Source organism: Ochotona curzoniae, unplaced genomic scaffold (genome assembly GCF_017591425.1).
Source record: "Ochotona curzoniae isolate NIBS_2020 unplaced genomic scaffold, NIBS_Ocur_1.0 scaffold_1037, whole genome shotgun sequence".
NCBI classification, from domain to species: Eukaryota; Metazoa; Chordata; class Mammalia; order Lagomorpha; family Ochotonidae; genus Ochotona; species Ochotona curzoniae.
In genome coordinates, this window is record NW_024467083.1 from 34,383,433 (window position 1) to 34,439,463 (window position 56,031).

The 56,031-nt window shown below is 54.5% G+C and overlaps 1 protein-coding gene across 4 annotated transcripts; it reads right to left on the bottom strand.

Annotated features, from left to right (window-relative positions):
* Positions 1-357: 357 nt before the first annotated feature.
* MEF2D (myocyte enhancer factor 2D) lies at positions 358-28,741 on the bottom strand. Of its 4 annotated transcripts, XM_040999374.1 has the most exons (12): positions 28,407-28,741; positions 13,090-13,281; positions 12,274-12,477; positions 11,053-11,190; positions 9,952-10,162; positions 9,691-9,747; positions 7,952-8,142; positions 7,483-7,503; positions 6,211-6,340; positions 2,715-2,946; positions 2,102-2,411; positions 358-1,830 (listed from the first exon to the last, which is right to left on the bottom strand). In XM_040999374.1, exons 2-12 carry the CDS (start codon positions 13,141-13,143, stop codon positions 1,819-1,821), a joined length of 1,560 nt encoding a protein of 519 aa, XP_040855308.1. In that variant the 5' UTR covers positions 13,144-13,281; positions 28,407-28,741; the 3' UTR covers positions 358-1,818. The 4 variants fall into 4 exon arrangements, with proteins under 4 accessions (XP_040855308.1, XP_040855311.1, XP_040855310.1 ...); XM_040999377.1 differs by lacking the exon at positions 7,483-7,503 and having other exon boundaries at positions 9,952-10,012; XM_040999376.1 differs by lacking the exon at positions 7,483-7,503 and having other exon boundaries at positions 2,102-2,321.
* Positions 28,742-56,031: the final 27,290 nt, after the last annotated feature.

A 56,031-nucleotide genomic window follows, 5' to 3' on the forward strand; every position in this document is an offset into this window, starting at 1 on the left:
CGCCCCCCTGAATCTGTTCAGGGCCGGCCGGCGTGGTCACACACATCCATCTGCGTCGCTTCCTTCCCTGTGCCAAGTGTCAGAATACTGTGCAAGGCCAGGTCATGGAGGACGGTCGTCTAACACACACACTAGGCCTTGTTGTTCTACTCACCAACTGGGAGGATGCCCGAGGAAGTGCTGTACCCTAAGGGAGAGCACTGGGCTTGCATGGAGGAATCCGGCCCCACATCTGCGTGCCTGTCCCTTTGCTCCAGGCCCGGCCCCTTGGGGCCTGCCCCCTCTAGTTTGATCTCTGATGCGGCCCCCTGCCCCCACTGAGGAGGCAGCAGGAGGGGAACAGATTTGGTGTGGGGGGTGTTGAGGAGCAAGAACAACAGCAGATCTTCTCTGGACAGTACGGGCCATTTGAGTCGTTATTATTACAATATACTGTGACAAAAATAGATTCTCATTTCATATCAGTACAACAACAACAGTTTCCTGGACTGGTACACCGCTAACATTTTCCAAAGGTCGCTATTTACAATTACAGTAGCCAAGAGGGAAGGTGGGACACGGCCTGGAGGTGGTGGGACAAGGAGGTAGCGAGACGACCGAGGGGGGGTGAGGGTGCCAAGAGCAGGGATCAGGAGCAGAAGGAACTTGTAGGAAGGGCCCAGGAGAGGGTGGCGGAGGAGCTAGGGTGGTGGCCCCCCCTTTCTTGGATGGGCCCCATTTGTAGGGACCTGGAGCTGCTGAAGTCCACCCTGGCACATCAAGTCCCCTCCCTGCACTTGTCCCATGGAAGGGCTCCAGCCTTCCAATGCCACAAGACCTGTTCCAACGCCATCCCCAGCCCCCTCACTCAAGTTCTTCTCCCCGATTCTCCCTGCACGTTGAGGCCAACTTCACTGGGCCGCTGGCATCCAGTGAGGGCCGGGGAGCTATTGCACTGTATTATCTTAAGAGAAAAGCTGGGGGAGGGAGGGTCCAGCTCATATCTGGCCTAGCCCTTCTACAACAACCCCTTTCCCCCACTCCCAGCCCTCTCCTCATGGCTCTCTCTCTCTCCAAATGTGCTTCCAGACAGGCCCCACTGCAACCCTGGCTACCCTGCCCTCTAGCCTTGGACTCCCAGGCAGGTAGCAGTCCTCACCCAGAAGCTCAGCCAGTACCTACACCCCATGGAGAGGCGGCACACACCAGGGTCAGCAAGCATGTCCTGTGTGTGTGCCCACAGGCCCGGGCACTCTGCCCCACTATGCCTGGAGTCAGAGGAATACCCAGGACCAGAGATCCTGTTCAGAACCTGTGCCTCGCGTTCCCCCTTGAAACACAAACCTACTCATCAGGTCAACTTTGGGATTTCTGTCTATTGTGTAGGATTTTTGTTGTTGCTGTTGTTTGGTAATTTTTTGGTTATTTCCCTCTATCTGGGGGATGGGGTGGGAGGATCCCACATGCAGGGCTCGGCACCTGTCCTTTCCCAGAAGCCTACTGGGCCCCCACCCCCTTCCTGCAGCATATGTGTACAACGTGCAAAGTGTCCCCCCCTTCCCGCAAAAAAAGAGAGCCCCCAGCCAGTGAAAATGGTGGGAGGTGGAGATAAAGAGGGGATGACAGCATCCCCTCTCCAAAGCGAGAATCCAAATTAAAAAAAAAATATAATAATAATAATAATATAATAATAATTATACACAAATGTAACCGTCAACAGGACACGGAGCACAAGAAAGGAAGTGGGGGTCGAGCGGGAGGAGCCCAGGGTGGGGAGGGGTGGGCGGTGAGATTGTCAACTCTTCATCGGGGAGGCTGAGAGGAGGGGAGTGGGAACCATCACTTTAATGTCTGTGGAGAGAGGAGATGGAGAAGGGGCGTGAGGGGCTGGCCCAGGCTACAGGGACCCCCCACGCCCTCCTCTCCCCACAGGGCTGGCTGAGAAGGGAGAGAGCCGCTGAGCAGGAGGACTCCTGCTGGCTGGGAGGAGGGGCTGGTGGGAGCAGAGCTGGCCATAAGCCTTGAAGGGGGAGACTCAACAGGCTGGGGGCACTGGTGGGGAGAAACAACAGTCCCTGGGTGCAGCTGACACTGGCGGGCGGGAGGGGCGGCGCTACAGTACCCAGGTATCGAGCCGCATCCTCTTCACAGCTGAGCCCTCGGCTTCGGGCTCTGGGGCTGGGCGCAGTAGGCCCAGGGTGGGCCCGAAGTCCCCCCGGCCATCATCCCGGTCCCCCGTCTCGTAGGCTCCCCCGGCCGGGCTGCTGAGGCCGTCGTCGGGCTCCGGGCGGGCAGCAGTGGGGAACACGGCTGGAGGGGGCGGCGCAGGGCTGCGCTCCCGGCTGGGGGAAACGGGTTCCGACTTGATGCTGATGTGGGGGTGGGTGGTGACCGTGAGGGCTGCACCCACATGGGGCAGGGGGCTGCCCGGGCTGAAGGTGGGCGATAGGGCGGGAGGCCACACAATGGAGGGTGAGAGAGCAGGCAGTGAGAATATGGAGGAGGGGAACATGGGGGACCAGAAGCCGGCAGGTGGGGGGTGTAGGGTGGGTCAAAGGAAAGGGAGGGAAAAGAAACAGGAATGTCAGTTCGCTCCTAGCTCAGGTCACCCTCTGCGGTCCAGGGCCCCGACCCTGGGTGGCTGCTGAGCACAGACCACCCTCAAGGACACCCAAGCTCTCCAGGGGACCACCGCGCTTCCATCCCTGACACCCACGTGCTGTACAAGCACTCACATGAGGTTGCTGAGCGACACGGGGACCAGATGGGACTGCTGCTGAGGTGGCTGTGGTGGCTGCTGAGGCGGCTGTGGCTGCGGTGGCTGTGGAGGCTGTGGCTGCGGCTGTGGTGGCTGCTGTGGTTGTGGTGGCTGGGGCTGCTGCCAGGCCGTGACGTTACCTAGCGATAGCCCCCCAGGCGAACTGAAGGCTGGTAAGGAGGAGAGCTCTGCACTGGTCAACTGGTAATCTGCGAGGAGAAAGAGAGGATGAACATCCCTGATATGAGGGTAGGGCAGTGTCTGGGCACGAGGAATTCAAGTACACTGCCTGACTTGGTGAAGACACAGAGGTAAAGGGTTGTTTCTTCCTCAATGGAATGAAGACAGAGGTGGCTTTTCAAGTGTTAAATTTTTAAAAGAAAAAGTCACACATAGCTATCACTTGTATGGTGACAATTTTTTTTTAAAGGGGGAGAAAGGAAGAGTAAAAGAGGTCAGCCATGAAGGCCTAACACATATCTGTCATCTCTCCACCTGCCAAGTCTCCAGCTGCCTTTCTGAAGTGATGAGGAGCCGTGGTAAATGCCAGGCCCACAGTGCCTCGGGAGCAAACTGCTCAGAGCCACACTGTCTGCGGCATAGCTCCCAGGCTGCCTATAGACCAACAACACATAAAACAGGTAGTAGCCCATGTCTGCCACCCAGTCCTACACAAGGGGCTCCACACTGGGAGCACACAGGCCAATGTCCTGACAGACCTGCCTGGTGCTCATGTTTCTAGAAAGTTCATCTCAAGGAAGAAAAGACCATGTCTGTGCCATCACAGAGAAACAGACTCATGGGACACCTCACAGCTCAAAGGGCATCCATTGCGTGATGCCTCACACTGCACAGGAGGGCAGGCTTGGTGGGAGGTGTCCCCCAGGCAACCCAGAAGACGCTGCTGAGATGCTGTGCCCTGGAGGGGGATCATTTGCTGCAGCCCTCTGTGTGGAAGAAAGCTGGTATTACAGAGCAGGAAGATTACAGTGACCGACCAGGTCAAACTTCCTGGCTCCCTCTACTTAGAGGCCGTATGACCTTGGGCAAGTGCTTACTCTCTGCCTGTAAAATGGAGGCAGTAATCCTCCCTTGGGTGCACACATGTCTGCAAGAGCATGCAGGACAGTGCTGGGCTGAGCCTGCCTGGTTCAGGTTACCACTCTGCAGGCCAGGTCTCAGGGGTGTGCCCCAGGCTGGGGAGACAGCCAGTTGCACAGCTCAGACCAGACCCCAAGCTTATCATGTTGGCCAGGAGCTCCAAGATGCTTCAGCTTATGCTTCAAAAATGGAACTGAATGGGCCCCAGAACCTACTGTTCTTAGTACTGATTTCACAAACAACCAAGTCAAGCTCAGAACCTTGTAGTGGCTTCCCAAGGTCTCTCAGGAAATGAATGGACAAAGTTTCACTCTCAGCCCTTCCTCCTATTCTCTGCCCCTAGGCCCCTCAGCAGCCCCCTGGGTGGGACTCGCAGAGCAACCACAGGCAGACCTCAGCCAATGTGTCCACAAGCAGCTAGGCCTAGCACTCAGCTGAGACATTCCCACAGCTGATCAACCCCAGCCGGAACTTGAACCAGGGCCAGAGAGTGTAAACAGTGACCAACCAAAGAGCAATGTGTGTGTGTTCGCTGATGTTTTGTTTATGCACCCAGAGTCACCTGCAAACACCTGCTATCTAAGCTGAGGTCCCTCAGCAACTCAGGAAACAGGAGGAACTGGTGCCTGGGAGGATGTGAGAAATCCCCGCCAACCTCCTCATGGGGCTTCACACCCCAGTGGGTGGTGAGGGGCAGGGGCAGAAATTGCTCTTGCAGAGCAGAGCCTCCAAGTTTGGCCTTGCTGAACGCCCAGTTCATTGACAACTAATTTCCCTCCTTCAGGAAACCACCACTGTGGGGCACTCTAGCAGATCACTGTTCCAGAAAAGTACAGCCTCGCCCCAGCCCCCTCCTCCAAAAGATCCTCCGAGACCTCCTGCCCTTCCCCCGACTCCTCTGACAGAACAGAACCAACTCCCAGATGCAGTTTCTGAGGCAGTCCTTCCTGGGCCACAAGGACATCACACCTGTGGTGGGGCCACGCTTGGGTACACACACCACAGGGCTTGCAGCAACCTGGGCCGTAAAATCTATACAAATGCCACGATCTGGTCCTACCACACAAGTGGTCCTCTGGCACTCAAGCTGCCACAGCCCACTGTGTTACAGGCACCTGCCCAGGGGCTGTGCCCCGTGGGGGCAAACAAGGCCCTGGGGACGCTCGGGGGTTTTGTTTCTGGTTTATTCAGTGTTCCTCACAGGTGAAACCTTAACACAATCATTCACATGCCATGTACTCATGAATGCCTGGGGGCAGGCAGTGGTCTTTACAGTTGGCAACAGCCCAGCTCCCAGGCCACACGGGGCCAGAGACAGGGGACAAGCCGTCTCCCAGCAAGCTGGAGTGCAGAAGGAAGGCCAGAGCATCACAGACTGTTCCCATATGCAATGAGTGGGCGATACAGGCCAGGACAGCCCTGGGGGACACAGGGCTCTTGCAGTCTTGTCTGAGTTCTTCTGCCTGGAGGCTCTTCCTGGGCCCGTGAGTGACTCAGCATCCTCCTTCCTCTTGTACTCCTAGGTTGACTGCCAAGCCCACACCAGACCCCTTTGTTAATCCTCTATCTGGAACTAGAGTCCCCTGACCCAGATTCTGGTTCACAACTGACCTCTCCACCGTCCAGGAAGTCCTTCTGAGCTGACTCTGTCCCCTTCCCAATCCCCACCCCAGTCTAGTGCATGGTGAGCCTCCCTGTCTACCCCTCAGACATGAGGCCTGCAAAGGGCAGGGCCTGCTCCCCTCACTAGAGCCAACATCAGGAAAGACAGGATGCCCAGGTAAATCTGAATTTCAGATGAAACAAAGCATAGTGTGCTAGCATAAGTGTGTTTAGGACACCCTTTATCAGAAGAATGCCTTTGTGATAAATCAAATTGGGGGTTGGCATTGTTGCATAGTGGGTAAAGCAACACGTGTGCTAACTGCAGTCTTGGCTGCTTCACTTCCAATTCAGATCCCTGCCAATGGCCTGGGAAGCAGTGGAGGGTAGCTTTAGTCCTTAGGACTTGCACCTGTGTGGGAGACCGGATGAAGCTCCTGACTTGGCCTCACACTGACCTAGCTCCGGCCACTGCAGCCATTTGGAGAGTGACCAGATGGAGGGCCTCTCTGTTTTTCCTTCTCTCTCTGCAATTCTGCCTTTCAAATATAAATAAATAAATCTTAAATTAAAAAAAATTTGTTTTATCTAAAATCTGAATTTAACTGAGCATTTAATGCTTTTATTTATTTAATCTGACAGTCATACTGAGGTGGGGCACCCCCAAATCAACAGTCTTCTTCAACAGGGTCCTCCCCAAGGGACACCATCTCTGGTCACTCTCCTGCCCCAAGCCCAAGTGCACACACATATGTAGAGTGACCACTTACCTGTGTTGTAGGCGGTGGGCATGGAAGAGAAAGGGAGGCCTTGGCTGAGTAAACTGGGTGTTGCCACAGAAACCACTGGGGTGGTTAGTGAATGGGTGGACTGGGAGACCCCAAGGCGCTGGGCATTGTTCTGTGGGAGAAAACTGTTTGTCAGGAGGTGGCAGGCAGGTGCACTGCTCATGCTGGCCCTCCACCCCAAGGTCAAACTGGCATATGCAATCCCAAGGTCAAGGCAAGACTGCCTTAGAAAAGAAGCCACTGAAGACACACAGAGACACACACACGAACACGCAGGGTGATGCATTCATGGGGAGAGAATGGTGCGCACACAGATTGACTCACATCGCCACATGTGCAAAGAGGAAGGCCTGGCTGCAGTCTCCTGGGGCAGAGGAGAGAACGGAGAGACCAGCCCCCCCACCAGCCACGGCACTGCGGGACACACCCGGCAGAAGCACGCTGGCGTCTGTGAAGGGAATGCGGGGCCTGGCGTGACGTGTGCCTGCGTGTATGCACACACGTGTGTGGGGCTGTCAGCTCCATCTGCCGCTGAGTCACTTGTTTATTCCAGCTCCACACTGGGGCGAAACTGCCGCCGTGTTGGCCGCCAAAGCCTGCGGGCCTTTTCCAGCCTTTTCTGGCCTCCTGTCAGGAAGCTGGGGAGGGAGGAGCCCCTGCCCCATTCCAGGCTGAGGTTGGGTGTGCCAGAGTGAGATGGGGGCTGAGGATGCCTCTGAGGGTCCCCAAGACTGGCTGAGGCTAGGGGAAAGCACAATAACACAGGAAGGCGGCAAAGTCCCCAAGGAGAAGGCCAACTTGGTTTGAGCCTCGGCTTCCCTTAGAAAACCAACTTCACTGTCCAGCTGGCATCACTCTTCTAAAAGAGGTTCCTGTCGTGGCTTCCAAGAACGCGGAGCGGGCCTGAGCAGGGTCAGGGGGCCCATGAGTTCTGCTCCCTCTGAGGCCAGGGGCTGGCCCCCTCCACCTTGCACACATGCATACTCACAGAAAGGGCTGTGTGAATGAAAGCAATATTACATAAAGCAACTCCCCCCGACACACACCACTACACACACATGCAAGTTTACCCCTTGCCCCTGCCCCATTCACCTCTGAATCCTACTCAGCACTGAACAGAGCTAAAGGTAAACAACCAAACCATACCCACTACACACAAAGGCCAGAGCACAGGGCACACACATCCATCATGCTGGGGGCTCCAGAGCAGCCAGCAGAGCCAGAGGCAGACATCTCACTCACGGCCTCACTTACCATGTCTAAATGGTCCTCAGTCTTGAGAGCAGAAACAAAACCAAAGGCAGGCCTCAGCCACTAGCCTCTGCCCACCCCAGCCCTTCCCACCCCACTCCCAGCCACCTTCTGGCTTAGGAATAGGATGGCACTCCCTGTGATGGACAGAGAGCGTCTTCCTAACCAACTTTTCCATCAGGTTGCAGCCCAGGCTACACCTCCAGAAAATCCTCTGCTTTCTTCCCCAGACCTCCAGCTGCTACGACAGAGCCTATTCCTCTGCATCAGATGCTGCCTTCCACCCATCTCCTGTCCTTTGGCTGCTGCTACTTCTGTGTTCCAACCTCAGGCAAAAAGGAACCCGTGCAAAGCCTCATCCCTGTGTTCCCTAAGGAAGTCCCACCTGCTAGCTAACCTCTGCCTCTCCCACCACAGGTCTGCCCATACCCCCTCCCCACTCTCCCAGTCCCTGATATACACCACGACTCACCAAGTGATGCATTAACCCCTTCCCTCCCTGGGAGGTGATGACCCGCAGGTCGGGCTTGCGGCTGGGGGCTCCGAGCTGGGTGCTGTGGGTGGGTGGGGGTGGAGACTTGGCAGGGATGACTTTGTTGAGGCTGTTGCCGTTGGCCACGGGTAGGAGGCCGGGGGATGCCCGAGCACTGACGTAGCCATTCCCTGGACAATTGCGGAGACAAAGGGAAGGAGAACATGGGCTTAGAGTCCTTAGAGCCGTCCACTTTCCACTTGCCCACTGGGTCACTTGGGACCTCTTGAACCTATGGCCAGACTGGGAATGGGCACTGCACTGCTATTCTTAAAGCTTTCCTTCTTGAAATGGAGCAGACCCCTCACTCCCAAATTGCTGGCTCTGTCTCCCTGCCTCCAACGTATCCATGATGGGATGCTTTGAGGCCAGTGGCAAGAACCAGAAAGCACACATGACCTCGGGCCCAGCGACAGTCATGAGGTCCTTCTATAGCCATGCTTCTGTGTGTGAATGTTTTCTCTTCTCTAGCATCCATGGGCAGCAGGTGCAGTAATCTCAGTTCCCAATGTCTGCCTGGGACAGGACCCACGAGGCCCACGTGGGGAAGGGGCAGCAGCCTGGAATTAGCCTCCCAGAGGTACCAGCTCCCTGGCCCCTGGGAGTGCTCTGTTGGCCACCAGCTGGGGAGGTGGTGGTCTGCAGGGCGTGGTGAGCTCAAACAGCCACCCACCACAAGCAGACAAGTAACAATGAGCAGGCAGCCACCTCCCACACTCGCCCCACAGGCCTCTTGCACCTGCGCTATCTCATTTAATCCTCACATTAACCTGGCCCAATAGCCCTGGGTGAGCCTGCCTGGGACAGGTGTAGTGACCTGTCCAGGGTTACACGGCTGGCTGGAGACCATGCTGGGGCTCTAACTTGCCTTTTTCTCACTGCATATCTGGGTCTTGATGCACCACTATTCTCACAAGGCCTGCAAGTGTTGCTTTGGGACTCTTGATGGAGCGCAAATGGGAGCGGATTCACCCATTCTCACAGGTTCCTGATCCTTGCACACAACTAGTGCCTCATAACTCAATGGCACCTCAGGCTACTCAGTGGATTCCAAGGGCTGAGGATGTGGAGACAGCTACAGTCAGCAATGCCACCTTGCTCTGTCCCCTAAGAGCACACGGCTGTCCTGTGTGTGGCTGCCTCCATCCCAACTGCTGGATCACTCTGAGAATGGCAGGAATGTCAGGGTGACGTCAATAATGACATTCACAGTCAGTCACCCAACTGGACAACAGCATAGGGCAGGAGGGGCTGTGAGCTGCCTGGGTGGGGAACGATGGTAGCTGCCCTTCTTCCGTGACTTGCATGGGTGTGCTTCTCAGAGCATGTGTGGTGTCTGAAGGATTCTGTCAGAGCAGAGACCACAGATGCACGCATGTGTGACCTGTGCTTATCACAATGCATGCAGCACTATGCATCCTCACCTCCCACTCCAATCTCAGCCGGGCACCCCTGGTTAGAAGCTCTCAGATCCTCTCTTCCAACTAGAAAGTCTGTTTCCCCAAATCCTCCAAGCCTGATTCTCCACTGCTCATCCATATCAATCACTGCCACAATAATGAGCTCCAGGGGCCTGAGGCTTTGACCCTAATCTAGGTCCTTCTGGGTCCTGGGCCCCTGAGGCTCCAGGGTGGGCCGCCGGTCCCCTTCCCCCCAGGTGGAAGGGCAGTAGCACTCACCAACAGGACTTGGGCAGGCTCCGTTAGCACTGGTGAGGTCTCCTCCCAACATGGCCCCTGCAGGAAAAGCAGAATCATCATGAGCTGTCAGCCCTCCTCCTCCCAGAGTGTGTGGGGCTGAATAAGAAGAGATCCCAGGAGGAAGTGCCACACAACTAGGGGGAGAGCAATGCTGCATATGTGGGTGAAGGGCAAAACTCCCCAAGACCCCAGCACCCTTCCATCTCTCCACCTCACCTGCACCCTCACCAGCCCCCTCACCTGCACTGGCTGGCCGCTGGGGCAGGCCGGGAGACACGCTGTTCCTCTGTAGTGCTGGCTGCTGAGGGGACAGGAGCCGTGGGTCCGTCAGGGATGACGTCACCAGGGAAGGGGTGACCAGGGAGCTGCTGGGGTTGCTGAACTGCAAGGAGCTCTGGTTGGACACGGGCACCGTGACAGGCATGGCAAAGTTGGGGGCCGGGACTGCTGACTAGACAGAAAGATGGAGGGGGCACGTTAGTCTGGGCCAAGCCCTACCCTCGGCCCACAATGCCTCAGAGGGAAGGCAAGGGTTTCTTTGAGTGTCCGGGCTGCCCATTCTGGGGCTGGCAGCTCCAGCTCTCTGCCCTGGGCCCTCCTGGAATCCTGCCTGTCACTCCCACCAAGGAGGAACACCAGTGGGGATCCAGCTACGGCCTCGCTGCACACAGGACCAGAGACACTCCCTAGTGGAGGTGGGTTAGTCCTCAGCCAGGCAGGACACACAGGGAGCAGGTTAGAACCCTGAGGACAGACCTCAAGTCACACACAGCAGGGAAAGGCCTGCGCCCCACCTCACTGCCTTCCCCTCAACAGTATGAGTGCCAGAAGCTGGGTCATCGTAACAGGCCCAAATGGGGCGATGGGGGTCCCAAAAATGAAGTTGGAAAAGAGCACGTTCTCTATACTCCTGTCTTCTCCACACACATCTCATGGGGGCGGGGGTGGGGTGCCAGCAACAGGCCCCTTCAGCCCACATGCCCCTCCATCCCCCAGAGGGTGGCAGGTTCATCATGGCCGAGGCAGGGGGTTCTTCAGTGGTCACTACAGCCCCAGCATGGCTCAGAGCAGAGCAGCCATCCGAGGCAGCCGCGGGCCGGGAGCCAAGCCACACCATGCACCACAGGGAGGCTCTCCTCCATGCGACTACTCACGGCCAGTCTATAACTCTGCATCATTTTATCAAACTCCTCGTCTATCTTTTTATATTTCTCCTCCGTCTGGGGGGTCAGGGCAAACACCTCGTCCACCTCGGGGCTCTCACATTCCCTGTGCTTCTTGTGCAGCGCCTGGGGGGAGGGGCCGGAGGGGGCCGACAGAGAGACTATGAGTAGGGCTCACCCCGTAGCGCCGGAAGAGCCCGTCCAGCTCCTCGCTGGCGCGCCGGTACTTGTCCTCCAGCAGGGGGCTCTGCTCCAGTGAGTCCTCCCCGTCGGGCTCCGGGCTGTCGCAGCCATTGAAGCCCTTCTTCCTCAGGGTCTGTAACCGCACAGCAGGCCGAGGGTCCTCCCAGCCCCACCAAGACCCATCCCCACCCATTCCCCAGGATTCCAAAAGGGGGGGGGTGACCCAGCATCTCCCAGTCCTGTCCCTCCCACCTACCAAGGGCTCTGCATGTTATTCGGGGGTAACATTGTTGGGGTGGCTTGGCCCATCCCAATCCCTGAGCTCTGCTGGGAAGAATGGCAAAAGAAAGGCAGAGACAGAGTAACTGGAAGCAAAGAGGGAACCAGCTGTTATTGAGCTCCTCCTGTGTACCACCCATATCTTCCCTGCCAGAGGTCAGTTTCTCCTAGACACCAACCACACTGACCTGAACAAAGTGGGGGGGAACATGGTACGTCTGCAACTGACCCCAAACCTGCCCTCTCCAATGCTAGCTTTGTCTTCAAAAAACAATGTTCAATTGTATATTCTAGCTAGGGTGATTCTGTTTTTTTCTGAACAGAAACCTCTCCAAACCTCTGGTGCAGCCTGTGGCTCCCTGGGCACCCTGTCTGTGGCACAGGTTGGGTAGCTCAAGGTGCACACCTCTTGGACCAAGGGCAAGCGCTGGTCATCTCATTCTATTCACGCGGTGTCCTTTAAAGCATGCATGGGCCCAGTTCGAGGAGGAAGCATTATGACTAGAGAGCCCAAACCACCTGCCCAAGGCCACGTGGCCGGCCAAGGCTAGAGCTGAATTCCAAGGCTCATGTCCTTTAGCAGTTCACAATGACAACTCTCTTTGAAACAGCAAATGGAGCCACTCTGGGACCCAGAAAGGGACAGAGACCCAACAGAGAGGTGAAATGGAAACAAAGAGGGAGGTAAAAAAAAAAAAGGGGGGGGGACAGACCAAGAGAGGGAGAGGGGAAACAGAGAAAGGGAGAGGGAGACGGAAGACAGAGCACCTGCCAGACAGAAGACACACTTTCAGAGAGGACAAGGCGACAAGAGTGGCTCTGGCCTGCTCCTTCCTCCTCCTTGGGTTGTAAGGGTCTGTGCACAGAGGGAGCACTCAGACAGAAGGAGTGCGGGTGTGCATGCATGGGCGAGGCCACGCGTGTGGACGGGGCCTACCTCAATGATGTCAGCGTTGGTACGGCTCTCGTGCGGCTCGTTGTACTCAGTGTACTTGAGCAGCACCTTGTCCATGTCGGTGCTGGCATACTGGAAGAGCTTGTTGGAGTGGTTGAAGATGATGAGCGCAATCTCACAGTCACACAGCACGCTCAGCTCGTACGCTTTCTTCATCAACCCAAACTTCCGCTTGGTGAATGTCACCTGCAAGGACGGCAGGGTGGTCAGGCCCAGGACAGTCAAGCTCTGCCAGGGACTATCCACCTACCAGGCAACTGGCTACATGGTCCCTGCTCATGGGGTGCTGGCATTCTCAGGATGACAAGCCCTGCAGTCAAGTTCTCTAGCTTCAGGAGGGACAATATAGCACCCCTTTACTAACACTCAGCCAAGACACAGCCTAGAGTCAACAAACTGCATGGAACTAATTTCCAGGGACCAAACTACTCCACTATGCTGGGTCTTTGAAGAGATCACTGGGAGAGAGAAGGGTTTTCTGGGGCGAGAAGAGGGGAAGAATTCCCCTGGGGATATAGGGATGCTCAGACATGGCCTAAATTTTCATATGGCTCCAGAGTGGGGACACGAGTCCATCTGGATGTAGTGGCAGATGAATTTAGGAGTCCTGGGATGCAGGGTTCCAAGAGCTGTTGTGAGCTGGAGAACCTCCCAACTCAGTTCCTTCCTTTTTAAGAACAGCTTTGAGTGTTCCTCCTCTTCCAGGGTGCCTTCCTGGAGAACTTGGAAGGGGATAGAGGCAGAAGGCAGCAGCTCTTTGCCCTTGCCCACTCTGTGGGACCTGTCAAGACTTCTCACCTGTCGGTTCCGCTCATCAGTGATTCGCTGAATCTGAATCTTTTTCCTCCCCATCTTCTCTGGGAGTCCTCAGTGCTAGGGAGGGGAGGAGCTTGCTGGGTGGCAGGTCTCAGCACACCTCACACTGTGCTCATGAACAATCCAGAGCTAGTGCTCAATTCATGGTCTGGCGGACACCTTCTGCACAGCCTCCTATGGGGGAGCAGGAGAGAAGTGAGGTCCTGAGGAGACTGTCAGCCCTCATAACCTCCAGCCTTGCTCCCTGATCCCCCTGGAAGCAGCTGATGGCACTTGAGTCCCATCTGTGAGATGGGCCTCCAATGACCACCTGAACAATGGCATGCCATGGCAGGCATGAGCCCAGACGCTAGTCCACACTCTGCACCAAGGCTACCATCCCAGGCTCTGGGTGAGAAAGAGCACGGGGCATACTCTGGCCACCAGAAGTCTAGGTCTCAGAGTACGCCCCATGATCCTCTCTCCCCACAGTCTACAGGCCTCTCCAGCTACCCCTCAGGCTCAGAATTCTGGTTCCTACCCCAAAACCCGGAGTGTGATGGGTGTGCTTAATGAGCACCTGCCCAGTCTGTGAACAGCAAGCCCAGCACTGCTGGGGCTAGGATAGTGTTTCTTGCACATCCTAACTCCAGAATATACTAGGGCAGTGGTCCTCACCTTGGCTCAGGGGGCCACCAGGGCAGCAGCACCAGCTCCCTTCAGCCAGAGCACCAATCTGTCTGATGTGGTAGATCTGGGTCTGAAACTGTTGTTTAAAAAAAGGGTTCTAGGGCTGGTGCTGTGGCACAGTAGTGTAAGCCTCCACCTGCAGTGCCAGTACCCTATATTGGTGCTGGTTTGAGTTCCACTTTTGATTCAGCTTCCTGCTAATGTGCTTGGGAGTCAACAGAAGATGGTTCAAAGTGCTTGGGTCCCTGTATGCACATGTGAGACCTGGAAGAAGCACGTGGCTTCCAGCTTTGGACTGGTCTAGTTCTGGCTTCTGCAGTCATTTGTGGAGTAAACCAGCAGGTGAAGATTTCTGCCCACCCCCCCCCCCCCCCGTAATGCTGCCTTCCAGAGGGGGAAAAAAAAAAAACAACCCCACATCTTAAGGAAAAAAAAATGTCTGTTGCACACAGAACAATGAATTGGGGCTGCTGTTGCCTGCAATACTAGAATCCTACACAGAAACTGGTTTGAGTCCTGGCTGCTTCACTTACAATCCAGCTCCCTCCTGATGTGCTGGAAAAGCAGCAGAAGATGGCTCAAGTGTTTGAGCTCCTGCCACTCATATGGGAGGTCTGAATGGAATTTAGGGGGAATGAACCAATGGATGGAAGAACATCCTCTCTCTCTCTTCCTTACTTTACCTTTCAAATAGCTAAATGAGTCTTAAAAGCAAAAGCACTATTAAACAAACTATCCCTCTAGACCAGAGACCATCAACTAAGTTAGAGAGGAGCCAGTCAACAGAGCAGGTTGTGCCAGCCATCCCGCCATCCCTGCCATAACTCCACTGTGACATGAGAGCAAGCAGCCAGCCACACGAAGGCCAACAGGCATGGCTGTGATCCAGGAAGACTGTATTTACAGAAGTGGGCCTGCCCCATATTAGGCCCACAGGTCATAGTTTGTTGTCATTGGCTCCAGAGAAATGGACCAGTTCTGGAACCCAAGCCCAGTCTGAGTGCAGTGTTTCCCAGGGACCTGAAAGGACACATGACAACTGACACACATGGACAAGGTCACTAGCAGCATCTGACAGAGGGGTCACCACAGCAGGGTCCCGGTGGCATATTCCAGGCTCACAAGATCAGGACAGGACGGGAAACAGAACCCCTGCACTGTATAACCCCAGAAGGTACTGCAAAATGGGGGAGGGCCCAGATGGCCAGCCAGCCAGAATCAGAAAAAATGATGGTCTTGGCCGTGGGCAGGTCCTGTGTGGGCTGGGTTGAACTCTCTGACACTGGGAGGATTCAGGGTGCAGGTGAGGGGCAGGAGACGACCTCAGGGGCCTTCTAGCTGGGTGATTCTAGGAATCCTGGCATCCAAGGTGGAACTTTCTGGAAGATGGAAGGCAGTAACTACAGGGCCCAGGCTTTCTAAAGCCACTCCAGTTGGGGCGTGGGAGGAAGAGGCCTCCCCTCCACATACTCCCTGCCCTGAGACCCAAATACAGAGTCCAGGGAGGCAGCCCTCAGCCTGTCTGGCCTCCCAATCCCGCTCAGGGCATTACTGGGCTGTCTAATGACACAGACCCCTCATTCTCACTGCCAATAGCCCAGGAGCCTTCCCAACCCCAGTCAACATGGCTCTCAACACACCACAGTAGATGGCAACGTTGAGTGTTGGCAAGCCATGGAGGGAAGGGAGTACAGAGGGCAGGGAGACTGTGGACTCGGGGAAGGTGGGGTCCAGGACTGTCCCCCTCCATCTTCCCCATTATCAGACCTGTCCCTTGGGCTTGGTTAGCTACAGGAGGAGTGCAGGGCACCATCTCAGCACCCTGGGCCTCCTGCTGTCCTCACGCATAGCCCCTCCCCTTCCTAGGACTGCACTGGTGCCAGCCCAGCCAGTTCTGGGTGACCCAGGAGTCACTTGGGCCCAGAACCAGCTCATCACCCCACTGGCTGCCTGTGACCCCAATCTCTGCCCAACTCTCAGGGCCATGGCTCCAGACCAAGGCTCCCAGAGCTCCAGTGCCGCAACATGAGCTGTGGGGCATGAGCCTGCCGGGCAGGCTGTGAGGAGTCGGCTCTTCAGTGGGCTCCCTGGACCTGGCCTCAGCAACACACTCTAGACCAGCAAAGGGCAGTACTGCTGGATTCCTCTAGCTCACACTGGCTCCATCTCCTCAGCTCCCCATCTCTCCACCTTTCTTCAGGAGCAAATTCCTACCAGCAGCAACCTCTCTCAACTCAGTCACTTCCTGGTCACCACAGTTTCTTCCTTAAGCTTGGGAGAGAACCTCCCCTTTGTTCTCTGGAACCCCCTCCCCTCCCAAAAAGCTACTCTTGGCATCTCTCTGGTGTTTAGGACTACATAATGCCCACCCTGTGGGCTCCTGCTTCGCGTCAGAATGCATGAAGATGAAGCTTGCTGAGGGCAGGAACCATCCGTATAAGCTTCTCGCTACTCTGTCCTCTGGGAAAGAGCTCAATAAATGTGTCTCAGTAGGCAGGAAAGGTTGTGAGAAGTCCTTCCCACAGTCTAATCTCAGCCAGTCCCGCCACAGTGACCTGCTCCTCTCATTCTACCCTCTGTGGAGTCGGAACCCTTCCTCTCCCAGCTGCCCTTGAAGTTTGTCCATTTGGGCACTATCATCTTCCAGACACCCCTGCCAGCCCAGTTCTCAGCCCTCACCACCCCTGGGTTGGCGAGTGCAGAGGGTGAGACTCTAAAGTCTTCTAAGGAGCAGCCCTGAGCACATGGAGATGGAAAGGATGGGGTTGCTTAGGCAACTGTCGCCTGGCAACCAGCTCCCTGGCTGATCTCCTACACCGCCCCCCCCCACCCCCGCCTCATGCTGGGGGAGCTGGGATGCAAGAGGGATCAGGACTGAGAAGGCAGGGAAACCACAGAGACCCACTGAGTTTTCTCTGACAGAGGAGAGTCAGAGTGCAAAGACCGCCAGGCTCGTACTCTCCCAGGTAGCCTGAAGTACTTTTCCTGATGCCATGGGCTTCATGGGGGGCCTTTCCCCACAGAGTGCCTGTGCTCTGAGCCAACACTGGCCCTGCTTCTGGCAGTCCTTCCACCTATCTAACCACAAGCTGTCCTGCACAGCAGGATTCCCAGGCCTCCAGGCCCTGTGCCACTCACTCCACACTGCTGCAAGGGTCTTTGAAAGCCCCTGGGCAGGAACACAGATTCAACCCTGACTTTGGAATAGGGGTGGGGGTGGGGACCTAGAGATGGGCACAAAGGACCCTAAACAGATTCCATCCAAAGCCTGCCCTGTCCAAGCTTCCCTCCTACCCAATTAAGAGAGATTTTAATGAACACCTGGCCCTCCTTAATTAGCCCTCTGCCTAATTACCTACCCAACTGCCAGGAGCCAGAGGCTTGGGCATCTGTTCTCCAGATGTGCGCTCTTCTCCCCAGTCTGGCCTCATCCATTCCTCTTCTCCCTTCTGGCCTTTTCCTCCTCCTGGAAGCCCCCTCAGATGAGCCCACCCTTGGTGGTGTCTCTAACCCCTTCTCACCCTGCCTTGTATCTGGAGCCCAGGCTTGGGAAGGCTCAGGCTGCCACAGGGGCCTAGCCAGCCTAGTCTTCCTGCTCTGATGGCCCCAGGGCCTGTCCTATCCTGACCTCAGGCCACAGCTGGGACTCCTTGGGGTGGCAGTACCTGTGTCACCAAAAGTACCCCTCTTGGGGATCCAGCTGCTAGATTCTGATTCACTCAGCTTCCTACCCAGGGCAGGGCAGGCCAGGGCAGGGCCGGGCTGGGCTGAGCCGACCTCCTGGGGGTGGGGGCTGGGGCAGGCAGGGGCAGGGCCTTCCTGATGGAAAAGCAAGAAAGAGGGCAGCTGGGCTGGCCCAAGCGGCTGTCTGTGGGTAGCGGTGGCCACAGAAAAGCCTTGGCAAACAGAAAGCAAGGAGGACTCAGGGTAGGAGGCCTATTGGACAACACCCTGGACAAAGGGGGAGGAGCTGAGGGACCAGTGACTGCATCAATCCACAAGGACCCCATGGCCATGTTCCCAAGCTGGGCTAAGACCCAAGAGGAACCTGTGGGCATAGCTGCATGCAAATGGGGCACATCTGACAACAAGCACGGAGTTCTCCCAAGGGAGACGGGTTTGGTGGGGGCTTGGAAGCAGCAGTGAGCCACCTCCCCCACAGTGACACCTCTTGGTACCTGAGCAATATTCAAACCAGGCTTGGGTTTCAGAATGATGCTATCTCAGTTCCTGTGTGAGGGTGACCGGGGCTAGCAGGGAGTGGGCTGTGGGGAGTCGCCCGGGCAGCTCCTCCCCCCCCCCCCCCCCCCAGAGCTGGAGCTGCAGCAGGGCTGTCCTTTCTGGGGTAGCTGCAGCGGGCCTCAGGTGTGAACCTGCAGCACAGCCTCCACTCTGACTCTGGCCTTGCCTTTTTCCCTACCCTGGCCCACCCATCCATCCTGATGTCCCTGAGTACAAGCAACACAGGGCATGTGTCCCCAGGGTTCCTGCATGGGTGCTCAGAGAGGCCGAGCGGTCGGCTCCATGTCACAGAGCAATGGGCTCAACTTGCTCTTTGGCATAGTGAGCAAAGGGGCTCTCATTAGGCGGGCCCTCCATCCCTCCCTCCCAGGCTGCTTGGGGCTGCGGCTACGAACTGGAAGCCAAGGCAGGAGGCGCTGGAGACAGCTGTCATCCCTCCTCCCGCCCCTTCCCTGTGGCTGGGCTGCAGGGCATGAAATAAGCAGCAGGCACTGGGGGAGGGGGTGACAATCCAATCCACCTGTCACCCCCACAGTCAGGCGGCCTCAAGCAGCCTGCTTGCTAACGAGGGAGGAGGCGTGGGTGAGGCAGACATGGGAGGGGATGGTGGTGGGGGACAGACACAGACACAGGAAAGGAGAGAGAGAGAAGGCAGCAGGGAGGTCGGGGTGGGGCAGGAGCCCACACAGAGCCCGGTGCAGGTGCGGGGACAGGAGGAGGAGGAGGCAAAGGCTGCTGGTGGCACTGCCTCCAAGGGGCAGCTGAGCCCAGCCAGGGGAGCAACTTGACAGGACACTCTCCCTGTCCTCTGAGAACTTGCAGTCCAGCCAAGAGTCAGGCAAGGGAGGGGCAGGTCCCACCCAGGGCAAGGGCAGGGAGTGGCAAGGGAGCTCCTCCTCCCCATCTCCAGGCTTGGCCTGGGCTCAGGGAAGGAGCACCTTAGCACTCTGGGCTCTGTCCAACCTCCCAAGGGTGGGCGGGCTGGCAGGCAGGGCCTGAGAGGCTGATGACAGGGCACCGAGGCCTGCCACTGCCCAACTCAAGCCCCTGGCCCCCCTTGATGTCAACCAGACCTTGGGGCTTGCAGCCTTGAGATGTCCTCCCCTAGACAAAGGGGCATCTTCCTGTGGGTCCCATGGCCAGGCTGGCAGGGAGGGAGTCTGGCCCTGAACTCTCCCCAGCCAGCCACATGGCTGACTCCCTGCACTGCACTGCCCAGTCCAGCCCCTCTCCGTCCCACTGGCTGCCCACACACTGTTGCCTCTTCCCTTCACTCTGGAGTCGCGTTGGGGTCTGATCTGGACTGGCCCAGCCCCAACCCTTCAAAGTTCCGTCTGGCAGGCTCACTAGGCTAACGCCAGGTTCCCACCATCTTCCCCTCCCTCAGGGACTCCCCTCCCCCAGTCCGCAGCCTCAGGGCTGGGCAGGGGCTATTTTTAGCCTGGGCAACTGAGCTAATTTTAACTCACCGACTAGGGACCTGGGGGGGGGGGGAGGGAGGCAGTCCAGGAAAGCCAGGCCTGGGGAAGGGTGGTTTCAGGTCCAGACCAGACACCCCTAGGTCTGGGGGGACTGGGGGGCTGGCATGGTAGCCTTCTTCTAAGAATGGGAACTGGCTTGCCAAGCACCCAGCACATGGAGCAGCCTGGGAGCACACCCCCCCAGCTTCCGCTGGCCAATTCTCTGTGCTCCACCCTAAACTTCCACCCTCCTCTCCCTGGCAGGTCTCTTGGGATGGGGTCATCCTGTTTGCTGCCCACAAGATGCCTCTCCAGTGAGGGTCCGTCTCCTGAGCCTCCTCCCCTGCTTCCCCACCCCAGCCTGTCCTTCCTGTAGTCTCACGCTCATCCTTCCTGTAGCAGCTGTGGACAGCGTAGCTCCCCAGACAGGCAGCAGCCAGCCCCCAGGCTCTAGCATCTCCCACCCACCACCAGCCTCCCACCTCCCTTCCTGCTCTTGCAGCCAGCTCCCAAGCACCCCCTCCCCAACCCCATCCCTGCCCTACCAGGTCCAAGAGCCACCCTGAGTGAGCTCAGACAGTATTTGGGGACAAGCAAAAAAGGGACACAGTGAAAAGTCTAGAGAAAGATGGTGCCACTGGCCTGGCGTCCAGAGGCATGGATTCTAATCCCCGGGGCTCTAGCTTTCCTCCCCTGTGTTCTCTCAGGGCTTTGCTTGACTGCCCATGAAAATGGGCACAGATGCAGTGGACATGGTACTCAAGTGCCCCTCCCAGCCCAGACAAGGCACTATAGAGAGGCCTCAAAGGCAGAAAGGTCAGGGCTGTGATCCCATGGGGAGGTGACCCAAGAGATGGCCTACTAAGGAACGGGCACCAGGCTGATGGAGAGTGGGTGCCTTTGGAGCAGTAACCCCCTACAGAGACCCACAGCAGGCAGTGCAGACATGGTGTGCAGTACCCACACCTTGTGGCAGAGCTTCAGTATCCCCCAAATCACTCATGCACCCTGGCATGCTGATCAGATCTAGGGCTTGGGGTTTTCTGCTACTGGTTACTGGGCAATGACTAGTCTAGGGACACAATCTTGATCTGGCCCAAGGTCACTGTCATGTCATCAGTGAGGCCAGTTCTGGAACCCGAAGCCTAAGCTTTGCTTCACACCCCACCCCAGCAGGCTGAGCCCGATGATGACTGATGACTCACTGCTGCTCATTTACATGGGGATTTGCATAGTGTCTCTGACCTTATTCCTACAGGCTCAACTTCTCATCCCAGGATGGGGGCCGTCCCCACCTGGCATACCTAGATGCTTAGGGATCCCAAAGGCCTCTGGCCCCACCTTTACCCTCTAGAAGGTACTCCTGAATTTACTAATAGCCCCTAGTGCTCCATCCAACAGGATCCCCTACTCCTGTTCAGGTTAAATCCACAGAAGGAAGAAGGCAGTGCACCTGCCAGGATCTGTAGAGACTGACAGGGTGATGCGTGGTGATTTGACCCTTGCCTGGGGGTTGCCACCAGAAGAATCCCACCTCCTCCTCGTGACAAGGCAGGGTGGTAGAGGCTGGCAGTGGGTGAGTTGCTCTCCACGTCTGTATCCATCCCCACTACTAAGAACGCAGATGCGAGGGAACTGGTATCCAGAGCCTTGAGACAGATATCAGACCACAAGGAGGACCTGCAAGGCTGAGTCTCTAGGGCTTAGGCCTGTCCTATCCAAAGCCACCCCCGCAAGCATGGGCAGCTGGTGACATGGCAGGAGGTATTTCCTCAGGTGGGATGGACAAACAGTTCCCTGCTGACCTTGAAGTCTCACCTCTGTCTGTCCAGTTATAGTACCTGCACCTCCAGCCACACCCTCTGAAACAAAATTACCTTGCAGTGGTCTCCCATCCTGGGAAATCTTTCTGCTACCTAACCACCAGCCCACCCCCTGTAGCCAACCCTTCCACAGCCCCCTAAACTGCATTGGTCATTTAGACAAGAAGGGTGCACAGGGGCCCCTGGCCTCGGCTGAGGAGAGGTGGGGGCGGTTGGGACGGTTAGTGTGTCACCTTCTTACTCCCCACCCAACTTCCCTCTGGGGTCTCCAGAGACAGAAGTGAAAGTGGCAGCTGGGACCTTCAGGGCGGGACAGATTGAGAGCCGTTGGGATGAGCAGAATGCCACCAATGCTAGGTCTGGGGTGCCTGCCATTGCAGCAGATGGGCTGATGGTTAGACCAGAGGAGGAACTTCCCATGGAAATGAGGGTCTGGGGTAAGGATGAGCATGGGCCTCTGGCCAAAAGAAAACAGGCTGACAGGAAGGAAAAAAAAAAAAGCCAAAAACCTGAAGGCAGGTAGGCAGGCAACAGGGGAAAAGTCAGGCTGGCACACTCTTCCCAGAGTAGTAGGACCCTTGCTCAGAGCAGTGAGTTCCTTTCTTCCCATTCACAGCACAGGGGCTGGGCTGCCCTGGCAGAGGCAGATGAAACGGGTCAGAGTTCTGCCATCCAGGACAGCAGGGTGCAGGGAGGGAAGGGGCCTGCAGCCTGGGCCCTGGCAGAGGGTCGCAGAATGTGAAGTGTTCCCCAAGCAAGCAGGAAGACAAGGGGGCCCGAAGGAGGCCAATCCAATCAAGGAAAGCAAATCCTCCTAGAGACATCATGACCTCGAGCAGCCACCGAGGATTTACGGGGCCGGTGGCTGGGTCTCCTTCGGACTCAAAGGACAGTCCTCTAAGCCCCTGTCAGGGGAGGGCGAGCGGGCGGGCATGGTGGCTGTGTGGGCCTGCTGAGGCGGCCAGCCAGGCAGCTCTTACAGGATTAGCTTGCTGCTTTCAGGACAGGTGCCAGGTGAGGCTAAGATGCCCAGCCAGATGGAAGGGGCCCTGGCAGGCAGGGATGGGGAAAAGTGTCTGCCCAAGGCTGTGCAAACACAGGCCCCCCAGATCTGTGCCCCTCACCCCTACCTGTTTTGCATCCTCTTATGAGGACATCATGCAGAGACCGCCCCTCCTGGCTTATCACCAGCAACAACCCCTTGCCTCCTGATTGGCACTGTGCCGGCGTGTATGCTCAATCCTGCTGATGTGAGCCTTCACAGGAGGGTCCCATTCTTGGGAACAGGTGAGAGGTTCCTCTCTCCCTCCCCTCAGCTCCCCATCCCAGGGCTGACAGGTGGGGGAGACAACGAGGAGCAGCTGGGCCAGGACACCTGTCCTCAGCCAGCCAGCCAGCCAGGGCCCCATGGGCCTGCTGCAGAAATGTGCCTGAGAGGAGGCAGTGTGGACGCAGTTATGGGGGGCTGGGAGGGCGCCTTGTCGGCTGGAGGTTATGGGGAGAGGTTATTGAAGGTCTGAAGTGCCCCCCACTTCAAGATGTTGGGGGAAGGAGGCTACCTGGTCTACCCCAACCAACCTCTTTCCCCAAACACATCACACACATGCTCTAAAGAGGTTCAAGGTCATCTCTCCAACCTTGCATGTAAAGATCCCTTGAAGATCCCAAGCTCCGCTCTGCCCATCCTTTCTTGCATGTTCCCTGAGGGTCCGAGATGAGCTCTTAGTTTCTGTCCTTCTAACCTTCTACACCAGGTATTTGTTGGTGGGGTCAGGGGCAAGGAAATCATCAGGAGCAAGAAAGCCTGCAGCCAGAGGAATCTGGGGAGATGGCTGGGGCCATGGGGGCAAAGGACAGGTCCTAAGACAGGACACAAAGCTGTGGGCTTTGCTTTCCACCCCCATCCCAAGGTCAAACCAAGCCTCAGTCCCTACCGCAGACACTGAAGACACTGCCCAGTACCATCCCAGCTTCCAGGCAGCAGCCTCTGCAGCCAAGTCCTGGGCCAGGCTGAGGCTGTCTCCCAAGTACCCAGCACACCTTCTCCTATGCCACTCTTTCAGACATGGAAGCCAGCTGGGGGGATGAGCAGGGACTTGCCCATGGCTACCAGAACCCAGTGGCAGAAGTAAGGCTGGGCCACTGGAGGCTCCATTAGAGAAGCCCAGCTCTCCATGTCCGTTCCCCAGCCCACGATGGGACGGGGGCCTGGATGGGGGTCTCTCCAAGTGCCTCTGCTTCCTGCTCTCACACTCTGGCTTTGGGAATTTTTCTCCCCTGGCACTTCAAACAGAAGGCAGCAACTTCTCATTCCCCTCCACCTGGCGCCAAATCTCTGTGCCCTGCTCCTCTCCCCGGCAATCCAGCTAGGCCTTCTCTTGCCTCCCACCGCCCCTCCTTTGGGCAGGATCCCTTTTTCCTCAACACTTTGTAACCAGACAAGCCCCAAAATCATCCATCTCAGAGAAACTCAGTTTCCCCAATGAGAAATAACAGCTGGGGACACAGACAGGACTCCTCCCCCCAAGTTCATGTGCTCAGTGGCTCAGGCTCAGGCTCAGGGCACATGGGGACAAGAAACGGCAGCGTGCTTCCCCTGGCCCCCTGGGACCTCAAAAGGTCTAGTTTCTGGACAACTAGGTGAGTAGGAGCAGAGACAGGCAGAGTACAGTTCCCTTGGCCAGGGGGCAAAAAGGCTCCTTCTCTCTCTGCTTTCGCTGCTGCCCAACTCCAGGGGAGTGGCCAGAGCACTAGCCAGGGGCACAAGGCCAAGGTCAATGACCAGGCCCAGAGCCTCCTGGGAGGGTAAGTTTAAATGAGTAAATACGGTCCCGCCTGGGTGTGGCCAGTGACAGGCCACAGCTTCGGACAAGTCCTTCCCCTCCCAGCCCACACCAGAAAGGGGAGAGATCAGACAGCAGGCACAAGCAGAGGCTCCCGACCTGCCAGGATGGCCAAAACATGACTCCCGGCACAGGGAGATGGTGGCCTGGACCTCGGGGATCACCTAGGCCAAGGACCCGTCCCTGAGGGCAGCCTTGACTGACTATTGGGGAAGGTGTCACACAGACACACCAGGAGGCGTGACTTATCCAGGACACTCAGTCACTGTGAGGGCCACAGCGAGGGCAGGCTGGGGGAGGACGACAGGGCAGGCATGGACAGCGGCCAGAGCGCCTTGCCTCTCAGCCATGCTCCTCACTTTGCAGACGGGGCTCTGTCTGCCCATCTGTGGTCTAACCTCAACGCTTCATCCTTCAGAGTTCTTGGCTACGCCTTTCACAGACTTGCTTCCAAGGCCTCGCCCCATCCCCTCTCTCCAATCCTTTAATCACCTTTGCCAGTCACTATCCCCACCCCCTGCAGGGCAGCAGCTGCTCTGTGGGTGTCTCTACACACACACACACACACACACACACACACACACACACACACGCCACAAACCTTCATGCATATGTGCCACTGAATGCTGTACACTTGCCAGGGTTCCTCTGGGCACCTAAGCTCCTCTGCTGGGGGCAAGGGCCCCAAGGACCAGCCCTCCCACAGCTCCAGGACACACCCTCCTCAGAAGACTTCCAACCACAGGCAAGGGGAAAGAAAAAACAAATATTCCAGGAGGCAGGCAGCACTAACCCTGCCAGGCCAAAGGTCAAGGCCTTCCAGCTGAGCTGCTGCAGAAAAGTGATCTGAGTGTCCCTTCTTTACCAGGGCTAAGTTAGAGCCACCTCTCCCCAGCCTAGCTCCTGTGGGAAGTCCTTCCTGAAGTCTACCCTTCTTCCTGCCTGCTGTAAACATGGACAAGACAGGGTGACATCAACCACAACACAGCCAGACATCCAGCTTCTACAACAGGGCTCCAAGCACCTAACAGCTCCCTCTCCTCTGCCACTCCCCCCACCATGAGTAAGTCACCAAACTGGGACAGAAGGACAGAGGGTTGGCTGGACTCTGGCCCCATGACTGGCTCATAAAAGCCACTAGCGATTACAGGGATGCTAAGGCTACGCCAGCCCCACCACGAGCTCCTGCTTCCCCGTAAAAAGGTACATGATTATCTCAAACCTGTTAGCCTCACAGAGCCTGAACGGATGGTCAACCATGGTCCCAAGGGAGGGGAGGATCCCCAGGACGCGACTCATAAGGATGGGCTGGATGCCCCCATTTGAGTGCCATGCCTACTTACAAGCATGACTGCATGCAAGTGGTCAAGACCTATGTGACCTGTACCTGGCCAATTCCTCTCCAGACAAGACAGACAGAGGAGCTGGGAAATGAGGGACCAAACCCATGGCCCCAGGACTCCCCACTTCCCCAGGGAGGGACGCAGGTGGGTGGGGAAGCACCCAGGGTAAGCACCAAGATTCGAGATTCTGTCCCAACTAGTGAGGCCCAGCAGGCTGAGAGGAGGCTGACGGAGGCGCAGTGCTCCAAGTCTCCCTGGGGACAGAAGGGCCAGGGACACCTTCTGTGACACACACACACAGCACAGGTGCCTTCCCAGGGCTGAGCCCCCACCACTGGGAGTTGCACCTCACAGCCTCCATCCCGCCTCCCTCAGGGTCTGGGATGCATTCTCCTGCCCTTGTACTGCTCCTCAAGCCCCCCAGCTGTGATGGTTCCCTCGGCCCTCCCCTCCTCATCACACATCCCAGGAAAGACCTAGAGGGAGACTTAAAAAAAAAAAAAAAAAAGCCCTGCCGGAGAGAGATTATATAACAGCAACTAGAAGACTATCATATCTCCCAGCCTAGGAGAACAGCCAGAAGCGACTAGAGGCAGAGCTGGGAAGGCCAGCTCCTCCAGCCTAGGGGCACAAGGTCCAGGGTGGGCTGTACACAAGCGCCACCTGCCTGCCTCTCTCTCTGTGGCACACCCCTGAGACAGCACTCAGCAGCAGTAGCCCAAGCCCCATGCCCATCCCCCAACATAAAGGTTATGATGTTCTCTGGCTACGTCCTGCTTCTCCCCTTGGACCAGCCCTACAAGACTCCCCTCGGACCAGCCCTCAAATCTCTGCCTGCTGTGAAGTTGTACATGAAAGAGCTGAGGGATGGAAGCGAGGACAACCCGTTTGCTGTGTGACCTCAGGTAAAAAGCCCAACCTCTCTGGTCTATACAGCATGTAAACTAAAGTTCCTCCCTTTGCCAGAAAGCCCTTCCCTTCCACACGCAGGCACACATGCATACACACACCTATGAAAACACATGGGGGGATGTGTTGCGGGGGCAGGGGAGTTAACAGCAAAGAGAACCTTACCATGAAGGCTCAAGGGTCTAGACGCCTGTGTGGGACAAGAGGGGCAGGCGCCCCATACAAGCTCCAGTGTCCCTCTTCTCCAAGAACCCCCTCTAACAGGTCCTCAGCCAATCCCACACTGATCACACCCCACCCCCACCTCCTGCCCAACACACTGGGAAACCACAGGAAGGAAATTCATTCCCAGGCAGTCCGTGGGAGCTGGGACAGCCAAGTTGAGTCCTGGGGCGGGTGTGACCCAGGGCAGACCATCTGTGAATTCGACCCTGTGCCTTCTCCCCCCTGCATCCCTCGATCACTGGGACCCTCATTGCTGCAGTCGAGGGGAGTGGGAGGTGGACAGCTCCCCAACCCCAGGATCTCCGTCTGGTCTCACTGCCCTCCTAATCTTCAGGCCGGAGCAGCCCAAGGTCACAGCCCCAGACGGCCAACTTCCCATAGCCTAGGCTGGCCCTTGAATTGCTGCGAAGACCCACCGAGAGCTTGAATAAACCAGGCTAGGAGCTTCCCACCCCCTGCCCCACATCCGACCCCTCACCAAAGCTGCCGGGCCACTGAGGAACACTCACATGGCCGCCTGGCTCAAGAAAGGGGTGTGCAGGATCTGCCCTCGGTACCCTCCCCCAACCCATCCACCATGTGCTAGGTGTATGGGGAGGAACACAGTCCCCCCCTCCCCCCCCGCGCACACACACAGAAGGACAAACCTGTGATAACCCAGGCGGGCCCCCAGCTGTGTCCTGGGAGAGCTGCGGAGGGCTCAGCAACCAGCCCCTTGCCCTAAAAGACCTACAACCAACAGGAAGGGGGCTGACCCGGGGGAGGGGTGCAGAACGGGGAGATCATACACCCCTGATTGGCCTGTTCACTCCCCTGAAGCCCCCACCACACTCTCTAGACAGACCCTCCCCACCACCAGCACCACCAGCACCACCAGCACCCACCACTCCTAGCCTAGCTCAGCCTGCCATACTGGAAAGGGGGCTGGAGAACTCCTGCCCAGATGTTGAACAGCTGCAAACTTCTGGCCAGGGGGTTCTCCAGTGGGGGGCAAGAGGGGGAGAAAGCTGCTGACAAGTCAGATGGGGGGGGGTCCTCAGGAAGCTGGCTGAGGAGGGTCCCTGCGCGCCTGCCTCCATGACTGCTCAGTGTCCCAACTTCACACCAGGCACCCGGCGAGCACGCCCCAGAGACACACACTCCCACACCCCGACCCCCCCCCCCCCGTGTCATCTCAACAACATCTCCCTCCCTCCCCACCCCCCTGCTTCCCAAACAGCTGCGGCTCCCCCGCCCCCACCCGCCCGCCTGCCCGCCGCCCTCCCAGGCCCCCTTTCTGCACCATTTCGGGCCAAGGAGGAGGGAACAGGCGGCATGAGGAGGGAGGGAGGGCCGGCTGTTAAAATGTCAGTCGCTCCCGGCTGTCACCGGGGACCCCTCTCAGAGGACGGTGCCCCTTCCTAGCTCCCTCGGAGGCCGTGTTCACACCTCTGCCCCCTCCCCGCGCCCCGACCCCGGGACGCCTAGAGGCCGGCGCTGCGCCCCCCACCCCACCCATCCGCCCCGTCCCCACCACATACCTCCAACACCCCAGGGAATTAGAGCCTACTCCACATGCCCCCCACAGCCGACTCCTAACACAAACAAACAGTCTCCGGCGCGCTCCCCCCAGCGCCGCCACGCCACAGCACCCACCGCCCGCCACGCGAGTTTCTCCCCGCCCGAGGGGGGCGACCGCATCCCACCCCTCGGGGAGGACGCTCCGGACCACCCCCACCCCAACCCAGCCCGGGGTGGGGGAGGGGGGCTCTTAAAGTGGCAAGCGCAGTATTTTTCTCTACTCACCAAGCCCCGCTGAGGTTGGAAAAGGGGTGTCACGGGGCAGGGAGCGGGCAGTCTTCGCCCCTCGTCCTGGGGAAAGCTTCAGTGCCGGGAAGCCGCAGCTCCGGGCGGGGAGGGGAATAATAAATGAGGCCGGCGTCCGCGCGGGGCCCTGGGCGGCGCCGGGGGGCCTGGGCCCCCGTCTCGTGGGCGCGGGGGCGGGCAGGCAGGCGGCAGGCAAGCGAAGAGACCGGGGCCGAGTGCCCGAGCCGCCTCGGCTGTTGTTGATATTTTGCTTCCTTCCTCCTTTCGGGCTCCAAAGGTAACTCCTCCAGCCCCCGGGAGTCGAGGCCGACGTAGGCACAGCTCAGCCTAGCTTGAGGGGTGGAGGGGTAGGGGAGAGGACGGGGGTGATGGACAGGCGGGGGGGCCAATGGGAGGGACCCATGGGGGCGGAGGGGCGGGGCCGCGGCGGGGGGCGGGGTCCGAGGCGCGGCCCCGCCCCTAGCTTCCCTCGGGCCGGCCCGGCCGGGTCTGCCCCCACCCCACCGCCCTGCCAAGCTAGGCTGCAGCGCCGGGAGCGGCCGATCCCTCCGCCTGCCGGCCGGGAGCGAGGGACCCAGCGAGGCAAATTAGGGAGGCCTTTAAAGGAACCGGCCCGCGCCCCACGGAGGCTCCTCGGAGCTCACGGGGTCGGACGGCAGCCTGGCCCCGCAGCCACCGCGCCGCGCTCGTGGAAGGCTCCCCCACGGGCGGCCCGCTCGCGGCCCGGCTCACACGCCGCCTCGGCTGCTCCCCAGCCCCTCAAGCCCCCGGAGAGTTGGGAGGTGGGAGTCTAGGGAGAGAAATGGAGGGACGACAGTCAAGGTGAGAAGACGGCGGCTCCCCGGCGTGCTGTGTGTGACAAAGCCCCCCTTGCAGGCCCACGTCCTCTCCTCGGGGGGGTTACCTGGGGAGCTCAGTTGCTCCCTCTACCTGTGACAGCCCCCTCCCCTCCCGGGCCGGGCTCGGCTGACGCCCTGCAATTTAAAGCGACAGCTCATAGTTCTTGGGTGACCTAATCGCCCGTGCCTGCCGGCTCCCGGAGTGCTCACTGCCGAGGGGGCAATTTAAAGGGGCGGCACCCTACCCCCCCCACACACACACACAGGAAATACTCAAAAACATTAAAGCGGTAGCAGCAGCTCTTAAAGGAAAAATTCTTATTGGTCTCAGGGAGTGGTGATTTTTTGAGGTGTCCTCGGAAAGAGTGGGGGTGTCATGCCCGCTGGACAGCTGACCCCTAATCAGGCTCTTTCCTCCCCAGCCGGCTGAGGACTTTCAAAGTCCCGCAGTCCACCTGGAGCTGGAGGAAATGATCGAATCTGGCTTAGATCTCTGAACAGAAAGGGACTCAGTTCTTCCACACACCCTGATTTCTATCTGGCTGGGTCTGATTTGGTGGACAAAGACCCGATTCTGGATTAGTACTGAAGGGACGGACAGGTCTATACAGGGGAGAGGCGAGCGTTGTTGGTGGGAGGGCTGGAAGCCGACAGCCTTGATTCCAATCCGTGCCCTGCCATTTGTTACCTGTGCACACAGGCGCATCCTCTAGCCAACTTCCTGTACCTCACGACTCTCAGGGGTGACATGGAGCTGGTGATCATAGTCCCTAACTCAAATTTGGTGTGAAGATCCAATTAGTTCATCTAAGTAGATGGCTTGCTTGAGTGCCTCGTGCTGCATTCTAATAACTAAGGGCTGATTTGGAAGGACTCCTTTGGGTCCACCCCTGTAAGCCTCCAAGGGAAAGTTGGGGGGGGGGGTGCGGAATTAGTCTGCAAATAGGTTGGAGGCTCATCTTGTAGGTCCGAAGACAGATAGGCGGCAGGCTCCTACCTCTTTGGGTTCAAGCCTTCTCACAGGCCTCACCTTCAGGATTCGCGATTTATCAGTGACCCACTGTGTCCCCAGATGCGGCATCTGTATTCCTGTGGCATCTGGGAGTCACTCTCCCCTCCCCTACACACACACACACACACACACACACCCCAGAAGATGACAGGCAGGGGCCGGCTTTGCCCCCAAAATTTGAGGGTAGGCGGGAATCCATCTGCCCGTCTTCCCTCCTCTTTGCCCTCCTCCCAGGACTTGGAGAAGAACGGAGCCTGTGTCAGGCTTGAGGCTGTGGCGGGAGCGGGATGGGAAAGTGCCCCCCCTTCAAGTGGGGAACCTCACTTGTGGCCTCTATTTTTAGTGCTTCCCCAGGCTCTAGCTGGAGAAACCGTTTAGTCATCAGGGTGTTTATTTTCCGGCTGTTTCCGACGTCGGGAAAGCAGAATGTTGAGACTGGAGTGATCAGGGCTGCTGGAAAAGACTTCGCAGAAACAGGCCTTGGGAACTCAGCTTTAAAACCCACCCAGCCCCAGACCTCAGCAGGGATGAGGGTGGTAGGGGGAAAGGGAGCAGCCAAGCCCCCTCCACTCCTCCACCAGACCGCCTCCAGTTTCGAGGCTCCTCAAGCCAGAGACCCCTCGGAGAACGACGCTAGGGGAAGGAGTCTCCAAAAACTACGCAGCCCCAAGAGTAAATCCTCCCCCTCCCACCCCAGGGCGGAAGCTCAGAAACCCCCTCCCCAACCTCCGGGGATCCGCGTGCTGAGCCTCCCGCCAACCACAGCTCCAGCCAATCGCAAGCCTGGGACAGCCCTGCCAGGGCTACGATTGGCTGGCGACTCCTCCAGTCTTGGAATGTTGGGTCCTTAACAAAGGAATGAGGAAGGAAGGTGAGTCACCTGGGGAGGGTGTTAAAGGGCCAGGAGCCGGAGGAGAGGCGGAGATGCAAGGGTCCCTGAGATGCTGAGTTATGAAGTCCCTAGACGAAACAGCAGGAGAAGCAGGTGGGCTAGAATTTAGAATGTGGAAAAACCTGAAGGGAAAGGAACAAACAGGAGACCTTGATTTTCAAGGACAAAGATAGGGCCGATGGAGTGATGTTCCTGGAAGTTAGAAATAAGAACTCCTGAAAGTGACTCATTAAACCTTTTTCCTCCAGTCTCTGGACAGAATCTTCTGGGTAGAAAATTCCCAAGTGGACCCAGTCGTCTATCTCGCTTCCCCCCCCCCCCCCTTCTGCTCCTTCCCTGGCTACCTATTCCACTGTCCCTAAAGAAGCCCCACCCGGGGACCGCTGTTCAGATTTAGTGGGTTAGACGCCACCTGCAAGGTAGCAGGTATTTCTAGCTGCTCCACTTCCGATGCAGCTCCCTGCTAATGCACCTGGGAAAGCAGCAGAAGACGGCCCAAGTGTTTGGGTTGCTGCACCCACGTGGAAACCAGGAGGAAGGTCCCAGCTAGCTCCTGGTTTCCTGCCCAGTCCCGCCCTAGCTGTTGCAGCTATTTGTAACTTTCAAATAAACAAATAAATCTTAAGCACAACAACAGCAGTAGCAATAACAAAAGTCTCCTAACAGCCCAGACTGCTACGAATATTCCTTAGAGTCATACACTGAGGTACCCACCAGATGTACACAAAAACAGAATCCAACCATTCCTTTTCTTCACCTCTCCCAAACACCCCTTGTCCAACTTAAGTTGAATATGTCTTCTGCAACCTTATCCCCCAAGGGCTGTTTTTGTTTTGTTTTTTTCCCTTCCTCTTGTTCCCAGGCTAGGGGGAAGGCCCCCACTGCTGGTCCAGCTTCTAATCTGTCCTTCCCACTTGGTTAGCTCTCTCTCACCTGGCTGCAGTTTCGTGGACCATCTCCAGCCCCCACCTGTTTTCTGGTTCCAGTTTTTGGGAGATTCAGGCAAGAACACCCCACCCTTCCATCTCTTCCCCGTGTGCCATTTGGCCGTAGGGGAAGGGCCAGCAGCAGGCTTATGGTTGCTCTGTGCGTGTATCCTAGCATGGACCTCACTCTGGGTCTGCCTCGTCAGATCAAAAGACTGTGCTTATATTTCTCGGGTTTTTAGTTAACTCTCCTTAAGCAAACCGTGCTCCTTAGGGCCAGCGAGCAGAGAACTCAATTCTGCTTCTTTAGGGCTTCACATGGCGCAGCCTGGAATGAGCGCAGCCAGGCTGTTACCTAAGCATGTGTGTGCTTGCACGCGCGCGCACCTGCGCGGGTATGGCTGTGTACAGGAGCTGCGGTTACAAAAACTTGACTGAACATCTCTACTTGTCCACTTGTCCATCTGGAGCTGCGCTAACCCAGGGACCCCATTCCAGTTCCAGTACAGAGCTTGAGAGAGCTGCTGGGCAGAGCAAGGTAGAGAAAGGTGCCCGCAGCTGGACGACAAGCGGTGACTGAGCTGGACTGAGCGATGCAGAGCTAGACTGCCCAGGCCTGGGGCAAAGGGTAGAAGTCCCACCCCTCGAGTCAAAGGGGGCAGGGTGACGGTGCCAAGGCTGGGTCCTCGGTCAGTGCATCCCCTCCTACAGGAGCTCTCTGCCCCCGGCTGGGCAGGATGTGGTAGCAGCTGCAGGAGGGTGGGCAGGATGTGGGGGTGGGGGCAGTTGAAACGCAGCCTGACTGTCGCCTCCCCAGCTCCTCCCTCATGTGCTCTTGCCCCCCCACCCGCCCCCTACTGGTCACGTGCTCCCTACCCGGGCACCCACGGACTATTTCCCCCTTTCCGCGGAAGGACATGAACCCCATCGCAAACTTGAGTCACCACCGACTCGGGCTGCGCCAAAGCCTTTTCCTCGCCGCGGAGCATGGGACGGAAACTTTGCCAGACTTGGAGTACACATTTCTTCCCAGCCCGCATTCCCTACCCCGGGAGTGGGCCCTTTAAATGCAAATGAACCGCCTTCTCTCCTGTCCCCACCCCCCACCCCCATCCCAACTTCGCTCCTCGTGCCCAGACTCCACCAGCTGCCATTGACGTCACGCGTGCGTCAGCGTCGCCAGCCCAACCAGACGGCACGTGGGGGGGGGAGGTAGTCTTAAAGGGCCAGGCGCTCGCGGCCTGCCTGATGTTCGCTAGGCCATTTGGCCTTGGATGGCACGAGTGAAAAAGAGTGTGGGGAATATGTGCTGCATTAGGAAGAGATGCAGGGCAGATAACTGCAGGACTTTCCAGAGTAGGTGGCAGGTGCAGTCTGAGCCAGGCCTTTCTTTTAGCATCCCTGCCCCACACAAGAAGTTTGGACGTTTGCCCCTGGGAGAGAAACACAGGCACAGGGGGAGCCGGACAGAAAGACCCTTGGAGCTTTAAACGTTGCCACCTCCCTGCCCAGCATGGATATGCTGGGGCTCTTCGTGCATATCTGTAAGCCCAGCGCCTGGAACGGAGCACCAGGATGAGTGAAGTCCACTACAAGCCACCAGCTCCTTGGAGTGCGTGGGGGGGTGGTTCCGTTTGCTCCACCTAGGATGAGCAGCTGCACCCTTGCAAACAATGTCACTTCACAACTTCAGAGTATTGAATACATCTGTCTCTTCCCTATGGACCACAGGACAGGGATTGGAGAGTCCAGAACTTGGACCTATTTGAACTTGGCTTCCAGTTGTACTAATGCTGTTGTACCAGCCGTGTGACCTTGGGCAGGTCTTTTCATCTTCGTTCTAATAACTGGCCTAGGGAGCCAGGGCTGGCTGTCTGGACCCTGGCTTTGCTGTGGGGATTTGAAAGGGACACTTTTGCTTGGCACCTGTTGCCTAGTGCAATGCAGTGCAGAGGAGGAAGAGAATTTCAGATGGACCCCCCCCACACACACACACACATCTGGTGCTTTGTGAGCTTCTTCAAAACAAGGATATTTTCTACTTTCCTACTCATGGACTCCCAGTACCAAGCACAATGTGAGGTTTATAATTCCTGCTTTTAAAACGTTGAGTGCATACCAATAAGTGTGAGGATGATTTCAACAGCCCCGGAAATCCACCTTCCAAACCCACCCCTGACATGATGATCCAAAGGGAGATGGCTTTTTCCAGTGCCCCACCCCCTCCCATAAACCTTCTGTGCCCCGGGACTCTCAAGTGGTCCAGCCTTGCAGTGGAGTTGAGGTGGTTCCTGTTGGCACTCTCCAGGAGTCTTATGCAAACAAGTCACAAATGATTCTCCTGCCCTCTAGACCTGGGCAACCACCCCACCTCTCTGCTTCCCCCTGCTCTACTCAGCTACTGGACCCTGTCCCAGGAAACACAGGCTGGCAGCTGCTAGGGACAAGAGGAAAGGGCACTTGGGCAGGCCCATCATGGGCCTTTCCTCCTCTGGAACCTTCCCCAGATCCATTCCTCTCTACCCCCAACTTTGCCTCCCACCTTTTATCCTGCCCACAGCACCCTGCCCCCCGCCCACCCTACCTCCAACCCCCCCGGAGCTGTGGTGGGCGCTGGGGAGCAGAAAGCAGATCTCCCATCACCTGATTCCAGACGCTCGGCCAGAGGAGCAGTAGCCACCTCGGTCCTGGTCCAGCCACTCCTGCAGCTGCTTAGTGATCTGATGGGCAGTATCTGTCACCATCCCTGAAGCAGACCGCGCAAGCAGCTTCCTGCCCGGGGAGTAGCTGGAATCAGAAGGGGCTGGAGATTGTCTCCTTCCTTGAGGAGGAAGAGGAGGAAGTGATGAGACCCTTTTCTGGCTGACAGCAACCCTGTGGACCCGAGGAACCCTTAATGGTAGTGGTTGAGTTGGGGGGAGGAGGGGTTCCCTGTGCAGGTGGGTGGGTTTCTCCCACAGGAATCTCCGGTCAGCCCAGAGGCTGGCTCCGCCCCCTGCAGGGGTGGGGTGACATCCAGGAGCCGCTGTGTTCCAGAAAACCCCAAAATAACCTGCTTTGGCTGTCCGGCTGCTATTTCTGTCCCTCTTGTTTAATTATTCAAACCCAAGTTGGGGAGTGAACTATAAAAAGCTTGCCTACTTGGGGACCCAGGAGAGCTGGGAGCCTAGCCAGGTTGCAATCACAGCAGGGGCCACAGGGTCTGGGTGAGGTCATGTGGTCCAGCCGCCTGCTTGGAAGTGCTTTCTGTGGCTTTGCCTGCCACCTCAGCTGGGCGCCAGAGGCCAGACCTGCCTCCAGAAGCCTGTCCCACTGCCACTGCCACGCTCCAGTGTCCCTGCACCCCTGTCAGCCAGCTGGGACCTGGCCTCTGCCCCTAGGCCCTTTGCTCTGCAAGGATTGCCTGACTAAATAATTTGGCCCAAGGATTGGCATTCATGGCAGGCAGCATGGCAGAAGACAAGGCAGGTGGTAGACCCCAAAACAAGCGAGCTGGATATTTTTGGCAGGAACTCACTGGCAGCAAGGAGGGATGGGGGTGGCAAGCAGGGCCGGGGCGGCGGTGGCTGAGGCCCTCCAGAGGCCCTTGGGAACAGGTGAGGTAAGTGATTATAGGTGATAGGATTCAGGTAACGCTGCAAGAAACACTTGTAGTCTCTTTTGAGTCTAGTTTTTGGTTTTTTTTCCTCTTCTCTTTGTTCCTTGTATTTATTGGAGAAACAGATGCCACATCTGCTGGTTCCCAGATGCCAGGAAGCTGGAAACTCACTCCAAGGCTCCCAGGTGTGGGACCAGCATCTGCTGCTTCCCTGAGTGTGCCTTAGCAGGAAGCTGGTCAGGAGCAAAGCTGGAATTGGACCCCAGACTCTCCACTGTGGGATGCAGGTGTCCTAGCCATGATGCCCAGCCATGAGTTCTCTGTCTGCTGGTTTCCCTGTCATGTGTCAGTGGGAGCCCAGGATAGCTGAATGAGAAAAGCAAGGCTCCTCACTATGTTCTGTAATGGGTCCTACATGACAATTCTTCCTTAGAAAATGAGTATTAGATGGACCTTGTGTTGTAGCCTAGTGGCTAAATCCTTACCTTGCATCCCATACAGTATCCCATACAGGTGCTGGTTCATGTCCCAGCTGCTCCACTTCCCAACCAGCTCCCTGCTTGTGGCCTGGGAAAGCAATAGAACATAACCCAAAGCCTTGGGACCCTGCACCCATGTGGGAATCAGTGGATCAGCTCAGTTCTAGCTGTTTTGGCCACTTGAGGACTGCTGGTTCATGTCCCAGTTGCTCTACTTCCCATCCTGCTCCCTGCTTGTAGCCTGAGAAAGCAATAGAGGATGATCCAATACGTGAGGTCCCTGCACCTGTATGGGAGACCCAGAAGAAACTCCTGGTTCCTGGCTTCAGCTCAGCTCAGCTCTGGCTGTTGTGGCCATTTGGGGAGCGTACCAGCATGTGGAAGATCTTTCTCTGCCTCTCCTTCTGTCTGTAAATCTGACTTTCCAATGAAAAGAAATAAATCTAAAGAAAAAAAAAAAGCTACCAAGGGCTTGTGTTTACGGTTACTCTGGCAACATGGAGTTGTCATAGTAACTGGCCTGGGATGTGGTTGGTCAAGGGACTCATGTTAGTGAAGGGGGGACTGGCAGTTACACAGTCTGAGCAGGAGGCACAGGAGAGGTGGGAAGCCACAGAGATCCCAGACACATCCCCAAGTTACAGGTCGAACAAAGGGTCAAGGACAGCAAAAGTGCCCCAAAATGTGGAGCTGACCACAAGAGCAGCCCCAGAGGCCTGGACCCAGGGGTGGACACAGGAGCACACCCAAGATGGGGAAGATGCCCTGGGTGGCAGGGGAACAAGCTGTGGGGAAGAGGAACATGGCAGGACTAAGCCAGGGTCAAGGCGGGTCTGAGTGTTAGCAAGGAGGCCAGCTTTCACTGTGGGGTCCATCCCGCGGCTTGTGCCCTTACATTCCCTGGCATCAGCAATCACAGCTCCCACCAGGTCTGGCCCAGCTCTCCCTGCTGTGGCTGCTAAAAGAGCTAGAAGGGGGAGGCTGCTGAGGGATGGGGATGAGGCCATGTTGCTAAGCAACAAGAGGCTATGTACCTGGAGGGCATGGGAGGAGGGCCTGGCACTGTGGTGCCAGGGGAATAGGAAGACAGCAAAGGAGCTGGGTGGGCAAAGCATGAGGCCTGCCTCTCTCCTCCTGCCTGTGACAGTCATGGAGGGCAGCTAGAAAAAGTGTATAGTCTTCCTCTCAAATGTGTGTGTGCGTGCATTGAGGCGGGGGGAGTGCTGACCTGGGGGTCACTCAGGGAATCACTCTTGGGCGGGGCAGGTTTAGAAATGAACAGGACCCATCTTGCAGAAGCAGACCAGGGTTTGTTCAGTCTGCAGGAACACAGGGCTTCAGGGCAAGGGGCAAGAGGCAGAAGGGTGCCAAGGTGCTACGGCCTGCCAGGCACAGGGGCCCTGGGGGCGTCCCATGCTCTCAAGAGGTGCTGTGAGAGCATGTGGGGCTCACCTGTCCAGCCATTGCTGGAGACCTCCACTATACTTCATGATCTGTATTCTCTATCTTAAAGATATACTTATTTGAAAGGCAAGGTGATGGAGAAAACAGAAAATTCCTCAGGGATGGGCTTAGGCAGAAACCAGGAGCCTGAAACTCCATCCAGGTCTTTCATGTGGGTGACAAGGAGCCCAAGCACTTGAGTCATCTTCCACTGCTTTCCCAAGTATATTAGCAGGGAGCCGCATCAGAAGTGGAGCAGCTGGGACTTGACCCGACACCTATATTGGATGTCAGCATCGCAGACAAAGGTTTCATGTACTATATGCCACAGTGTCGGTCACCCCAACATCTTCATTTTATAGATGGTGAAACCATGACTTAGAGAGGGTAAGGAGCATATTCACATTCACACAGCAAGAAGCAGCTGTGCCATTCCAACCCAGGACTGTGTGTGCCCAGCCAGGGATCAAGGAAGAAAAGCTCTGATGCCACCCCTGCAGAGCACTAGAACCCAGGGACACTGGGTACTCCATGTGGAGGGGCGATGCTAGAGCATACTGAGGAGAGCACACTGGTGAAGTCAGTGGTGTCAGGTCCAGGATGGTCACACAGGGACCCCTGAATTGTTCAGACACCGAGAAAGCTAGGTGATAAGACTGGAAGCCAGTCTGGACTCTGTCATTGTCAGCTGTGTGACCAGAGGTCAATGACTGACCCTCTATGGGCATCAGCTTCCTCAGAGATGGTGTGAGAGAGTGATGGTCAGAAAGTGCTATAACAGGTGCAGGCACTATGCTTGCAATACCAGCATCCTATACAGGCACTGGTTCACATACTGGTGCTCCACTTTCTATCCAGCTCCCTGCTGATGGCTGTGGAAAAACAACGGGAGTTGGTCCAAGTCTTGGGCTCCTGCCACTCATGTGAGAGATCCAGGAACTTGGCTTTTAGCTTCTGCCTGGCCAGCCCTGACCACTATGACCACCTATAGAGTAAAACAGCAGGTGGAAGAACACTCTCCTCTATCGCTCTCTCTTTTTTAAAGATTTATTTTAGGGCCTTGCAGCTAAAGTCCTCATCTTGAACATGCCAGGATCCCATATGGGTGCCAGTTCTAATCCTGGCAACCCCGCTTCCCATCCAGTTCCCTGCTTGTGGCCTGGGAAAGCAGTCGAGGACAGCCCAAAGCCTTGGGGCCCTGCACCCTCATGGGAGACCTGGAGGAGGTTTCCTGGCTCCTGGCTTTGGATTGGCACAGCACCGGCTGTTGCGGTCACTGGGGAGTGAATCATCAGATGGAAGATATTTCTCTCTGTCTCTGCTCCTTTCTCTCTCTATGTATATCTGACTTTGCAATTAAAAAGAAGAAGAAGAAGAAACAAAGGGAAAGATCTTCTATCTGCTGGTTCACTCCCAAAATGAACTGGCATTCCATATGGGATGCCAACGCTGGTACGCAGAGGATTAGTCAATTGAACCATCACGAGTTGGCCCTTCTAACTCTGCTTTTTAAGTAAATAAACAACTTATTTTTTTTTAAGTGCTACAAAGACTACAGTGAAGCATGGTGATCATGTACAATGTGCCTTGTTACCTTGCAGCAATGGATACACTTGCCTTCCATCTGCTGCAGGAGACACAAGAACACAGGAAATCAAGGACAGATTCAAGGAGAGTACAACCTTGTGGATACAGCTCCAGGAAGCCTACCACCTGGAAGAGGTTTGTAGTACATTCTACAACAGCAGAAAGCCTCTCTCTCTCTCTCTCTCCCCCCTGTAGTAATCAGAAGAGAGCAAACCTCCGAATTCCTGTTTCCTTCCCTTCCCTTCTCTAAGCCAGATGTTTAGCGTAGAAATATGAGAAACTGACCTTCATGATCCCATATGGGCACTGGTGAGCGTGAGTCCTTGCTGCTCCACTTGTGATCCAGCTTCCTGTAAATGGCCTGGGAAATCCAGTGGAAGTTAGCCCAAGTATTTGGCTCCTGCCACCCAAGTGGGAGACTGAATGAAGTTCCTGGTTGCTAGCTTCAAATCAGCTCAACTCCAGCCATTGCTGCCATCTGGGGAGTGAACCAGCAGATAGAAGATCTTTCTCTGTGTCTCTGCTTCTCTCAGGAGATCTGCCTTTCCAATAAAAATAAATAAACAAATAAATAAATAAACATAAGAGGACCCAGACCCTGGGAAGGTAGGAATTAAATCTGCAGTCCTAAGCCTCCCGTTACTCCTAGGATCCCCCATGATGTCCACCAGAAGCACTGGGGAGCTGGCACTGATGGCAGTGGTGGCATTGCTGGCATTGTCCTCTGTGTGAGAGGAAGCTAAGGAGCAAGAGAGGTGTTGAGAAGCTGGAGGTGCAAATGGGAGGCTCTGGTCTATGAGAGGGGAAAAGATGTTGCCTGCCTGCAGGTTTTCGTATTTGCAACTGTTCTAGAAGGCTGGAGAAACAAGAAGCAGTCAGTTAGGGACTGGTTGAGAGTCACTTACCCTTGCCTGCTTCCGTAACTGTGGACTTTACCCCGGAGATGCTCTGGAAGTGCAGAGGAGCTCATTCCACCCTGGGCCTACCAACCACAGGGACACTTAGGAGTTGGGGGTGTGGGACCAGTGTCACGATGCATGGGCTAAACCACCGCCTGCAGCGCCAGCATCCCTTATGTGCCAGCTGCTGTGCTTCAAATCCAGCTCTCTGCTCACCCAACCTGGAAAAGCAGCAGAAGATGGCCCAAGTGCTTGCACCTCTGATACCCATGTGGGAGAGCCAGATAGAACTCCTGGCTTTGGCTTGGCCCAGCCCCAGCCACATTGACCATGTGGGGAGTGAGGCAGCTGATTGGAGGATCTCCGTCTCTCTGTGTCCCACTCTGTCAGCCTGCCTTTCAAATAAGTGAAGAAATCTTCAAAAATGAAAGAGCCCTCAGCAGCCTGAGGGCTGCTGTGCTTGTACTAGGAGCAAGCGACCTCCTCTGTCTGCCTCCTGGTTCTTGGCACCTCTTCTGGAATTCAATTTCCTCAAATATTGGACACAGAGCCACTGTGGTCACCTGTGCAGGTCCTCTTAGAGCCTCCACTAACTTCCAAGGCTGACAGGAAAGTCACTGAAGAAATGGGACCAATAGATTTGACCTTGGTGGGACTGTTGAAAGCAAGGAGCTCCTTCAAGCGTCTCTCCCAAGAGCAGACCTTGGTCCTGGTGGCTAGGATGCCACCAGGGGTGCCTCCATTCCGTATTGGAGTGCTCAGGGCTCTGCTCTGATGCCAGCTGCCTGATGCACCCTCTGGAAGGCAGCAGATGATGGCCCCAGTAACTTGTCACCCACTTAAAATACCTTGACTGAATTCCTGGCTTCTGGTTTCAGCCTAGCTCAGCCTCCAGGGTTGTGGGTATTTGGGGGTAAACCAGGGGATAGAAGTCTCTCTGTCACTCAGATAAAGTGATGATAAGTAAAATTGGAATAAACAAACAAACCAAAAAAAACCCCACACAAGCGCTTTTTAATTTTTTAAGGGTTATTTATTTTTATTGGAAAGACAGATCTACAGAAAGAGAGACAGAGAGGAAGATCTTCCACCTGCTGATTCACTCCTCAAATGGCAACAACAGCCAGAGCTGAGCTGATTTGAAGCCAGGAGCCAGGGGCTTCTTCTTGGTCTCCTATACGAGTGCAGGAACCCAAGGCTTTGGGTCGAGTGGAGCAACTAGGGCATGAACTAGAGCCCATTGGGATCCTGGTGCATACATGGTGAGGACTTAGCCATTGAGTCATGGCATCGACTCCAAACACTTTTTCTTAAGGAGTCTCTTTTTCCGAGGAGAGGCACCGGACTGGGCAGAGCTCTGAGCCTGCTGCCTGTGGCCTCTTTCACTGTTTTCACACAGTGGGCTTCTCGCTAAACTTTGCTTTGAAGAGCAGAAACAGGTTAGAAAATAATCTGTGCTTTGTTATAGAACATCTGTACTCTAGAATGCCACACAGCCATGCAAAGCCCTGAGTAGATCTGGGTCCAGGGTCGGAGAACATCCCAGACATCGCATCCATGAGAAAAACAAGTTGTGGAGCAATGTATGTACCAGTAGGCTCCTTATACAAGTAAGCCTATTTAGGTTTCTGTCTTAGTGGCCTTTATTATTATTATTGTTTATTATTATTATTATTTTTTAATTATTTGTTTTAAGAGAGGAAGAGAAACAGAAAGAATCTTCTTTCTACTGGTGAACTCCCCAAATGTTGATTGCCACACGCGGTGATGTTGATTGCCACACGCGGTGGCCTAAAGATGGCGCCTGGCGGAAATAAACACGTCAGCAGGAGTAGCTCCTGTCACGTACATTGGAGAGTATTGCACAGGCGCTTGCGCATGCGCTGAGGGCTGACGCGTGAACAGCGGTGTGATCAGCGCGTGCACAGGCCTCTTGCCCTATCCGAACTGCAGGATTGGCGCGTGGTCTAGAGGCTCACCAATAAGCCGCAACTTGGGCGGAGCCATCCCCGATAAGAGCGAGAGCACGAGCTGGGTCGGGGCCTTCCTCTTCATCATCTTGGTGTGCACAATAAAGACTACCGCGGAAGACTTCACTCGCATCTGCCTCTTATTGCGGGTCGATAGGAACGTGGGCGCGACACCCAAATGGCTGAAAAGTCAGGAGTCTGGAATATCTTCCAGATCTCTCACGTGGATGGCAAGGACTGAAGCACTTGGGCCGTCTTCCACTGCTTTCTCAAACACACTAACAAGGAGCTGGATCAAAAGGAGAGCAGTCAGGACTCAAATGCCCATATGGGATGCCGATGCCACAGGTGGAGGCTTAGCTTGCTGTACTGACCCCAATGTTATTTATTTATTTATATTCTCTTTTTAATATTGTTTACAGGGATGCACATCCATGTGGGTCTCCAGTTAGGAGGAGGGTCTGGAGGGTCTGGTATGGGGGAAGGTGGGTGGGATATATGTTTCAGGTTTTTAAAATCTATTTATTTTTATTGCAAAGCCAGAGCTATATAGAGAAGAGGAGAGACAGAGAGATGATTCACTCCCCAAGTGACGGCAACTGCTAGTGCTGTGCCGATCCAAAGACAGGAGCCAGGAGCTCTTCCGGTCTCCCACACTTAAAGGTCTCTTCATGCTTAAGGGCCCCAAGGCTTTGGGCCGTCCTCGACTGCTTTCCCAGGCCACAAGCAGGAAGCTGGATGGGAAGCTTGGCCGCCGGAATTAGAACTGGCACCCATATGGGATCCCGGTGCATTCAAGGTGAGGACTTTAGCCACTAGGCCACAGCTCCAGGCCCATTTTTTTTTCTCCTGTATCCATAAGAGGAGGAGGGGGCTGAGGTCACTACATACTGTCAAACTACAGCAGTACCCAGGTATGGTGGGGACAGTCCTTTGATGACACCTTAGAAACCACAATGTGGGGGAGAGTGTTCTGAGGGTGTTATTATTTGAATGGCTTTGATAGTTCTGAGAAGTTGTTGGTTTTGTTATTCCAGAGTTCCAGGGTTAAGAAAAATCTTTCCAAGGTCTGTTGGTTGACAAAGTCCACCTTACTGCATCCACAGGTCCAGGAACATGCTACAAAGCTTGACCAGGAGATTCGTCCAATCTGTTCAGTTTTCCATTCTCTGATGAGTTACTTGATGTCACCTGCTGGCCTGGAGGAGCTGGCTCTCATGTCCCTCATGTGCATCTGGGCATGCTGTTCACTGCACAGACATTAGCAACTGAGGAGACCCAGTCCCAAAACCTGCATTCTAAGGCCAGACCACACATCCAGTGATTTTTTTCCTGTGGTCAGGATCTGAGTTCAGTGGTCCAGCTGGGGAGTTCCCCAAGAAATCTCATCTAAGGTGACCTCACACTTGACTTGTGTGTGACAGCCAGCTCAGGGTCAGGTACAGTGTGTCACCTGCACCAGCCAGCACACATATTGGTGGATGCTGCTGTCTGGTCAGTTCTTCCCCAGCCCCATATCTCATACAAACTGATGGGTGCTGTGGCCCAGCCCAGCCAACCCACCACAGACCCAGTTCCCCCCGCATACTCGTGGGTATCACCACCAGTTCTGAGTAACCTCCAATAACCCTCACCAGTCCCACCTCGAGCCCTGGTTTGTTTGCTTGTTTGTTTGTTGCATGCCAGCCTCTGCTGCAGCCTTGCCTGGCCTACCTCATATTGCATCCAGCTCTCATGCACATCCCTAGTTGCTGTGGCTTAGCTCAACCTGGACTGTCCCCAGCCCTAGCTCCTGTGCTCACCTGCTAGGGTACAGCCTAGCGGGAGAGTACACACATTTCTCCTGTCAGTATGTTCCCAGCCTGCCAGGGGGTACTGCTGTCCAGCCTGACATGACTTGCACCCAGTCCTGGCACTTACCAGCTGTTGCTGTGGCCTAGCCTGGCTGGCCCACACCCATTCTGGCTCTTGTGCATGTCAGCAGGTACAGCAGCCTAGCCCAGCCTCGATCCCAATGTTCTACACTTTGAGTGGTGGCTCAAAACAACAAGAACCGGGGCCCGGCGCGGTGGCGCAAGTGGTTAAAGGTCCTCGCCTTGCACGCCCGGGATCCCATATGGGCGCCGGTTCTGATACCAGCAGCCCTGCTTCCCTTCCAGCTCCCTGCCTGTGGCCTGGGAAAGCAGTCGAGGATGGCCCAAGGCTTTGGGAGCCTGCACCCGCGTGGGAGACCCGGAAGAGGCTCCTGGCTTCGGATCGGCATAGTATCGACCCGTTGCGCTCACTTGGGGAGTGAATCATCAGATGGAAGATCTTCCTCTCTGTCTCTCCTCTCTGTATATCCGCCTTTCCAATGAAAAAATAATAAAAATAAATCTTTAAAAAAAAAAACAACAAGAACCGTAATTATGATGGTGTATGGTTTGGAAGATTAGACTCAGCTGAGTGGTTTTCATACAAGCTCATGCTGTTGTGGATGATGAGGATTGGGTCAGATGTGTTCTCAAAAGTCTTCTTTACATATCTGGCCCTGAGAGTGGGCACACTGCAGCAAGCAGTCTGACACAGCAACCATCTTCCTCTCTCTAGGCTTGGCTTATGGCTTCTCTAGCAGGAGCAGACATCTCAACAGGCAGCTTAAGGGCTCTAAAAGTGTGCACCCTGAGTCAGGAAGCCAACAGGACTCAACATTGGTCTTTTTTTTTTTTTTTAAAAGATTTATTTTTTTATTATTTTTTTCATTGGGAAGGCGGATATACAGAGAGGAGAGACAGAGAGGAAGATCTTCCGTCTGATGATTCACTCCCCAAGTAAGCGCAACGGGCCGGGTCTCCCACAGGGTGCAGGTTCCCAAAGCTTTGGGCAGTCCTCGACTGCTTTCCCAGGCCACAGGCAGGGAGCTGGAAGGGAAGCGGGGCTGCCGGGATTAGAACCAGCGCCCATATGGGATCCCGGGCATGCAAGGCGAGGACCTTTAACCATTTGCGCCACCGCGCCGGGCCCAACATTGGTCTTTATAGTCTAGGCACTAGGTCACCTAGTGCCGTGCTGTCATACACTGGTCAAGGCAGCCACAGAGGCCAGCCCAGGGAACAGAGCCTCCACCTCACTGGGAGTGTGGCAAGGTTTTGGAAGAAAATATAGGAGAGGGAGTTTTGTTGTGGTCATTTCTGGAGTCGACATTCCAATACAATATGATTTCATGAAGGCCAAGGTATAACTATCTAAAGTCACTGTGAGGGGCCAGCACCATGACTCAACGAGCTAATCCTCTCCCTTCAAGTGCCAGCATCCCATATGGGCACCAGTTCATATCCTGGCTGCTCTACTTGCCATCCAGCTTACTGCTTATGGCCTGGGAAAGCAGTAGAGAATGATCCGATGGCTTGGGACCCTGTATTCATGTGGAAGACAGGAAGGAGCGCCTGGCTTTGGATTAGCTCAGCTCTGTGTCAGTTCTGGTCATTTTTGGAGTGAATCAGTGGATGGAATTATTCCTGTCTTTCCTCCTCTCTGTAAATTTGCCTTTCAAACAATAACAATAAGAAAATAACTTGGAATTTGTTAACTCATTAAAATTAAAGATAGGCGATCTGGTGTCAGGTACAGTAGCCTAATGGCTTAAGTCCTTGCCTTGCAAGTACGAGGATCCCATACTGGCAGTCATTCACATCCCAGCGGCCCCATTTTCCATCCAGTTCCTTGTTTGTGGCCTGGGAAAGCAGTCGAGGACGGCCCAAAGCCTTGGGACCCTGCACCCATGCAGGGACCCGAAGGAGGCTTCTGGCTCCTGGCTTCGGATTGGCTTAGCTCCATTGATTACGGACACTTGGGGAGTGAATCAGCGGATGGAAGATCTTTCTGTCACTCCTCCTTTCTATATATCTGACTTTCAAATAAATATATGAATCTTAAAAAAGGAAAACAAAAAAGAAAAAGAGGTCTGGAAAGACCCAGACCAAAGCACCCACAAGACTTGCCCCTAGAGAAGGTAGGCACCTGAAGGAAGCATGCTTTACCTGACTTTGCACGTGTTACTTGAGTCTCCTTTTTGAAGTTTTTTTTTTTTGTTTTTGTTTTTTTTATTGCAAAGTCAAATATACAGAGAGGAGGAGAAACAGAGAAGAAGATCTTCCATCCACTGATACTTCACTCCTCAAGCAGCTGCAACAGCCAGAACTGAGCTGATCTGAAGCCAGGAGCCAGGAACTTATTCTGGGTCTCCCATGTGGGTGCAGGGTCCCAAGGCTTTGGGCCATTCTCGACTGCTTTTCCAGGCCACAGGCAGGGAGCTGGATGGGAAGCGGGACTGCTGGGATTAGAACTGGCACCCAAATGAGATCTCAGCACATGCAAGGCGAGGACTTTAGCCACTAGGCTACTGCGCCGGGCCCTTGAGTCTTTTTTTTTTTTAAAGATTTATTTTTATTATTTTTTATTGGAAAGGTGGATATACAGAGAGGAGAGACAGAGAGGAAGATCTTCCGTCTGATGATTCACTCCCCAAGTGAGCGCAACGGCCGATGCTATGCTGATCTGAAGCCAGGAGACTCTTCTGGGTCTCCGACGCGGGTGCAGGGTCGCAAAGCTTTGGGCCGTCCTCGACTGCTTTCCTGGGCCACAGGCAGGGAGCTGGAAGGGAAGCGGGGCTGCCGGGATTAGAACCGGCGCCCATATGGGATCCCAGGCGTGCAAGGTGAGGACCTTAACCACTTGCGCCACCGCGCCAGGCCCGAGTCTTTTTTTTTTTAAGATTTACTTTTTTTTTTTTTTTAAAGATTTATTTTTATTATTTTTTCATTGGAAAGGCAGATATACAGAGAGGAGAGACAGACAGGAAGATCTTCCGTCTGATGATTCACTCCCCAGGTGAGCGCAACGGGCTGATACTATGCCGATCTGAAGCCAGGAGCCTCTTCCGGGTCTCCCATGCAGGTGCAGGTTCCCAAAGCTTTGGGCCGTCCTCGACTGCTTTCCTAGGCCATAGGCAGGAAGCTGGAAGGGAAGCGGGGCTGCCGGGATTAGAACCGGCGCCCATATGGGATCCCGGGCGTGCAAGGGCCCAAGATTTTACTTATTTTTATTGGAAAGGCAGATTTGCAGAGAAGGAAAGGCAAGAGAAGGTCTACTGGTTCACTACCCAATCACAAGTGGCTGCAATGGTCACAGATGAATCAATTTGAAGCCAGGAGCTTCTTCTGGGTCTCCCACATGGATTCAGGGTCCCAAGGCTTTGGGCCATCGTCTAGTGCTTTCCCAGGCCATAAGCAGGGAACTAGATGGGAAGCAGAACAGCTGGGATATGAACCAACACCCATATGGGAATGTTGGCCCTTGAAGGTGGAGAATTAGCCAGTTGAGCCATCGCTCTGGCCCTTACTTGAGACTTTCTTACAGAGGGTAAGTATGATATTTTGTTTGCTTGATGAAAAGGAAAACCAAAAGCAAGAGAAAAGTAAAATTTTGCTGTAAACCTTTTGTCTGAAAAGGGTTTAAGATTGGTATTTCTAGTATTTGGGCTGATTATAATATCTTTTAAATAACATACAGGCATGTAGACAGCCTTATTCATCTATGAAACAAATATTTATTGTTCACTGCTGTGTGTTCATTAAACAGCTCAGCCCAGAAATCTGAATGACTGTGAGTCAGCTTGGAGGGACATCTCTGGTAGCTTCCTCCTCCACTTCCTCCACTTGCACACTCTTATTTGGAAAGAGAAAAAGCAGGCTTGCCCAGAATGTGGTGGCTTGATGCAAAAGACATCAATTTATTAGATGAGGACAGTGGGAGAGGGGCCAGTGTTAAGGTGCGGAAGGCTATGTGACACCTGCATCCCATATGAATGCTGGTTCAAGACCTGGCTGTTCCACTTCCCATCCAGCTCTCTGTGAATATACCCGGGGAAGCAGCAGATGATGATTCAAGTCCTTGGGCTCCTGTACCCATGTGGGAGATCCAGAAGAAGCTCCTAGCAGGCTTCTTCTACCTGACCCAGTCCTGGCCATTGTGGCCATTTGGGAGTGAACCAGCAGATTAAAAGCCCTCAGTGGCTTAAAGCATTATGATTGTAGCTCTGGGCTCGACTGAGCGCGGCCAGGTAGTTCTCGGTGGCAGGTCTTGTGTGGCTGGAAAGAGAGGAGGACCAGAGTAACCTGTAGCTAGAACTGGGGTCATCTCCAAGGCTTCTTCATGTGTCTGGTCATCAGCCAGGACCTTGACTGGGAAGGTTAATGGGGATATCTGCCCTTGACCTTATAGTATGGCAACGGGGTTCCGAATGGCTCAACAGGACAGGGCAGGAGCCACATTTCTGTTCATAACCTAGCTTCATAGATCACATAGCCTCACTGTCACCAAAGTTAGAGTTGGCCCAGAGCCAAGAGGAGGGGGATAGAGATGCCACCTTTCCACGGGGGGCCTGGTTGAAGGGAAGGCCAATGCCAAGGTAAGAGGAGTATGAGAAGGGATGGCAGGTTTTTTTTTTTTTTTTTTTTTTTCTTAACAGGCATCTTAGGGAAAATGCACTCTACTACATCTGCTAATTATCACAAACTAAACAATGTTTCTATTTTGAAAGTCACTGCAGACTCAGCAAACAAAGCCAAGTCCTTAGGTGCCAGGCCAGATGGACTAGCAGGCTACAGTGATAACCACCCTGTGTCTCAGAAGCTTACCAGGAGGGTCTCAGTGCTAAACGGGGGCCAACCCTACACGGGGTGCTGCCAGTCCGAGCCTCAGCTCCCATGGGACAACGCCCAGGCCAGGAGGGGAGGCGATAATCCACACAGTCTCTCGGGTCCCAGGCGGATAGAGGCTCTGCCATTTCACAGCTGTCCTGTCGAGACCATAGGCATCACCTCAGAGAAAGAGAGATTGGAGCAAGTCCTGGCTGCTCCACTTCTAATCCAGTTCCCTGCTAATGCACCTAAAAAAGCAGTAGTGTCTGGCCCAGATTTCCTTGTGTGGGAGACGTGAAGAAGCTCCTGGCTCCTGGATTCAGTTAGGCCTAACTTTGGCTGTTGCAGTAAGTTTAAACAACAACAACAACAAAGAATGGGATCTTCAGTGCTTACACCTAGAAGGGTCACATTTTTCATTGACTAAACTTTATTCATATAGATCCATCTCCCTGCAAAGAGGTTAGGAGATATAGTGAGGCCAAAGGAGCCTTCAGTGAGCATTTGGGCATATCTGCCAATATCACCTGACTTGCATCCTGGCCTTCCACCTGACCTCCCTGACCTCCAGAGACCCACAGAGCTCACATCTTCACCTGCTCCAAGTCTTAAAAGAGAGAGCTTCTGTCTATTGGTTCAGTCTTCAAATGGCTACAATTGCCTGGGACTGAGCTAGGCTGAAGCCAAGAGCTCAGAACTCCATCTGGGTCTCCCCTATAGGTGACACGGGCCCAAGCAAGCACATTAACAGGAACTGGATCAAAAGTGGAGCAGCCGGGACTGGAACTAGAGCTCTAACATGAGATGCTGGCATCACAAGCAGAAACTTAATCTGCTATATCACATTGTCCTTTTGACTGTATCTATTTATTCTTTTTTTTTTATTATTATTAAGATTTTTAAATTTGAGCCCAGTGTGGTAGCCTGGCGGCTAACTAATGTCTTCGAGTTGCATGTGTCAGGTTCCCATGTGGATGCAGTTTGTGTCCCTTCCAGCTCCCTGCTTGTGGCCTGGGAAGGCAGTCGAGGATGGCCCAAAGCCTTGGGACCCTGCACCCACGTGGGAGAACTGGAAGCTTCTGGCTCCTGGCTTTGGATTGGCACAGCTCTGGCCATTATGGCCACTTGAGGAGTGAAATCAGTGGATGGAAGATCTTCCTTTCTCTATCTCCTCCTCTCTGTATATCTGACTTCCCAATAAAAATAAATAAATATTTTAAAAAATATTTTAAACTTTTTTATTGGAAAGTCAGATTTACAGAGAGAAGATACAGAGATCTTCCATCAGCTGGTTTGCTCCCCAAATGGCCACAAGGGCCAAAGCTGCGCTGATCCAAAGCCAGGAGCTTCTTCTGGGTCTTCCAAGTGGGTGCAGGGTCACAAAGTCTTGGGCTGTGCTTGTCTGCTTTCCCAGGCCACAAGCAGGGAGCTGGGTGGGAAGTAGAGCAGCCAGGACACAAATCTGCACCCATATGGGATCCTGGCGCATGGTTGGTGAGGACTTTAGCCACTAGGCTACCATTTTGGGCCCCTGTTGGCTATATTTAAAACCACCAACTATCCTTTACTCCTCAACTTCAGCTCCATCCTTCACCCTGCTTTTTCATTGCCTGTAACACATGGAAACAGCTAACTTTCTCTGCCATGGGATCCACTCTGGGCAGGTGCTGGTTTATGTCTGCTGTAGGGTACCAAGGATAGTGCCTGGCATACACGTGGCCATTCTCAAATATTTGTGGAAGGATTAAGTTTTTTTGAGATACTTGCTGTTGGCAAGGGTATGCAAAAATGAACACCTCTGTGCTCTCTTAGTGGCACTGCAAATCGGTGCAAGTCATTTTACAAAATAAACTTTTGACTTTGAAATAATTTTAGAATGACAGAAATGCTTCAAGATGGTACAAAGAGTCCCAGTGTATGCCTCACTGACCTGACAGTGGGACATTTGTCAAGACCAAGAAGCCCATATGAACTCATGACCGTGAACTAGCCCCTGGAATCTGTTCCATTTCTCCAGCTTTCCCATTATTCTTTGTTCCGTGCCAGGACCTGGCAGATATTTTTGAAAGTTATTTATTTGAAAGGCAGAGAGACAGACAGAGCTTCTGGCTGCCAGCTCCTCCCCAAATGCCTGGTCCTCCACGTGGTTATCAGAAGCTGACCGCTGCTGCTTTCCAGGGTCTGCATTCCTTTCTTAAAAAAAAAAAAAAAAGTTTGATTTATTTTTATTGGAAAGGCAGAGTTACAGAAACAATGAGAGGCAGAAAGAAGGTCTGCTGGTTTGCTCTCCAGATGGCTGCAATGGCTAGGGCTGGGCCAGTCTGAAGCCAGGAGCCAGGAACCTCTTCTAGATCTCCCACGCAGGCGCAGGATCCCAAGGCTTTGGGCCGTCCTCCATTGCTTTCCTAGGCCACAAGCAGGGAGCTGGAAGGGAAGTGGAGCAGATGGGACACAAGAGCCACCCATATGGGATGCTGGTGCTTATAGGTGGAGAATTAATTTATTGAGCCATTGTGTTGGGCGCCCAGAGTCTGTATTCAGCAGAAAGCTGGGGTCAACAGCCCAAGCTGGGTATCGAGCCCAAGCACCTGAATATGGACTGCAGGCATCCTAACAGGCACCTCATAGGCCAGGCCACATGCCCCATGCCCAGCTCTCCCCTCACCAGGGATTTTTAACTCTGAGTGCTCCTGTGAAGTGGACCAATGTTAATGGAAAGGCAGCTCAGTGGTTTCACTTCCGTAGCCAGGACATATTTGTGTTGCTTGGCACCAACGTCAGTCTGGGCTCATTTCCAAACCCTGGACCAACGGTCCCAGTAGGAGTCCCAGGCTCCTCCCACTTCCTGTCCCCTCAGTTCTGTTTATTGGTGCTGGTTGTCTGGAAGTTCTTGGGTCACGGATAGACAGATCCTTTGTGAAATGCACATGTTCAGTTTCACCCTGCAGCGTCTAATGCAGACATATAGGTCAAGGAAGGCAGCCCTGGCAGAGAGGTATGCGTACGTGGAGCTGTAGGAGGAGCTGACAGCACCCTACTTCTGGGAACCACAAGCAGGGGTTTGTTGGAAGGGATCGCACGCAGAGTTGTAAGGCTCATGATCCTCCTGGGGGATCCAGCTCCAGAAACCGGGTGTTCTCTGCATTGGAACTCAGCTCCAGCACCTTCCCTGTGTGGGTACTGCACCTGGAACTGAGAATCCCTATGCAGAGGGAAGGAGAGTCAGCCCTGGCGGGGGAGAGTCGGGGAGGGGCAGGATCGGGCCACTAAAGGGAGAGGCGCCGAGAACAATCTTCACGCATGACTGCCGCATGGGGTAGACAACAGGGCATCTTTATTGTATTTCTTTGTCTGCAAGCCAGATGGATTGAGAGATGAGAAAGATAGAGATGAAAGAGGTGGCCAGAGATAGACACAGAGATGATAGATCATAGATGTTGGATGGATGGGTGGATAGGTAGATGTGGGAGTTATTCACTGGCTCACTTCCCAAACACCTCCAACAGCGGGCAGTTGGCCAGAGCCCACAGTTCCGTCAGGCCTTGCGTATGGGTAGGAGGAACCCAGATGCTTGAGCCATCATCTGCCATTTCCCAGGGGCTTGTATTCGCAGAAGGCTGCATCTGAAGCTGAGAAATCAGGACCTCTGATACGGGATTTTGATAATTAAACCATTAGGTCAAATGCTTGTCCCATTCTTATGTTTTTACATTCTCTTCCCCTGCCCCACCTCTTTTTTTTTTTTTAAACAAAAGTTAGCTGTTTATTTGAAAGGCAGAGCAACAGGTACTGCATTGGCACAGCAAGTTAAGCCTGCGCTTGAGGTGCTGGCATTCCATTCCATAAAAGCACTGATTCAAGTCTGGCCGTTCCACTTCCCATCCAGCTCCCTGCTTGTGGGCTAGGAAAGCAGTGGAGGATGGTCCAAAGCCTTGGGACCCTGCACCTGCGTGGGAGCCTGGAGGAGGCTCCTGGATTTGGACCAAGCTCTAGCCATTATGGCTTTTTTGAGAAGTAAACCAGTGGATGGAAGATCTCTCTCTCTGTAGGTTTGATTTTTCCAAAGAAAAAAACAAGCAGAGCAAAAGAGAGTTTCTTTCTTTCTTTCTTTTTAATTAGAAAGGTGTGGGGAACTAGCTCTGTGGCATAATGGGTGAAGCTACCACCTGCAGCACTGGCATTTCATATAGGTACTGGTTCAAGTCCTGGCTGCTCCACTTCGAATCCAGTGTCCTGCTAGTGGTCTGGGAAAGTAGTAGAGTATAGAATATGTGTTTGGCCTCTGCATCCATGTAGGAGACCCAGATGAAGCTCCTGGCTCCTGGCTTCAGTGTGACTGTTTGGGGAGTGAAGCAGTGGGTAGAAAATCTCTCTTTGTCTTTGTCTCTCCCTCCCTGTGGTTGTGTTTTTTAAATAAGCAAAAATTTTTAAAATATCAACAGGGGAAAAATCCTTTAAAAAATGTCTCTCATGGTTATACAAATAAAGCAAAATCTAATGTTGCGAATATAGTATCTCAGCAACTCCACCCTATTTATTATAAATCAATAATTTGTAGTGTGTGTGCCAGTCTCTCCAGCTCAGTTTGGCAGAGCTGATGGATTCTTATGTCATATTGCTGAGGTATGCCCTCCAGGACAGTTTGTGGAAGGTCTGTGGTGAAAGATGCATTTTTCTAAATTTCCAGTCTGTTATAGACTGATATTTATGGGAAATGTAATAAAAACTAGTTACTAGAAAAAACAAAATAAAGAGAATTATAAATCTCAACACTTTTATTATATTCATATATAAAATTACTGCCAGCTTACTGTTGAATTTTTAAATGCTTGCTCTTCACTGTTTCTAAAGATTTATTTATTTATTTGAAAGGAAGAGTTACAAAGAGACAGGAACAGATCTTTCACCAGCTGGGTCACTCCCCAAATGGCTTCAACAGCTGCAGCTGGGCCAGACTAAGCCACTGGAGAGGGAACCGGTGGATGAAAGATCTTTGACTCTCCTTCTCTCTGTGAATCTGCCTTTCAAGTAAAAATAAATAAATCTAGAATGTTTTGAAGACCCGAGGAATTATTTGTCAGTGCCATCACCATCATTGCACAATGCTCTAGCAGTGCACAGAAGCGGTCATCTCTCCACTTCCTCACAGCATTTGTTGTCTGTCAGTTTTACTCTAGCATTTTGCAGGGATGAAGTGGTACAATTTGGACTTGCACTTCATGAACTAGTGGTGGTGGACATTCTTTTATATTATATGCTTTTTGGCCATTTCTATATTTTTGGAGAAATTCTATCCAATCCCTTTGCCCATTTCTTGTTTAAAACAAACTTCCCCAGTTGCAGGCAGCTACCTAGACTGCCTTGTACCTAGGGAAGTGTTATACTGCTGGCAGAAAAAGTAGCCAATGGCTGGCTGGCATTCTGGGCCTGGTTATGCTAACTCTGTGTTGACTACACCAGCATTCCAGCATAGCTGCCTATTCTTTAATGTAAAATCTCCAGAGAAGGGTGGGATTGGATAGGCAACTAGCAGATTGCTGCCACTGGCTTGCCAGAGTCCTGGGGCCAGGCTGGGGTAAACTGAGTTTTTCACGTGGGCAGCTGTAGCCATGGCTCTCCCTGGGTCAGGCTGCCGCAGCTATTAATACTTATGAGAGCCTCGGTTGGGCAGGATGGTAGGGGGACCTGGAGAACCAGTGCTGCTGGCCTCCCCAGGTCAGGCCACTGCACCAACCAGCATGTGTGAGAGCTGGGGCTGAGAGCAGGCTGAGCGGAGGGGTTCTTCCAAATGCTGTGTCACTTTGCAAGTGCCCACAAATAAGTGGGCTGGCCTAGACTAAAATCAGAAACTGGCAACTCAACTGGGGCCTCCCACGTGAATGATATTACCTGCCTCTCTCAGGAGGTTCATTTGCAGGAAGCTGAAATTACAAATGGAGCCAGGGTTTCAGTGCTGTGGCACAGGTTAAGCTCTGCCTGTGGTGCTTGGTTTCCCACATGGGCGAAGATTTGGGTCCCAGGTGCCACCACCTGTGACCCAACTCCCTGTTTATGACCTGAGAAAGCAGCTGAAGATGGCCCACATCCTTGGGCTCCTGAACCCACATAGGAGACCTAGAAGAAGCTCCTGGCTTCTAACTGACACAGCACTGGCCATTGTGGCCAGTTGGGGAGTGAATCAGCAGATGGAAGATCTCTGTAAATCTGCATTTCGGGGGCCGGGCACAGTGGCCTAGCAGCTAATGTCCTCACCTTGAATGCACCGGGATCCCATATGGGCGCCGGATCTAATTCTGGTAGCTCCACTTCCCATCCAGCTCCCTGCTTGTGGCCTGGGAAAGCAGTAGAGGATGGCCCAAAACCTTGGGACCCTGCACCTATGTGGGAGACCTGGAGGAGGTTTCCTGGCTCCTGGCTTCAGATCGGCACAGCACCAACCGTTGCGGTCACTTGGGGAGTGAATCATCAGACAGAAGATCTTCCTTTCTGTATATCTGACTTTCCAATAAAAATAAATCTTTAAAAATCTGCAATTTGGGCTCAGCGCAATAGCATAGTGGTTAAAGTCCTCGCCTTACACGCACTGGGATCCCATATGAGCAGCGGTTCTAATCCCGGCGGCCACATTTCCCATCCAGCTCCCTGCCTGTGGCCTGGGAAAGCAGTCAAGGACGGCCCAAAGCCTTGGGATCCTGCGCCTGCGTGGGAGACCTGGAAGAAGTTCCTGGCTTTCAGATCGACTTAGGTCTGGTCGTTGCGGTCACGTGGGAAGTGAATCATTGGACACAGTTTCTTCCTCTCTGTCTCTCCTCCTCTCTGTATATCGGCCTTTCCAATAAAAATAAATAAATCTTTAAAAAAATTAAATTATTTTTTTAAAAGTTAATTTTTTATCTACCTGAAAGAGCAACACAGATTGGCCTCCCAAGTAGCGGTTCACTTTCCAAATGCCCCAGTGGCTGGATCTGGACCAGACTGAAGCCATGATCCTGAAACTCAATCTGGATCTTCTCTGTGGGTGATAGACACCCAACTACTTGAGCCAGGACCTGCTGCCTCCTCTGGGGAGCCTTTCAGGAAGCTGGGATGAGGAAGGAGCAGAGCTGCTGGGAGTCCAGGTATTCTGACATGGGATGTGAGGATTCCAAGCAGTCTCATGTGCCAAGTATGTGATAACATAGCAGCGTTAAGCTGCCACATATGCATATGAGCTCCTGCTGTTCCACTTTCTAACCAGCTCCCAGCTAATGTGTCTGGGAAAGCAGAAGATGGCCAAGTG

Excerpts from the sequence above, each read along its gene's own strand:
- MEF2D (XM_040999374.1), bottom strand. The coding sequence starts at position 13,143 with ATGGGGAGGAAAAAGATTCAGATTCAGCGAATCACTGATGAGCGGAAC. Across the intron at positions 9,748-9,951 it reads CCAGCGGCCAGCCAGTGCAG|GGGCCATGTTGGGAGGAGAC; the intron begins GTGAGGGGGCTG and ends CTTTTCCTGCAG. Across the intron at positions 2,412-2,714 it reads GTGTCGCTCAGCAACCTCAT|CCCGGGCAGCCCCCTGCCCC; the intron begins GTGAGTGCTTGT and ends GCCCACCTTCAG.